The sequence below is a fragment of the Cervus elaphus genome, chromosome 1, assembly GCF_910594005.1.
Source record: "Cervus elaphus chromosome 1, mCerEla1.1, whole genome shotgun sequence".
Taxonomy (NCBI): domain Eukaryota; kingdom Metazoa; phylum Chordata; class Mammalia; order Artiodactyla; family Cervidae; genus Cervus; species Cervus elaphus.
Genome location: NC_057815.1, coordinates 90,597,038 through 90,669,126, shown reverse-complemented (window position 1 = coordinate 90,669,126; position 72,089 = coordinate 90,597,038). Strand labels below are relative to the sequence as shown.

Below are 72,089 nucleotides of genomic sequence, written 5' to 3'. Positions count from 1 at the left end.
CATGTTGCTGTAGCGGTCCTGTTCTTTGTAGCCTGTATGTTCGTGTACCTTCGGCCCATGACCACCTTCCCTATTGATAAAGCGCTGGCTGTGCTTTATACCATGGTAACACCCATGTTAAACACTTTAATCTACACCCTCAGAAACTCAGAGGTGAAAATGCCATGAAGATGCTCTGGAGCCAAAGAGTAACCTTGGGTAAAAATTTTTGTGAGTAGAGAAATAAAATCTATTCATATCTTAAGGACAAGAGTGACTAATAGAAAGGAAAATGATTCTGAAGTTAAAATATGTGACTTTAAGTATATTATTCACCCCCTTGCTTTCTGGAATCTTTAATGGTTCATCTTTCATAAAATATCAAGATTTGATTAAATGATGACGAAAGCTCTTCAATTAGAAACTTATTTGCTTCTATAAAGTACTACTAATCAAAGGATGTTGTTTTTTAAAAAATTACTTTTTAATCTTACTTTTTCAGGGTTTTTTGTTTTTTTGGTTTTTTTTTTGCTACACCGAGTCTTCGTTGCAGCATGCGGGCTTTCTCTTGTAGCAGTGAGCGAGGGCGTCTCTCTAGTTGATGTGTTCAGGCTTATCATCACAGCTGCTTCTTAATTTCAGAGCACGGGCTCTAGGTGTCAGGGCTTCAGTAGTCGTGGTGCGTGGGCTTCTGCAGTTGTGGCTCACAGGTTTAGTTGCTTCTCAGCATGTGGGATCTTCCTGGATCAGAGACTGAACCGTATCCCCTGCAATGGCAGGTGGATTCTTCACTGGACCACCAGGAAAGCCCTCAAAGGGGCATTGTTAATCAACTTAAAGAATCACAGAGGCTGGAAAAACTTTGAGTTACTGTTTTCAGTAGAACGATTCTCTGTAAAGCTTCAGATATACAGTATATAACCAATAGGCCAAATAATTAAAATAAGTCCTAACAACCACAATATTTAAATAAACAATAAGTCCTAACGACCACATATATTTTTTTAAATGAGTAGTTTTAGTACTGTAGGCAAGGTAGAGTTATTATTGTGAGAGATGATGACCAGTGAGAAATGAATGAGTTTTGAGAAATGAGAGTGACATAAAGGCAGGACTCATTCCAAAATAGTACCAAGTGCTGCACAATTCCAGGGGCACCCTTTACAGTGTAATCTGGGCTCTTATCAAAATGAATTATGATCTATGTCTAAAGCCAAGAAGGGATATAAAATTCTTCTAGGCACAACTGTAGAGCTATCTTGCACACAATTTCCCAGGCAGAGTTTTGTGGAGCGCTGTTTTTGTAAAAGATATCCAAATAGTTTTGGGGGGACTGATTTGTGCTTTAGCTAATGGATAGAAAAGTATCCTGTACAAACAAAAATTAAGTTGGTGAGAGGTAAATAATCAAGTCAGAAAGCATGCACATTCAAATTTGAATGGAAAATTTTAGACCAATTGTAAACCAATGAGATGAAAAATAATTTGAGATATAGACACAGTGCAAGTTTAAAGGAAATAATCCCAATAAAAGAAAGGGATCCAAACTGGGGCCAGGACTCAAGTTTTGCAAATCCATCAAAGTTACGTCTACCTTCAGAAGGACTTGAATTAATCCAAATGACTCCATAGGCATACCTAAGGTGTTCATTGCATATACATTAATCTTCAATGGTTTAGTAAGTAATTTATTCTAAATGGGAGACACTCAGTCATGTCTGACTCTGACTCCATGGACTGCAGTCCGCCAGACTCCTCTGTCCATGGGATTTTCCAGTCTAGAATACTGGAGTGGGTTGCCATTCCCTTCCCCAGGGGATATTCCTGACCTAGTGATTGAACCCACGTCTCTATGTCTCCTTTACCACGGCACCATCTGGGAAACCCCTGAAATGGGAGATTGTTTTTTTTTTTTTTTCAAGTGTTACCAATCCATTTGCTGATCACTAAGAATCCATATGTTACTACCATATTTTCCAGCCCCTTTGTTTTTAAACAGGAAGTAATATGTGTCACAGTTAGGCTTAAACATTGAGAAGTCAGTATGTTCCTCGCCAGGACTATTTCTGTTTCTTTTTTTCCTGCTGCAGCAAGCCTGGAAGACACACGCTGAGATGGCAGGGCCACCCAGTGAAGCAAGCTGTGTCAACCCATAGCTATCTGGAAGAGGGCTGTCCTAGAGGAGCAACTATCTCTCAGTGAATTAGGCCTGAACACAACATGAAAGTTGAAGTGTTAAGCCGCTGAGAATTCAGGATTCATTTGTTGCCACAGCAAAATGATCCTTCCTGACCAGTTGCCTTGACTCCTTTCATCTTTTAAAAGACTTATAAATATCAAGGAGAGAAAAAGTTTCCATCACTTTTGCAGTTATCTTCGCTCTCAAAACACAGAATGAATAAATGGCAATCTTTACAAAAACAAGTCCAAATAGAGCATTTTTGCTTCATTGGTCATGTGTGGATGTGAGAGTTGGACTATCAAGAAAGCTGAGCACAGAAGAATTGATGCTTTTGAACTGTGGTGTTGGAGAAGACTCTTGAGAGTCCCTTGGACTGCAAAGAGATCCAACCAGTCCATCCTAAAGGAGATCAGTCCTGGGTGTTCTTTGGAAGGACTGATGTTGAAGCTGAAGCTCCAATATTTTGGCCACCTCATGAGAAGAGCTGACTCATTTGAAAAGACCCTGATGTTGGGAAAGATTGAGGGCAGGAGAAGAAGGGGACGACTGACAGAGGATGAGATGGCTGGATGGCATCACCGACTCAATGGACATGAGTTTGGGTGGACTCTGGGAGTTGGTGATGGACAGGGAGGCCTGGTGTGCTGCAGTTCATGGGATCGCAAAGAGTCGGACACAACTGAGCGACTGAACTGAACTGAACTAAATGCACTACAGTAACTGAAGTATCTAAACCACATGTTCATACATGTCTTTCCCTCCACCTGAGATATAAGGCAATCTTGAAGAAAATTATTAACTAGGTATTGCTTCTCAGTCGGTCAGTCATGTCTGACTATATGTGACCCCATGGGCTGACTGTAGCCCTCCAGGCTCCTATGTCAGTGGGATTTTCCGGGCAAAAATACTCAAGTAGATGGCCATTTCTTCCTCCAAGGGATCTTCCCTACCCAGGGATCTAACCTGAGTCTCCTGCAGCTCCTGCATCGACAGGGAGATTCTCTACCACTGAGCCACCTGGGGAGCCCATTATTAACTAGGAAGGACAACAAAAATTTCAACTTCTTGAAATTACATCTTCAAAACTTCTTGAGCAAATGTTCTGGCTGTTCCAAACAGTTCCTTCTTCCCACACATTCTTTTTAGTATATGTTCTAAATTTTCACTGATCTCCTATAAACTTTATCCCCACAAAATTTCCATGTATCTCAGGAGGATGCTATGCTCCCTACTTCTCAGGAAAAACTGGGACCAAAACAGAATCTTTCTCTTAATCTCAAGCCTCCTCATCAATTATTGTATCCATATCACCTTTTTGCCCTCTATTGTGAGCTATTAATAGATATGCAAGGGTTCCTATTTAGTTTTAATGTAGCTATGTGTGTTCTGCATGCAACTGCCTTCTCTCTTCTTAGAAATCTTAGTTTGCTAACTATCAAAATTTTAACCTTTGGTCATTAATCTTTATGCTCTAACTAAACCCCCATTCACACGCAATCTGGCGTCAAAACAAGGAAACAGTACCTTTGGCTCCAATCTATGTGATCACTTAAGTCCCTCCTCAGTTATTCCTAACCTCATCCCTACTCTCCCTCTCCCACCAAATTCTAATTGTTAGCTTATTTCCCTTTCCAATACATCCTTCCTTCTATAAATTAGGAGACCAGCTCTTCCTATTGAATTCGCAATCTCTTTGCATGATTTCACTGTTCTATCAACTATCAGATCACACTCAAGTATCCGTGCTGTTGTTCAGTCACGAAGTCACGCCCCCCTCTTTGAGACCCCATGGACTGACTTGAAGTACCCCTGGCCTCCCTGTCCCTCACTATCTCTCAGTGTGTCTGGGTCTTGATAAATCTAAGGGATTGTGTTCCAGAAGAAAAAAAAAATAGGGATGATTACAAAAGCAGTTTCCTTCTTGTCTTCTTGAAATCAATGATCAATCAGAATTGTAGTTATTCTGTGTCATTGCTAGGAAGGTCCCACTATGGGTCAGTCATCCTGTGTCTGCTGGCATCCTCCTCCCAGGACAAAACCCCCACCAACCAGTCAGGCTGATGGAATCCATGTTCTACTTATGTGAATAACTGTTTCTCTAAATTCCCAAGGACTCTGACATTTTCCTCAAAGACAGCCTCTCAATAGGGCATGGTTCTGTGGGTAGGGAGCATAACCATTCCTACTCCTGATCCATTCCTTAGGTAGAGAAACATCCTGAACTCAAAATGCCCAGTGAATTACATCACTCCAGATGACTGGTGGCAAGGTTGCAATTAACTCCACATCAGAGTCTGAAAAAGAGGAAACAGAAGCAAAGCTCTCCTACTTACAGTGTTTTTCTTCATTTTCATACAGGGGTATTCTACAAAGAAGTTTGGCTGAATGTGATTTTCTTAGTCACTTCTGCACATAAGCATAATCCTTTATGTCCTCAAGATTCCCCATCATAGAAACAAACCTCTATTTTCCCAAACAGATTATGATATATTGACACCTAGACCCTCATGGGAGAAGGCAATGGCACCCCACTCCAGTACTCTTGCCTGGAAAATCCCATGGATGGAGGAGCCTGGTAGGCTGCAGTCCATGGGGTTGCTAAGAGTCCTGCGTGACTGAGCAACTTCACTTTCACTTTTCACTTTCATGCATTGGAGAAGGTAATGGCAACCCACTCCAGTGTTCTTGCCTGGAGAATCCCAGGAATAGGGGAACCTGGTGGGCTGCCGTCTATGGGCTCCCACAGAGTCAGACACGACTGAAGTGACTTAGCAGCAGTAGCAGACCCTCATGAAAAAAAATTATATAATGATGTCTAGGACGTGAGGGGAGGGAGGAATGATAAATAATTATTTAATGAATATGGAGTTTCAGTCTGAGAAGGTGAAACATTATGAAGATGGTTGGTGAGGTGTTTGCACAACAATGTGGAGGTATTTAATGCCACTCAAGTGTGTATTTAAAATGGTAAATTTCATTTTATATGTGTTTTATGACAATTAAAAAAATCAGGGGAGTGGGACAGACTGAGAGTGAGGGTGGCCGCTAACAGAAGCAGCATCATTAACTGTTGAGAACAGAACTGAAAGCATTGCTTCTCTCTCTGTTCTGAACTCCAGGAATGCATCAGTTGGTTTATAGTTAAAGGTAGGTGAGACATGTAAATCCATGGCTGATTCATGTCAATGTATGGCAAAAGCCACTACAATATTGTAAAGTAATTAGCCTCCAACTAATAAAAATAAATGGGAAAAAAATAAAAATTAAAAAAATTAAAAATAAAACAGAATCCTTTCTGTAGTGTTTGTATTCTTTCCCTTTGGATATCTTTATACACACGTGCTTGTCTGAGCGTGACTTTTTTCAAAGGCTACTCCGAGAAAGCATAGAGTGCAGTAAAATCACTATACATTCCTGTGGTTCTCTCTGTGCGTGGCAGAGCTACAAGCTCTATAACACACCATGAGACTCTGTCACCTAGGTACTCATCCCAGAGATAGTTTAAATGTTCATGACTTTTAAATTACTCGAAAGGAAGCTCCACTGCAGTCTTCTCTCCCTCAGCTTCAAGGTGATGAAGAGCTGGCTGGAACTCTGCACAGAATCATGTTTCTTTCTCACCTGCCTTTAACTTTAAACCAAACTGATGCATTCCTGGAGTTCAGAACAGAGAGAGAAGCAATGCTTTCAGTTCTGTTCTCAACAGTTAATGATGCTGTTTTTGTTAGCGGCCACCCTCACTCTCAGTCTTTCCCACTCCCCTGATTTTTTTTTAATTGGGAGCTGGGAACCTGCTATTTAAGTCTCCTCGGTCAGTCACTAATAAACATGTCACAATGTCCAAAGGTAATCTGGCCCAGACTGGCATTTCTACTCTGAGGTTAACCATATTGTACCAAACACTCATGTTTTCAGAAAGAAATCCATCCTCTGAACTCTGACCTATGCCTAAAATCACCCCATATGTCCTTTGGCAAGGTCACCAACGTCAAAATGAGCAAAATCCTAATACCAAGCTTTGCACTTACCTTACCTAAGTTTCATCCTAAACTACAGCCAGAAGTGTGTGTGAGTCAATCATGTCTGACTCTGTAACCTCCTAGACTGTTGCCCACACGTCTCCTCTGTCCATGGGATTCTCCAGGCAAGAACACTGAAGTAGATAGCCATTCCCTTCTCCGGGGCACCTTCCCAACCCAGGGATCAACAACGTCTCCTGCATTGCAGGCAGATTCTTCACCACCCGAGCCAGCAGGGAAGCCCATAGCCAGAAGTATATTTTTAACCGAAGCTCAACAGCATTTCTAAAGCTCGTCTCTAATGTTGTTTGTGCAAGTCAAACAGGAGCAAAAAAAAAGTCCTTGGCTGATGCTTTAGCAAAGATTCCAACAGAGCCAATTACTAATCCTCTGAGGACTTGGGAGGTCAATGTATTACCAAGCCCTGAGCTGTTTTGAAATTCTATTTAAACATTTCTCTAGAGTCAGTGAAGAAAGAATTACAAACAAGGACCTTGAAGTAAATAACAGTCACAGAGCCATGCATCAACAAGGTAAAGGTCTATTCAGGAGACCCTGCTCCCAAGGTCAGTATGAGTTAGAAGAAGGGCTTAAATCAGGAATAAAGGAGCTCGATCCATGGGGTCAGGAAGACCCCCTGGAGGAGGAAATGGCAACCCACTCCAGTATTCTTGTCTGGAGAATTCCACAGATAGAGGAGCCTGGTGGGCTACAATCCATGGGGTCACAAAGAGTTGAACACAACTAAGCGACTAATACTTTCACTTTCACATACATTCTACAATTTCATATACAAGTTTTTTCTTACTTTGAAGAATCAAATTTGAATAATTTGATGTATACATTTGAATAATATATGTTTTGAAGATGCATTTATAATCTCATATTAAACCCAGAAAATGAGTTAAAATTACATCTGAAAGCTATCAAAGTTTCCTAACTAAAGCAGCTTGTTTTCTGAGTAAATCCAGAAAACGGGAGAGTTGTCTAGAGACAGAAGAATTCCACTGTCCTCCTCCTTAGTTTACAGTCTATCTACAGCTGTGGGGCAAATGCCTGGTGGGAAGAAAGCGATGTCTGGGTTTAATCTAGAAACTGAGGAATCCACAACCAAATGATCCAAGTTAGTGATAACTAATTCTTTTCCCCAAAATTTAAGAAGGTTAACTTAGCCAATTTCATTTCACTGAAATAATATTTGTAGTTAGATTCTGTAAATTGAAACTTAGCCTTTCTCTCTAAAAATGAATTTGGACACAATGACGTGAAAATGTCAATAGGAAATACTGTCTGGAATGTTCCCAGGCAAGATGATGTTGAGAACCACTAAAGCCACTTGTACAAGATTGGGATTAACATTTATGTCTCACTAAGTAGATTGATCCTGAAGATCTCTGTAATTATTAAAAATTCTTTCCTCTTTTCATGACTTCCATGCTACCACATTGAAGTCAGGATTTGTGAGTTAAATCTTTGAAGAATGATTGGCCATAGTCACCATAATTGGAGTCATGGAGAGAGAAAAACAGCTCAGGCATAAACTTTCCTGAAAACTCTAAACTATCTTACCTCATCTTTACTGAAACCTGAGAGATCATGATGCTGACTTCTGTGCCCAGAAATTTTTGAGGAAAAAATATATGGTTATGGTTTTGGCAAGGATTGGGGAAAGAAGAGAAAAAGAAAGATAATGAATAAAATAACTTATGATCTTGGTTTCAACAATGTGTAGTCTATCTTGAAAACCTATATACAGGCTCACTCCCCAAGAAAAAGAATGCATTCTTATATATATTCAATATTTTTACATTAGTAATGAAAATTTCAAATTCATCTTAATTGATAAAACTTATTCCAAAAGGGGAAATTGTATTATTTCAGGTGGTCCTAACATTTTTGTCTGGTCAATAGGAAACTCAGGAAAACTTCTTGACTTATATCACTTCATAACAAGATGTGAGTAGGGTAATATAACTAACCCAGAGCATTATTCTATGTGCGATGAAAGAACAATTGCACAGAAAGTTCATTTCATAAATATTGAGAACTTTTCAGGGAACTTTGTATCACTTACATGTTCACATTCAAAGATGTGGAAAGAGTGAGCATAAATGTCTTACTGAGCCAGACACAACATCCGGGGCTGTTGAGTGAATTTGCATTTTGAGGGACAAAAACTCCATCTGCAGCTCTGCCTCTGCGTGTGCATGTGCATTAATGTGAAAAAAAGGAATAACGGGTCACTGAACACAGCTGGTATGAGTAAGGTTTGATTGGTACTTTTCATGTCTGATACAAAGTTAATTTTTAAAATATTGTGTCCATATACCTATGAATATTCATTCTAATAGACAAGCATTAATATAATTTTACAAAGAATTGTCAATGAAATTTGTCCCCCAGAGCAAAAGAAAGCTATCTGTGAGACATTCAGAGCTAAAAAGAAAATTTAGAAGTTAACTGCATGTCAATATTCATTAAAAAAATCTTGCTTTTATTGTGGTATTTGTAAGGTATTGTCACAATATATTTAAATTATATGAATCAGGAGAGATTCAAACTCCTCCCATTCTTCTTTCCAGCTAGTTGTAAAATATCAGAGGTAAGTGAAAGGAGTAGCTCCACCAGTCCCAGGGACATGGGCTAAAGAGACGATGAAATATTTTCTATCAAATTTAAAATACCATCACTCAGAAATACTGTGATCTTTTCAGATCAACCATGTGCTAATAACAACTCAAGATGAATTGATGGAGAGGATGAGCAACATAACAGAATTCATCCTCCTGGGCCTGACCCAGAATCCAGGACTGCAGACACTCTTATTTGCTGTGTTTTTAATCATCTACTTGATCACATTGGCAGGTAACCTGCTCATCTCAGTCACCATCTTCACCAGCCCAGCCCTCAGTTCTCCCATGTACTATTTTCTGTCCTATTTGTCCATGATAGACGGCTTCTACTCTTCCTCCATAGCACCCAAGCTGATCTTTGACTTGGTCTCTGGAGAGAACACCATATCCTTCAGTGGCTGCATGACTCAGGTCTTTGCTGAACACTTCTTTGCTGGAGCTGATTGTCTTGTTGACTGTCATGGCCTACGGCCGCTGTGCAGCCATCGGTAAGCCCCTGCACCACATGACCGTCATGAGTCGGCCTGTGTGTGCTTCCCTGGCTGGAATGGCTGGGGCTTCAGGCTTTCTCCATGGAGGGATCCAGATTTTGTTCCTGGTTCAGTTACCATTCTGTGGCCCCAATGTCACTGACCACTTCATGTGTGATTTAATACCTCTCCTGGAGCTAGCCTGCACGGACACGCACACTCTGGGGCCCCTGCTTTCTGCCAACAGTGGGTCACTGTGTTTGCTGACTTTCTCAGTGCTGGTGGCTTCCTACGCTGTCATCCTGTGCTCCCTGAGGACCCACAGCTCTGAAGGGTGTCGCGAGGCCCTGTCCCCCTGTGCCTCTCACGTCACAGTCGTCGTCTTATTCTTTGTTCCTTGTTCATTCCTCTTCCTCAGACCCACGACCGCCTTCCACTGACAAAGCTGTGACTGTGTTTTGCACCATAATAACTCCTATGCTGAACCCTTTAATCTACACCCTGAGAAATGCAGAAGTGAAAAACGTCATGAAGAAGCTCTGGGGACAAATTATGAAAACTGATGATGAATAAACCTTGTGTGGAGTATTTAGGCAAAAAAAGAAAAATCTAGTGATGTTTTACAGAAATTTTCTCCCCTTCTTAATTGATTGAACTGGGAAGATTCTCCTGTCTGGATCAGTCATCTCCAGGGGCTCATACATTGTAAGCCAGGGTTGGTATTCAGAAGCCATAGTAGAGACAGTGCCAAGAGCCCACGATAGTCTTAGGAGGCCATGAAGTGTTTTCATTTCTTTTACAACAAAAAGAAAGAAATTCATATAATCCAAATGCAGCTTAGATTATAGTCATCTATATAGCAATGCAGTCAGAAAAGATAATTTTTAACATTTTGATGGAGGAGAAGACCCAAGAGGATAAAAGTACCAAGGGTCCACAAAAGTCATAATGTTGCCCTGACTGTGGGTATGAGACAGATCAACAGCAATATTCTTGAACACTTGTTATACCCAGCACCATAGCTAGAGTGAAGTTTTATTTTAAAAGAGGGAAAACAACTACGCATGAAAAAGGGACAGAACATAGGAAATAAATTTTCAAAAAGTACATTTATATGCTTTTCCTGATCTTTCCGGGTTTGAGAGGTTTATAAATAAAATAAACACAGCGATAAAAAGAAATTCTTACTCATCACAATCCCACAAAGATAACATTTGCACACAAAAGTACTTTTTGAAAATTACATTTCATCATTCCCTGTAGTATACAAGAGTTTACAAAAAGAATTAGAAACAGAATTGGATGGCATAAAATAAACATAATTAATAAAGTCCATAGAGCTAAGGCAGAAAATATCTATACATTAAAGTCTGGTTTTAGACACAGACAAAGGAAAAGAAGATTCTGAAGACAAAACAGTGGTTATAGGAAATTTCCAGTGATTTAAGAACAAGTCATGGAGCTGTCATGGAACAGCACAAAATCACAAATCTGAGCTTGAGTAAAGAATCCATACCATGTACATGATGAAATTCTAAGAGATTCTAAAATAGTCAGAGATTAAGTGCTTTGGACCGAATAGGCTTAATTTCTCTTATTGTCTCCAGCATTAATTATTCCAGTAAATGTTAGCAAATTGTTTCACCTTTCTATTTTTTTCATCTTTAATAAGAAGAAAATAGAATTTCCCAGGTGGCTCAGTAGTAAAGAATGCCTGCCAAGCAGGAGACACAGGTTCGATCCCTGGGTTGGGAAGATCCCCTGGAGAAGGAGGACTTGGCAACTCACTCCAGTGTTCTTGCCTGAGAAATCCCATGGACCATTGGTGGGCTACAGTCCGTGGGGCTGCAAAGAGTCAGGCACAACATCTCAGCTAAGCAACAACAACAAATAGGAAAATAACATTACATGCTTCCTTAAATTGTGCAGATTAAATGACTTCAAGTGGAAAACTGAGTCAGCTAAAAATTAACAAAAATTGCTTGGATCACCAGCACAGGTTGGATGCATGAGACAAGTGCTCAGGGCTGGTGCACTGGGATGACCCAGAGGGATGATGGGGAGGCAGGTGGGCGGGGGGATCAGGATGGGGAACACATGTAAATCCATGGCTGATTCATGTCAATGGATGGCAAAAACCACTACAATATTGTAAAGTAATTAGCCTCCAGCTAATAAAAATAAATGAGAAAAAAAAATTGCTCAGACTTCGTTTCAACTTTCAGAGATTCCACAAGAGCATAAACTATGCTGGGAACAGTGGTTCCTACCAGAGGAGCCCAAGAGCACCGCTACTGTTATTCACTAACCAGGATGGTAGGGAGACCAAACGTCCATCCCAGCCTCACTTCACTCCAAAATGTGTCATCTCAGCCAATAAAAAGTTCTCTGAATGTTGAGAGCGAGTGCCTCACCAACTCCCTATTCTGGGATTAAACTGCATTTAAACATCTCTGTAGTGACAAATGGGAGAGTCGGTGGGATCAACTATGAGATGTTTGAAAGTGAAAGTCACTCAGTCATGTCTGACTCTTTGCGACCCCATGGACTATACAGTTCATGGAATTCTCCAGGCCAGAATACTGGAATGGGTAGCCAGTACCCTCCTCCAGGGGATCTTCCCAACCCAGCGATCAAACCCATGTGTCCCACATTTCAGGTGGCTTCTTTATTGGCTGAACCACCAGGGAAGCCCAAGAATACCAGAGTGGGGAGCCTATCCATTCTCCAGTGGGTCTTCCCAACCCAGGAATCAAACCAGGGTCTCCTGCGTTGCAGGCGGATTCTTTACCAGCTGAGCTACCAGGGAAGCTTGAGCAGCACTTATTTCAGAAGCTCTCACTGGTAATGAATCCTTTTATCCTGTTTCCATCCTCTGGAAGAAAGAGAAAAAGGGAGAGCTCAGTTGGAGAGACCAAGAGATCCATCTCTGCACAGAGTTTGTGATTTATGGAGAAGACTTCAGAAACTTGTTTTCAGGAGAGTTCCCAACCAGGAATTTGAACATAAGCTGATGCCAGCATTGCATTTCTAGTCTTCTTAAGCTTTTATTATCAGGTTAGCTCTCGCTGTATTTATAAAGGCTTTAAACAATAGATATTTTGTCATAATGAGTGATTATTTTGAAAACAATATATATATAAGCAACTGTGTATTTAAAAACTCAAAATTATCTTTTAAACATCTAGTTGTAGTTCCCAAGAAACATGGAATGTCACAGGATGATGTAGGAAAAAAGGTGATGAGGGTGACGATGATACTGGTAACGCTGACGACAACAGCTGTTTACTGAGCCCTTTCTGTGAATAAAGTCTTGACCTGAGCACTCATTCTATGTGTTTGGGAGGCAACAGATTTCTGACCTTAATTTATGACTTTCTTTAAGCCTCAAGCTGAGAAAACCTCTGTCTAAAATATTTCTTTATTTGAACATAATGGTGAACCTACCCTTAGGATGGGGTAAACATCAAAAAATCAATGCTAGTGTAAAAAAGATAATTATGACAGTTTTTCTTATTTGTGTGTTTACTCTGTGCAAAGAGCTTTTCTTTTGCTATTTAATTCTTATTAAAGCCCAGTAAGTACAGTAATGTTGATATTTATTTAACATTGTTTTGTGTAATATATGGCCTCCCCGGTGGCTCAGCAGTAAGGAGTCACATGCAATGCAGGAGACCTGGGTTCGATCCCTGGGTTGGGGAAATCCCCTGGAGAAGGAAATGGCAAACCACTCCAGTATTCTTGCCTGGAGAATTCCATGGACAGAGGAGCCTGTGGATTACAGTCCGTGGGGTCGCAAAGAGTCAGACACAACTTAGGGAGTAAACGACAAAGGATACTATATGTGAAAGCGCCTAGCACCTGCACTTAGAACTCGAAGATGATCAGTAAATGCTATTAATTTTTGTCCTTGCTGTCCAGTCAGCAATTTTCCTAAAGACACTAACCCTCCAATATCTGTTCCTGAAATATCCTAACTCCCTTTTCCTCCTGACATCTTGTGGACTCTCTCTAGACACTAGAAGGACACTGGGCACTTTTAGGAAGTAAGGTGAAAGTCTCTTCCTTGTGAGACCAAAACTGCATTCAAAGGGATTAATTAACGATGACACCACATTGTGTTCTAACCTGTGAATGAGGCAAAACCAAGCCCCAGAACTGTTTCAGCAAGTGATGCTGCGGGGAGAGCATTAGTCTTCAGAGAAACCTAGCAGTGATAATCACCGTGTTATCACACCCACCTTATAAGTCACCTTTTTCAGTGGCAAGAGAAAGTGTTTCTGAGACCATGTTGAGAGCATTGTTAGTAGAAAGCAGGGACGACAAGCCAGCTATTTCGTTTCAAGGCTTTTCTCCCTAACGTGAGCCACAGCATGTCTTGTCAATGATAGAGAAAGTAGATATTGGAAGCGGGTGGTGATGTTGGAAAGCACAGAGCCTGGAGTGTCGAGTGACCTGGGTTCCAGCTGCACCTCCACCACGAACCATCAGTTCAACTTCGGACAGTCTGCACCGCATCTTTCTGAGTCTTAAATCCACTACCTTTAAAACAGAGCCAACTGGAAAGGGTGGTTTTAAATGCCGTAGGGTTTTTCAGGAAATAAGAGGGAAATGGACAATGGAACAAATTCTCAGCTGCTTATGAATGAATGATGCCCTTTGGGGTTTACTCCTAATACTAGTCTAAGAAACTTTCAGCTCAGATGCATTCCTGCAATCAACAGTACTTCCCCAGTCTGAGATCTGCCTAAATGAGAAAAGCAACTTTAATCTCATGCAGGAGTTTAAGCACATGAAACAGTGATATTTGCGTTGATATGCTTGGAGCTGATCTAGGTGACCCTTTAATAACTCGCCCAGGCCCACCATTTCACGATGTTAGGATGTAAAAGAACAAAAACGAAGACAAAACACCTGATGACATACTTGTGCCCTCAGATGCAGTAAATGTAAGTTGTTGTCCATGGCATTGATGACGGTGACCTCAGCGATACCATTGCTGGAGTGGTTATCATATCCAGGCTCTGTACAAACACTTACATGCACTGTTTTCATTGACCACTCTTTGCAGACTCAGGGCGTAGCTACTCTTATTTTCATTTTATAGATAAGAACATTGAGGCTTTGAGAAACTGTCCATGATTACACGGAAAATAAATGGTACTGGAAATATTCAAACTTAAGTGAGTTTATGTGTCAGGATACTACGGTGAAGCCCACAGTTCTATAGCAGAACTGCCTGGGTGCAAGTCTTAACTCTGCAACTTATTAGCTGAGTATGCTTCTGTAAGTTTCTAAATGTGCCTCTCCCTTTCTTCCTCTGAAGAAATGAGGAGAAAAATAATAATCTATCTTATGGGGATGTTATGAGCTTATATAATATATAAATGAGCTTATATATTTAAAGCACTTAGGACAGTGCTTGCAAAGACTGTTACACAGGTGGCCATACACTCTTGGCCATAATGTCCTCCTCTGAAAAGGTCGCAGTCAGATTTGTTTCCTGCAGAAACTGTATTTGCCTTTGTAACCAGGCTTAGAAAGAAAGTGTGCGGCTTCCTGATCAACACAAGAATCTTCTCTCCAGCATTTCTTAGATTTGCACGTCTCTTCCTCTGACACTCAGTGATTCTCCTTTCATTCATATCATACTGAGCATCAAATCCTCAGCAAGTTGGGAGATTTAGTTACTTTAAGAAGATTTATGTTTCCAGGAAAATAATAGATGGTTGGTGGGTAGAATGAGTGACAGTTTTTGTTTAATCAAAACTTAGACTAGCACAGACATTTCCTTAATATAATTAGGAGAATAAAGCATGAGTAGGAATATTTTGTCAGATGAGATTATAATTTACAAGGACATTGGTTAAGACAGAGTATCTCTTCTTCCTCCTCCTGTAGCTTCCTTTATGTAGTGAATAGGTGGATAATCATAGAATCTTTCACTGCTGGTCACTTTTTTTTTAACTTTGACTCATCCCTGTAGACTGTAGGAGGACTGGAAGCCTTTAACTAGAAGGATTTCACCAGGTCCAGAGAAAGTAAAGCCCAGACATGCATATAATGTGTGAAGCAGGGGGGAAGAGTAATTTAACTAATACATGATACTGCCCGCAGCAGAGGCAGAAGTGGGAGTAAATGAACAAGCAGAGAAACAGAGAACTGGGACGTCTCCCTACTCTACTTCAGTTTACTTTGCATCAATTTCTGTTACTATTGGAAGCACAACAGAAAATGTAGCAAACCTCACTGCAAAGAAGAAAGAGTTACTTCAGAGGGTATGAACTATGCATGCAGAGATTTCAGAAGATCCTGAGTATTCATGGGTTTCTTGAGAGCCATTGTATCTATGTGGAACCCTGCTGAAAACTGTCAGAGATGTTCTCTGGTCAAGTTAGAAAATCGATGTCCACCAAATGTTCCACTTAACAAAATAAATTCTAGATAATTAAATAATTATTTTCATACAATAACTTAGGTATCTATTACCCAGTGATGCTAAAGTTAACAGACATGCTTACATTTTGTCGTTAACAGGATGAACTGGTACACAAATTTTGGAACAGAAAGGGTTAAGAGGGGTAAAAAGAAGTGGGTTTGGTTAAAGGAAATCTTGTAACATTTTGTTTCTCTCTTGACTTTATAGGCAATACTGGACTTGCATCCTCAGTGTCCTTGGACTCTATGGAAATACCATACAATGTCACAGAATTTTTCATGCTGGGACTCTCACAGAACCCAGAAGCACAAAGAGTTCTCTTTGTGGCCTTTTTGACCATATATGGGATCACAGCTTGTGGCAATATTCTCATCGTGATCACCATCACCTTTAGGCCCACCCTGGTTTCCCCTGTGTATATTTTCCTGGCCAACCTGTCCTTTACTGATACCTGTTATTCGTCTTCTACGGCCCCTAGACTCATAGCTGACTCCTTGCAGGAGGTGAGAGCCATCTCCTATAAGGGCTGCATGGCTCAGCTCTCTGGAGCTCATGTTTTTGAAGGTGCTGAGATCATCCTGCTCACGGTGATGGCCTATGACCACTATGTGGCCATCTGCAAGCCCCTGCACTACATGGCCGTCATGACCCGGCATCTCTGTGCCCTGCTGGTGGGGCTGGCTTGGCTGGGGGGCTTCCTGCACTCCCTGGCTCAGCTCCTGCTGGTCCTGCAGTTGCCCTTCTGCGGGCCTCACGTGATCAATCACTTTGTCTGTGACTTGTACCCCTTGCTGGAACTTGCCTGCACCGACACCTCTGTCATCGGCCTGCTGGTGGTGGCCAACAGCGGCGTGAGCTGCCTGCTGAACTTCCTCCTGCTGGCTGCCTCCTACCCCATCATCCTGCGCTCCTTGAGGTCCCACAGTGCAGAGGGGAGGCGCAGAGCCCTCTCCACCTGCGGGGCCCACTTCACGGCTGTTGCCGTGTTCTTCGTGCCCTGTATGTTTACCTACATGCGTCCATCATCTACTTTGTCTATAGACAAAAACATGGCAGTGTTTTAGGGTATCCTGACTCCTATGTTGAGTCCACTCATTAACTCTGAGAAATGAGGAGGTAAAGAATGCCTTGACAAAGTTATTCAGACAGTAAGATCTTAAATGTAGCTAATAGGTTGGAAGGTAGGAAATAAAATGACTTTATTTTGGAAAGAGGAACAAACCAAAATCTGTTCCTTATTGCCATATACATCTTAATCCATCTTATCCATTCTTTCATCTTCACAGACTTTATGATTTACTTAGACCTTCATATGAATGGCCTAATTTGATAATAAAACAACTATATGAAATGCATATGGCATGAATGATTATTATTCCTGTTTTAGAAATGAAGAAACCATATCTATTGATGTGGTTAATTGATTCATTAAAATTATCTAGGTTTGAACTGCCTGAAACAAAACTCAGAATCAGTTATTTTTGATCCGTCTTACCGATCTTTAAATGGCAATCTACGCTAACATCATTGGAGTTTGTGTGATAATCAATTGAGTTATAGAAATGAGAGGCAAAACCCTTAAAGCAAATAACTTCACTCACAGCCATATGTAGTAGTCTGTGTGCATACAAGTCTGGCTTCTCTTCCTTCTCATCACCATTTACAGCATCAGCAGTACAGTTACTACAGTACAGCAGAGGGTGAGATCTCAGTTCTGGAGACAGATCCACCTGAGTTTGAGTCTCATTTCCCATACCTCTTCACGGCACAAACTATAGCAAGTGACAAAACCTTTATAAGCCTCTGGTGCTTGTCTTGAAAATAGACATAAAATAAACATGTCCAAAGAATTATCATAAGAATTAAATTAGACAATCTATGTAAAGTTTTAATCCAATTTATGGCACATATGGCCCCCTAAATTTAGCTGCTATTTCTACTTCAACCTTCTGTAACCTTCCATAAAGAGGCTGCTTTCTTTCACTTTTCTGTATCTATTTAAAGTTTGAAATACATACTTCATTTAGAACAGAATGGTTTATTTTTCGACCAGTGATGGAAAGTGACATTTCCTTATATATTTACTGACTCTTTCTGTTTCAAACTCTAAGGGATCCTAGTGTTCTGAAGTTTAAAACATGCACCCATGTTCATTTCATTCCTTTCCTGGAATGAGAGGAATGAAACTCTGACCATATCCATCCCAAGCTGCACCCTTTAGAAGTGTGGACTCCTATAATTTACAATAAGCTTATACCTTGTTTGGCAAAGAACTTGTAATTCACCGTGCCACAAATATCAATTTTTTAAATTAAAAAAAATGAAAAAGCTAGAAATTAGTATGGAAAAATAATTTTCCTCCTACAAGTATTCAAAATCACTCTCCAAGAACCATTAAGTTCAAGAGATAATTAGGAAATATTTATTGCTTTACCCTGAACTTCTATGCACAACAAAAACAACAGTTGCAGAATTCTTAGGCAAAATGTTATCTTTCTTAACTTTACCACATTTTGATGATGCAGTTAATAATAGCTAAGTATAGCAGATCTTGAGCCTTTACCAATTCATTTTTGCTGTTAGATTATAAAAATATAATTGAGCTAATTTTCCAATTAACTACAAAATATGAAATCACTGGGAGGGTTACTAAAAAGTAGCCAAGCCAGCTTCCCACAGTTAAATCTCAGGAAGCTTTATAAAAAAGAATATTTTTGAAATTCAAAAAGCACTTTTATTCTTATTACAGTTAAAATAGCAAATAGCCAAAAGGACTGATCTTTTTTTGTTGTTCAAGTCATGATTAACAGTAGCTCAATTATCTTATGAATACTGCTCATTTTTGAAAAATTTCAACCTGTTGGAATAAACACATCAGTAAATACCACCAGAAGTTTTCTAGATGATTTATAAATTATTGCTGATCTTGTTTACAAAGGAAGTATTATCTCTAAGACTATGTAAGATATTTTTTCCTCCTAAACACATATCTCTTTTAGAATTTAGAAAATAAGACACATGTGTGTGTGTGTGCATGTGTGAGTGAGTGTAAATTCACTTATAAGCCCACTACCTAGAGGTAATCACCATCAACAATTTGATAAATATCCTTTTAATCATAATCATCTTCTTCTTCTCTTCCACTTATTCCTTCAGCTATTTCTACAAACTTGGTTAAGCTTCTACCATTCTAAAAGTCACTCTCTGGGACTAAATTATTTCTTTGTTTAGTTTACAAGGCATCCTAGGCAAACAAACATTTCTGATCCTCAGTTTGCACACCCAACAATGGGCAGTTTAGGGACTTCTCTTAGGGTCCAGCGGCTAAGACTCCACGTTCCTAATGCAGGGGGCCCGGATTCAATCCCTGGTCAGGGAACTGATACCACAACGAAGCCTGAAAGCACAGCTACTGAGCCCTAGGGCTCTGGTGCCCACAGGCCAGGACTAGAGAAGCCCACGAGCCTGAAGCAAGACCCAGTTCAGTTCGGTTCAGTCGCTCAGTTGTGTACAACTCTTTGCGACCCCATGGATCACAGCACGTCAGGCTTCCTTGTCCATCACCAACCCCCAGAGCTTACCCAAACTCATGCTCATAAAGTTGGTGATGCCATCCAACCATCTTATCCTCTGTTGTCCCCTTCTCCTCCTACCTTCAATCTTTCCCAGCATCACGGTCTTTTCAATGAATAAATTCTTTGCATCAGGTGGCCAAAGTATTGGAGCTTCAGCTTCAGCATCAGTCCTTCCAATGAATATTCAGGACTGATTTCCTTTAGGATTGACTGGTTGGATCTCCTTGCAGTCCAAGAAACTCTCACAAGTCTTCTCCAAAACCACAGTTTAAAAGCATCAGTACTTCTGCACTCAGCTTTCGTTATAGTTCAACTCTCACACTCATACATGACTACTGGAAGAACCATACCTTTGGCCAGATGGACCTTTGTTGGCAAAGTAATATCTTTGCTTTTAAATATGCTGTCTTGGTTGGTCATAGCTTTTCTTCCAAGGAGTAAGAGTCTTTTAATTTCATGGCTGCAATCACCATCTGCAGTGAATTTGGAGCCCAAAAAAACAAAATCTGTCACTGTTTCCATTGTTTCCCCATCTATTTGCCATGAAGTGATGGGACCGTATGCCATGATATTAGTTTTCTGAATGTTGAGTTTTAAGCCAAATTTTTCACTCTCCTCTTTTGCCAAAATAAGTATTTTTTAAATTTTATTTTTTTAATTAAATTTAATTTTTAATTTAAAAATTTAAAAAGCAGGGCAATCTCACCCTTATGACCTTATGAAAGGAGATTGACTATGAAGAGCATTGTATCTAATAGGTGATAGGAGTCTAATGAATTGTTGAAAACATACTTGTGGAATTAAAAAAAAAAACTGTATCTGTCATTATTATTCCACTGGTCATGATTACATGGCTATTGCTCAGCTACTTAATAAAAAGTTTACCATCTCTCTTGAACTCCCCTACCTCAAGCAGAGTATTATTTTATTTATTTTTATATATTTTAATGAACAACAGCAGAATGAATATTCATATCAAATATATTTGTTAATTTTAAAAAATTAACAAAGGAAAGTACTACAATATAAGCCAATCATTATGTATAAACTAGTGCAGATGGAGAAGAAAATAATTTCAAAGGAATTTCCTGTTACATGGGAATCAAAAATTTTTGGAATCACCACCCAGTCACTAGCTGGGTCTTCTCAGACTCAAACATTTCAGGTCTGTGAAAGTCAGTCCACTTTCCAATTGGTTAACACATGAAGGCCAAAAGGTTTCAAGAAGAGAATTCTAAAGATTCAAGGGGAACATGAGAAATTTAGTTTATTGGCTGTTTATATTAGAGGAGTGCAAAATGGTTTTGGTAAAGCACTAAGGCTGTGGGTCACATAGGCTTAGATTTAAATTCTTGTTCAGCCCAACTTTAGATTACTGATCTCTAGCAATATAATTAACCTGTCTGACACTTCATTTCCTAATTTATGAAATGGGAACATTAATATGACTGCAATTATTGGGCTGTAGTGAAAATTAAATAAAATGAATATAAACCACTTTGCACAGGGTGAAAATACAAGAGAAAAGCTGTCATAATTCTTTACAGTAGCATTGATTTATTTACATTCACACCATCCTTAGCATAGTTTCACCATTATGTTCAGGTTAAGAAATATTTAAGACAGAGATAAGTTCTACATTTTGAGACAAATTAAAGAAAGACATAAATTAAGGTCACAAATCTGTTTCCTCCAAAACATATAAAATGAGTGAGTGCTCAGATGAAGACTTTATTCACAGAAAGGGCTCAGTAAACAGCTATCATTATCATCACTATTATCTTTGCTTTTACATCATCCTATTTTACTCCAGCTTTCTTAGGGACTATGACTAGATGTTTAAAAGATATATGTGATTTTTTTTAAACACACAGTTGCTTACATATATTTACAAAATGATCACTCATAGGAGGTTATGGCAAAATAAAATATCTATTTTTAAAGCCTTTATATATACAGTGAGATCTAACCTGATAATAAAGTCCAAAGAACACGAGAAATGCAAAGCCAGCATCGCCTGATAGTCAAATCCTTGGTTGAGAAATCTCATGAAAACAAGTTTCTGAGCTCTCCCTCAGAAATCGCAAGCTCTGTATGGAGATCGGCCTTTTGGTCTCTGGAACTGAGCTGTCCCTTCTCCTCTTTCTTCCAGAGGATGGAATCAGGACGGGATCCACCATCAGTGAGAGCTTCTGAAATAAGTGCTGCTCAAGCATCTCACAGCTGATGCCACCAGCTCTCCCACTTGTCACTGTACAGATATTTAAGGGCATTTTAATCCCAGAATAGGGAGTCGGTGAGGACTAGCTCTCATATTCAGAGACCTGCTCACGGGCTGACATGCCACATTTTGCAGTGAAGTGAGGCTGGGATGGACGTTTGGTCTCCCTGCGGTTGTGGTGAGTGAATAACAGTGGTGGTTTCTGGGCTACTCCATCAGGAACCACTGTTCCCAGCATCCCTTGTGCTCTGGTGGCATCTCTGAAGGCTACAATGTCTGAGCTATTTTAGATTTTCAGCAGACTCATTTTCCCAATTCAGTCATTTAATCCTCACAACTTAAGCAAGTGCATAATGTTAGTTCCCTTTTACAGATGAAAAAACAACAACAAAAAAGCAGAGAGGTGAAGCAACTTGCTAACACTGACAAAGCTGATTCATGCTGCAGACAAGATGAGAAATCAAGACTTTTTAAGCCAAAGCTCTTAAGCTCTGATTTCAAAACAACTGACTGTTTCTAAATCTCTTGGAATTTCATTCCATTTATGGTACGGACTCTTTGCTGTAATGCAGATTTGTGATTGCTGCCAAGTTCTGGGGCACACATTCTTGCTCTTGGTCACTTAGTCATGTCCCACTCTTTGTGACGCCATGGACAGTAGCCCACCATGCTCCTCTGTCCATAGGATTTCCCAGACAGGAGTACTGCAGTGGGTTGCCTTTCCTTTTCCAAGGGATCTTTCTAAACCAAGAACTGAATCCACATTCCCGGCTTGGTAGACAGATTCTTTACCACTCCGCCACCAGCAAAACCCTCTATGACACACACTTGTTCTTAAATCACTGGTAATTTCCCATAAGAGCCACTTCATTTTTAGAGTCTCCTTTTCTTTTGTTGGAGTCTAAAACTACTTTAATGTACAGGTACTTTCTGCCTTAACTGTACAGACTTTATAAATGATGTTTCTTTTATGCTCGCCAATATTCTATTTCCAATTCTTTTTGTGAACTACGGTATACTGCAGGGAATGATGGAAATTTAATTTTTGAAAACTATTTCTGTGTGCAAATCCTCTCTTCTTGGGAAAGTGATAAGTAAAAAGTTGGTTTTTTTAATTACTGCAGTGGGAGAACATTTATAAACCTCGCAAACCTATGGTGATCAGAAAAAGTATACTTTGATAAATGTACTTTTAGAAGATTTCCTTTACTGTTCTACATTTTTTTCATGTGTAGTTGCTTTCCCTCTTTTAAAATAAAACTTCACTCTAGCTGTTGTGCTGGGTATAATGAGCATTCAACAATATTGCTGTTGATCTGTTTCGTACCCACAATCAGGGCAACATTATGACTTTTGTGAGCCCTTGACACTTTCATCCTCATGGACTATTTCCTCCATAAAATATTAAAAATCATATTATCTGACTGCATTGTTATATAGAGGACTATAATCCGAGCTGAATTTAAATTATATTAATTTTTTCTTGCTGCTTTAAAATTAAAACATTTCAGGGGCTCTTAAAACTATTGTGGGCTGTAGGCACTGTGTCAACTATGCCTTAATGGATACCAACCCTGGCTTACAATATATGAGCCCCTGAAAAAAAACTGATCCAGACTAAAACAGGAGATCAATTTCTATAAAATATCACTCATAATTTTTTTTAACCTGAATACTCCACACAAGGTTTATTCATCATCAGTTTTCATAATTTGTCCCCAGAGCTTCTTCATGACGTTTTTCACTTCTGCATTTCTCAGGGTGTAGATTAAAGGGTTCAGCATAGGAGTTACTATGGTGCAAAACACAGTCACAGCTTTGTCAGTGGAAGGCGGTTGTGGGTCTGAGGCAGAGGAATGAACAAGGAACAAAGAATAAGACGACGACTGTGACGTGAGAGGCACAGGGGGACAGGGCCTCGCGACGCCCTTCAGAGCTGTGGGTCCTCAGGGAGCACAGGATGACAGCGTAGGAAGCCACCAGCATTGAGAAAGTCAGCAAACACAGTGACCCACTGTTGGCAGAAAGCAGGGGCCCCAGAGTGTGCGTGTCCGTGCAGGCTAGCTCCAGGAGAGGTATTAAATCACACATGAAATGGTCAGTGACATTGGGGCCACAGAATGGTAACTGAACCAGGAACAAAATCTGGATCCCTCCATGGAGAAAGCCTGAAGCCCCAGCCATTCCAGCCAGGGAAGCACACACAGGCCGACTCATGACGGTCATGTGGTGCAGGGGCTTACCGATGGCTGCACAGTGGCCGTAGGCCATGACAATCAACGAGACAATCTCAGCTCCAACAAAGAAGTGTTCAGCAAAGACCTGAGTCATGCAGCCACTGAAGGATATGGTGTTCTTTCCAGAGACCAAGTCAAAGATCAGCTTGGGTGCTATGGAGGAAGAGTAGAAGCCGTCTATCATGGACAAATAGGACAGAAAATAGTACATGGGAGAACCAAGGGCTGGGCTGGTGAAGATGGTGACTGAGATGAGCAGGTTACCTGCCAATGTGATCAAGTAGATGATTAAAAACACAGCAAATAAGAGTGTCTGCAGTCCTGGATTCTGGGTCAGGCCCAGGAGGATGAATTCTGTTATGTTGCTCATCCTTTCCATCAATTCATCTTGGTCCATCTGGAAAGGTCACAATTGTTCTGAATGATGGTCTCAAATTCAATATAAAATAATTCACATGTACAGAATCAATCTATTTGGTGATACATAAATACTAACCACAGTTTTGTAAAGTGACTTTTGTAGTTTTCAACAGCATCTTTTTGGGAACATTGTTGTTGTTTGGTCACTAAGTCATGTCCATCTGTTTTGTGACCCCATTAACTGTAGCCATCCAGGCTCCTTTGTCCATGGGATTTCCCAGGCCAGAATACTGGAGTGTGTTGCCATTTCCTTCTACAAGGGATCTTTCCAACCCTGGGATTGAACCCATGTCTCCTGCACTGGCAGGCAGATTCATCTACCACTGAGCACCAGGGAAGACTTTTGGGAACATTATAGTGTTTCTTACTGATATTTTCTCATCATTACATCCAAATTCATTCTTAGAAAGTTTAACCTTCAATTCACATAATCTAACCACAAAAATTATTTCAGTGAAACAAAATTGGCTAAATTAAGTTAACCTTCTTAAACTGCAGAAAAAAGAATTAATTATCACTCACCTGAATTAGTTAGCTGTAGATTCGTCAGTTTTTAAATTAACCACAGTCATTGTTTTCTTCCCACCAGGCATTTGCCCACAGCTGCAAATGGACTATGTATACTATCAAGAGGAACACTGGAGTTCTTTGTAGACAACTCTCTCATTTTCTGGATTTACTCAGAAAATGAACTGTTAGTTAAGAAGGTAGTAGCTCTACGATTTAATTTTGACTCGACTCACTTTCTTGGCTTCTTGTGAGGTTATAAATGCATCTTCAAACATGTATTATGAAAAATTCTTCACATCAGGAAAAACTAGTATATGGAATTATAGAATGTATGAGGAAGTCAAATCCACTTGATTGGATATGGTTTTCTCAAATCAATTCTGCCAAAGAGTGTTATGGAGCAATGAGTCCCAAACAGATTTTCAGCTTGTTGATTTATGGCTCTGTGGCTGTTATTTATTTCAAGGTCCTTCTTTGCAATTCTTTCTTTGTGGACTCTAGAGAAGTGCTTAAATAGATTTTCACAAAGTGCAGGGTTTGGTAGCGCATTGACCTGTCAAGTCCTCAGAGGACTAGTAACTGGCCCTGTTGGAATCTTTACTGATATGTCAGCCAAGGACTTTTCTTTGCTCCTATCTGGCTCCCACAAACAACACTTGGAGGCCAGAAATGCAGTTGAGCTTCGATTAAACATATGACTCTGGCTATAGTGAAGGCTGAGACTTGGTAAGCTAAGTGCAAAGTTTGGTGACAGGGCTTTGTCCCTCATTTTGGCATTGGTGACCCTGGCAGAGGATATATGGGGTGATTTTAGGCATAGGTCAGAGTTCAGAGAATAAATTTCTGTCTGAAAATATGAATGTTCAAAAGGGTATGGTTGCTCTGAGAATGGAAACGACAGTCTTCAAGGTTATGTGCCAGCTTATCCTGGGACGTTGTGACATTTTTATGAGTGACTCCCTGAGGAGACTTAGAGGACAGGATTCCGAGTTCCCAAACACTGAGTAATTTAAAAGTCATAAACATATAAACTTCCTCTGGGATGAGTACCTCGGTGACAGATTCTCATGGTTTCTGTGGTATTCTCATGGCATTCTCTCTACTCAGAGAGAGAATCATGGGAACTTACAGTAAGTCCTAGGCTTTCACGGAGTAGCCATTGAGAAAATCACACCCAGCTAGTCACTCACGAATAAAGACGTCCAGAGGCAGAGAATAGAAACACTACAGAAAGGAGGGTCCACTACTGTCGTCTGACCCTCTGCTTCTGAGGTGATGAAGAGCCAGCTGGGACCCTGCACAGAATCGCCTTTCTTTGTTATCAGCCTTTACCTCTAAACCAAATGAATGCATTCCTGAAGTTCAGAACAGAGAGGAAGCCGTGCACTCAGCTCTCTCCACAACAGTGAACAACTTGGCTCCTGTTTGCTGCCCACCTCACTCAAAGTCCGTCCCTCCCCCTTGATTCTTTTATTGTTATACAATACATATAACAGGAAATTTACCATTTTAAGTGCACAGCTCAGTGACATTTAATACATTTATTAATACATTGTCATGTAAACATCTTCATAAGTTTTTCATCTTCTCAGATTGAAACTCCACATCTGTTAAATAATTGCTTCTCATTCCTGCCTTCTTCCAGCCCCTAGAAACCATAATTTTGCTCTCTTTGTGTCTAAGAGTTTTATTATTTTATACAATTAAATAAATTGAATTATGCAGTATTTGTCCTTCTATCACTGACTTACGTTACTTATAATAATGACCTGAGTGTGCATCCATGTTGCTACAAATGGCAGGATTTCCTTCTTTTTAAAGTCTGAATAATTTTCCACATAAGTATACACCACATTAGAAAATCCATTCATCTATTGATGGAAATTTAGGTTGTTTCCACATCCTAGGTGTTGTGAATAATGCTGATAGTGAAAAGTGAAAGTTGTTCAGTCATGTCTGACTCTTTGCCACCCCATGGACTATACAGTAAATGGAATTCTCCAGGTAAGAATACTGGAGTGGGCAGCCTTTCCCTTCTCCAGGGGATCTTCCAAATCCAGGGACTGAACCCAGGTCTCCCACATTGCAGGGGGATTCTTTACCAGCTGAGCCACCAGGGAAGCCCAAGAATACTAGAGTGGGTAGCCTATCCCTTCTCCAGCGGGTCTTCCCGACCCAGGAATTGAACTGGGGTCTCCTACATTGCAGGTGCATTCTTTACCAACGGAGCTACAAGGGAGCCCAAAAGTGAAAGTGAAAGTCGCTCAGTCTGTCCAACTCTTTACGACCCCATGGACTATACAGTCCCTGGAATTTTCCAGGCCAGATTACTGGAGTGGGCAGCCTTTCCTTTCTCCAGGGGATCTTCCCAACCCAGAGAATGAACAATGCTGAAATGAACTTAATAGTGCAAATACTTCCTTGAAATCCTAATTTAAATTGTTTTGAATAAATACCCAGAAGTGGGATTACAGGACATACGGTACTTATAACTTTGATTTTTTGAGGAAACCCCCTCTTGTTTTCCAAAGGGTCTGTACCAATTTATATTCCCATTGACAGCAAAACAAAAGTCCCCATTTTTCCAAATCCTTGCCAACCTTTTGTTTTGTATAATGGATGTTCTAACAGTGAGGGGATATCTCACTGTGGTTTGGATTTGCATTTCCCTGATGATTAATGTTGTTGAACATTTTTTCATATACTTGTTATTCATACGTATGTCTCCTTTGTAGAAATACATATTCAAGTCCTTTGCCCATTTAAAAAATTAAGCTATTTTTGAGCATGTGAACACTAGGTTAAAGTGAAAGTGAAATCACTCAGTTGTGTCCGACTCTTTGCAATCCCATGGACTGCAGCCTACCATGCTTTTCCGTCCATGGGATTTTCCAGGTAAGAATACTGGAGTAGGTTGCCATTTCCTTCTCCAGGGGATCTTCCCAACCCAGGGATTGAACCTGGGTCTCCTGCATAGCAGGCAGATGCTGTACCCTCTGAGTCACCAGGGAAGCCCTTTAGGTACTAGATTCCTAAGTTATTACATGAAAATAATAATTTAATTACCTAAAATTTAATTTAATTGTTTCTACCGAGTTGGAACATTTGGCAGACATTGATTTTTCTAGTTCAACCTGAGTACATCTCTGACAATTTTCAGCAGGCTTCCACATAGATACAATGGCCCTTGAGTAACCCATGAATAGGATTTCCTGAAATCTCTGTATGTATAGTCCATACTTTTTTAGTTAAATCTTTCTTCTGCTATGCAATGAGGTTTTCTACATTTTCTGTTATGTTTCCAATAGTAACACAAATTAATGTAAAGTGAACCATGAAATTCCAGATGTTCAAGCTGATTTTAGAAAAGACAGAAGAACCAGAGATCAAATTGCCAACATCTGCTGGATCATTGAAAAAGCAAGAGAGTTCCAGAAAAACATCTATTTCTGCTTTATTGACTATGCCAAAGCCTTTAACTGTGTGGGTCACAATACACTGTGGAAAATTCTGAAAGAGATGGGAATACCAGACCACCTGACCTGCCTCTTAAGAAACCTACATGCAGGTCAGAAAGCAACAGTTAGAACTGGACATGGAACAACAGACTGGTTCCAAATAGGAAAAGGAGTGCATCAAGGCTGTATATTGTCACCCTGCTTGTTTAACTTATATGCAGAGTACATGGTGAGAAATGCTGGGCTGGAGGAAGCACAAGCTGGAATCAAGATTGCCAGGAGAAATATCAGTAATCTCAGATATGCAGATGACACCACCCTTATGGCAGAAAGTGAAGAGGAACTGAAAAGCCTCTTGATGAAAGTGAGGGAGGAGAGTGAAAAAGTTGGCTTAAAGCTCAACATTCAGAAAACTAAGATCATGGTATGTGGTCCCATCACCTCATGAGAAATAGATGGGGAAACAATGGAAACAGCATCAGACTTTATTTTGGGGGGCCCCAAAATCACTGCAGATGGTAATTGCAGCCATGAAATTAAAAGACGCTTACTCCTTGGAAAGAAAGTTATGACCAACCTAGATAGCATATTAAAAAACAGAGACACTATTTTGCCAACAAAGGTCCATCTAGTCAAGGCTATGGTTTTTCCAGTGGTCATGTATGGATGTGAGAGTTGGACTGTGAAGAAAGCTGAGCACCGAAGAATTGATGCTTTTGAACTGTGGTGTTGGAGAAGACTCTTGAGAGTCCCTTGGACTGCAAGGAGATCCAACCAGTCCATCCTAAAGGAGATCAGTCCTGGGTGTTCATTGGAAGGACTGATGCTGAAGCTGAAACTCCAGTACTTTGGCCACCTCATGCGAAGAGCTGACTCACTGGAAAAGACCCTGATGCTGGGCGAGATTGGGGGCAGGAGGAGAAGGGGATGACAGAGGATGAGATGGCTAGATGGCATCATTGACTCAAAGGACATGAGTTTGGGTGGACTCCGGGAGTTGCTGATGGACAGGGAGGCCTGGCATGCTGTGATTCATGGGGTCACAAAGAGTCGGACACAACTGAGCGACTGAGCTGAGCTGAACTGAAGCTGAGTGGAATGGGGAGACACTGACTGGGCTGTAGCTGGAGACTTGCCCAACTTCTCTTTTACCCCCACTTGCTCGTTTACCCCCACTTCTGCCGGTGCTGTAGACAGTGTCATGCGTAACAAGTTAAATTACTCTTTCCCCTTGCTTTACACATTATATATACTTCTGGGTTTTGCTTTCCTTCAACTTGGAGAAATCCTCGTTAAAGGCTACCCATCCTTCTACAGTCTAAAGGGATGAATCAATGTTTAAAAAAAAAAGTTTTGTGATCATCAGTGAAAGATTCTATTAACTGACTATCTGCCTATTTACTTAAGGGAAGAAGGAAGAACAGATGCCCTGTCTTAAGCAATGTCCTTGTAAATTAGAATCTCATTTGGTAAAATATTCTTACCTACCCTTTATTCTCCTTATACTCAGGAAATGCCTGTGTTTATCTAAGTTTTGATAAAATAGAAACTGTCCCACCCACCAGAAGTCTATTATTTTCCTGGAAACATGAGTCTCCTTAAAGTAGCTAAATATCTCAATCTGCTGAGAATCTGATGATCAGTATGATGAGATGGTTGGATGGCATCACCGACTCGGACATGAATTTAAGCAAAGTCCGGGAGTTGGTATGGGAACTCCCAGGGAAGCCTGGCATGCTGCAGTCTGTGGGGTCGCAAAGAGTTGGACACAACTGAGCAATTGAACTAAGCTGAATGATAAGACGTGGGGCCTCTCTGGTGGCTTAGTGGTCACAAACCTGCCTGCCAATGCTGGAGATTTAAGAGACGCAGGTTCAATCCCTGGGAGGGGAAGATCCCCTGAAGGAGGAAATGGCACCCCACTCCAATACTGTCTCCTGGATAATCCCATGAAAGAGGAGCTTGGCTGGCTACAGGCCGTAGCGTTGCAACAGTCAGACATGACTGAGTGTCTGAGCGGTGGAGCAGGGTGTGCCAATACCAGATCAATGCTCGATAAACCATACATCATGTAGGGGTGTTTGTGTGTGCAGGTGCAAGTGTGTATGGTCACAGGTGCACACTGGACATTTGTTTCAGAATGTCACCCGACATTACAGTTAGCATACAATCATGCTTATGTTTTAGTGTATAAACCCACTCTATACACTTCCATGACTTTAGTTCGATCTTAATTGTAGTCCCTGTATTCTCAAAGTCTCATCAAACTATAGATTCTTTCTGATATCACTGTCAGGATAAATCAGGTGCAGGTGAATCATCAATAACTGTTGTGATCAGTACTCTGATGTGGAGAGTTGGAGGACCAGGTTAGTAACATTTCAATAAGGAGACTTTGCTCATGACTGAGGAAGGCTCCATCTCAAACACAAGTTGGGAAGAGAAATGTGGTGCTTCTGTGCTCTGAGGTTTAGGACAAACTTAAGAATTAAAAACATGAAGGGGCATATACTTGCTTGCATGGTCAACAATGTAGGATATGGATATGTCAGGCATAATTTCAAACATTCAAATCAGCTTTAATCTGAAATTTTTTGATGATTTCTCAGCTTTCATGATGACAATAAGAATTCTTCTCTGAGAGTGACTGGTCATTTCTTTCCCTAGGTTCCTGTATCCTCCATCCACAACTGCTCATTTTTTCCAGAGATTTTTCAGGGCATTTTTCACCTCTGCATTTCTCAGGGTATAAATCAGGGGGTTGAACATGGGTGTCAAAATACAGTAAAACACGGCCACTATCTTGTCGATGGACAAAGTAGATGACGGCCTCATGTAAATAAATATACAGGGCACAAAGAATAAGGCAACAACCGTGAAGTGGGCCCCGCAGGTGGAGAGGGCTCTGCGCCTCCCCTCTGCACTGTGGGACCTCAAGGAGCGCAGGATGACAAGGTAGGAGGCAGCCAGCAGGAGGAAGTTCAATAGGCAGATCACGCCACTGTTGGCCACCACCAGCAGGCCGATGACAGAGGTGTCAGTGCAGGCAAGTTCCACCAAGGGGTACAAGTCACAGACAAAGTGATTGATCACGTGAGGCCCGCAGAAGGGCAACTGCAGGACCAGCAGGAGCTGAGCCAGGGAATGCAGGAAGCCCCCCAGCCAAGCCAGCCCCACCAGCAGGGCACAGAGATGCCTGGTCATGACGGCCGTGTAGTGCAGGGGCTTGCAGATGGCCACATAGCGGTCATAGGCCATCACCGTGAGCAGGATGATCTCAGTCCCTCCCAGTAAATGGGCTACAAAGAATTGAGCCAGGCAGCCCTCAAAAGTGAAGGCTCTCCCCTCATACAAGGAGTCAGCAATGAGTTTGGGAGTCATACACGAGGAATAGCAAGTATCAATAAAGGACAAACATGAGAGGAAAAAGTACATAGGCGAGCCCAAGGTGGGGCTGAAGACAATGGTGATCATGATAAGTAGGTTGCCCCCAACAGAGACCAGATAGACAGTCAAAAAGAACACAAACAACACCCTCTGCACCTTGGGGTTTTGTGAGAGTCCCAGCATGAAAAACTCCGTGACATTTCTTGGACTATCCATGAATCGTGAGCTGCCACAGGAACTTGGGTGAAAAGAGGTTTACCAAGAAAAAATTATTACTACCTCTTATAAGACATTTCAAAAATTAAAAAATGGGGGAATTCAATGTGCAATACAATTAAACCAAATCCTGAATCCCAAAGCAAAAACATACATATTATTTTCTGCACTTCAAATCAGTAATTTTCCCAAAGTACAAAGCTAAATCCCAGACAAAACAACTCCGCAAAATATTACATCTCTTGCTTTGTAACCATTAAGAATAAATTCTCATTTTTTTAGATTGATATCTTCAAGGAGTCTTTTATTAAAAAATTTTATATATACATATATAAGTTCATTAAAAATACCCAGTTATGGGAAAATAATTTTCCTAAATATTTTTCATAGCCACAGTTCCAACTTCCAATTGTACTGTTCAATGCACCTAATTATCTTCTATATTTCCTCCACCATCCGCTATCACCATGGAAATCATCGTTGACTTTTCCCTTTACTAGTTTCATCTTATAATACCGAAATGAATCACTGCAGCTTTTCAGATCTTATTCCTTAACCTTCATCCATTCATCCATTCATTCATTCATTTATTTATTTATTCCATAAACATTCTTGAGGACCTACCACACTGTGGGTTTCCCTGGTGTCTCAGTCAGTAAAGAATCTGCCTGCAGTGAGGGAGACCCAGGTTAGATCCCTGGGTTGGGACGATTCCCTCGAGAAGGGAATGGCTGCCCACTCCAGTATTCTTGCCTGGAGAATCCATGGACATAACATCCTGGCAGGTTCTCAAAGGGTCAAACACAACTGAGTAACAAACGCTTTCACTTCACTTTCACCAGACCCAACCACAGTTCTCAGCACTAGATTTAGACTAATTAGCAAAGTAAGTTGATGGCTGCGATAATAACATCATAGCTGGTGTCTCCGTCATCTTCCTCACCCAGACACCTGCTCAGCGGTCCACACTTCAGTCACAATAATATTTATAAAACTTAATCATTCAATCATGCCATTATCCAGTTTAAAATTCTTCAAAGACTCCTCTTTATATCCAAGATAAAATCTAAGTATTTTAGTCTCATTACAAGTCCCTGGACCCTGCAAACCCATCCATGATGTTCTTCACCTCCCCTCCCTGTTCACTACTGTGGACTACCCTAAATTTCTGACCAAGTCATGCTCATTCACACCTCATTGCCTTCCACGTGTTATTCCATCACCCCACCTACTGCCCCATCCTACATACCCATTCCCAATTCTACTTACTGACTCAAACATCCTTCAAAGTTTCCACAGGGAAAATGATCTTCCCCCTCACCTTAGTCTAGATTATCAGAACTTCCACTGTGCACCAACATCATCTCCATCCTGGACTTTTGCACCCTAAGTTGTATTGGTCTTCCTCCACCCTCCCACCCTACATTAGGAGGAGCTCGGAAGCAGGAATTTTTGTTCTCAGTATCCTCATTGCCAGACATGAAGCAGCGTTCAATGAGTGTCTGTTGAATGAATAAAACTCTAAAACCAAAAAATATAAGAAACTTACAATACCTTGATCTAAGAAGGTTGATAGCTTCTTACTAGAATTTTTATTAACTTCTAACATGGCAGGGTGATAGAACCAATAGAATTCTTGACAGGTCATCTGGTCTGTATTTCTGCATCATCTGGTCTTTCTTCCACCTGCTTTGATGATATGTGTGTTAAATGCCTAAATAGGATTTTTAAAAGTTCTTGCTGAGAGGGAAAAAAAAATGCAGTGAGAAAGTATCTGTGATTTCATAATCTCTTCTTTGACTTGGAAATCTCCCACAATCCTGAGTGACCCAGGTTCAAAAACTGGATAAGAGATTTCATCTATTTATGGGCTACAGTGGACTTCTTAAATCTTCACTTGCTATTTTCTTCTGCTTAAAAACCCATTAAGAGAGTTTGTGACAATTTGACAGATGCATCTTTGGTTTTGACCTTGACATACTAAGTAAGCAGCCCAAGTCACAGAAGCTAGGTTGTGGGATACCCTCGCCCTATATCCCCTCCTACATCATAAAGGGTCCTCCAGGGCCCATAGTACAAAGCCCACGGAGCGGACAGAGAAACAGAAGAAAGACAAAGCTGCTCGCTCTGGTTTTTGCCAAGGTTGTGTATCAACAAATCTTCTAAGGAAAAGGTGGGGGGAGTAATTACAAAAATAAATCAGGATGATTAGACAAAGTCTAGAAAACATTTAAAGGAGATTAAAATATAACTTTTAGTACTGCCATCCAAAAGGAAAATTCTCAATTTTCTAGTGCATTCTCCTTCCACTTTCTTCTATATATGGATTTTTGTTCACTTCTCACTTAAACTTTTAAAATCATACCATATATTTAACATATAATTTTCATTTATAATTTAAACATTTCCCATATCATTGTAAACTCTTTCAACATTATTTTAACAATTGCATACTATTCTTTCAAGTGGATTTATCTGATAATAAGTCATTGTCCCTAATAGTACGAAAACTTCAACATGTATTCATTTATTTCTGGGTCCCAAGGATAATTTCTCAAATGAATATACAATGTGAAAGTGTGAACGTGTTAGTCACCCAGTCGTGTCCGACTCTTTGCAACCCCATGCACTGTACCCAGCCAGGCTCCTCTGTCCCTGGAATTCTCCAGGTAAGAATATTGGAGTGGGTTGCCATTCCCTTCTCCAGAGGATCTTCCTGGCCCAGGGATGGAACCTGCATTTCCTACATTGCAGGTGGATTCCTTACCATCTGAGCTATCAGGGAAGCCCCAAATATACAATAGAACATTACAGATATTATAAAGACTTTTGATATCTCTAACCGAAAGAGTACTACTCCCAATTTACACAGCTATCAACAAAATGTCTTAGATTATTTCTTTCTTTCACCCAGGCCAGTAACGGATATCACAATTTTTTTTTTTTGCTAAATTTTGTCTTTCTTTTTCTTCTTTTTGTTTGACCACTGCTGATGGTAAACAACTTCCTGTGTTTTTCTATCCAATGTATTCTCTCTTTGGAAATTGTTGAAACTGTAAAGAGCAATTTGGAGTGAACTGAGAAGTAACTTGGGAGAAGGCAATGGCACCCCACTCCAGTACTCCTGCCTGGAAAATCCCACGGATGGAGGAGCCTGGTAGGCTGCAGTCCATGCGGTCGCGAAGAGTTGGACACGACTGAGCAACTACAGTTTCAATTTCCACTTTCACGCATTGGAGAAGGACATGGCAACCCACTCCAGTGTTCTTGCCTGGAGAATCCCAGGGATGGGGGAGCCTGGTGGGCTGCCATCTATGGGGTCGCACAGAGTCGGACACGACCGAAGCAACTTAGCAGCAGCAGCAAAGAAGTAACTTAGTAGATGATTGATGTTTCCCGATCTTAGCCTCTTAGGTAAAAACTCTTAAAATTTCTTCCCAAGCCAGTTTTGGAATTGGTTGAGGAAATTTTATGTCCATATAATTGGCCTATTTGAATATATAACTCAGCATTTTGTTATGCACCATATCGTTTCATCATTACAATGAGACTGAAAAGCAAATATTATTTTCTCCTTCATAGATGATGAAATTAAATATCAGTGAAATCTCTTCTCATACTTAACTATCCCAAGGCTAGCAAGTGGTAAAACAGAATTTGACCACAGCTGTATCTAATGTCAAATTCACACACTTTTCATTGCATCATTCTATTAGGTTAGAAAACAGCCTGAGTTTCATAATTCTTTCCTTCCTAAGCAGCGCTACTTGCTGTGAATAGTGCCTGACCGAGTGACTGAGTCGGGAGGTCTGGGTTCTGGTCCTAACTCATTCAAGAGGTAACTGTGAGACTTCTGGAAGTTCACTGCACCTTTCTGAGCCATAATATTCTCACTTGTAAAGCGACGGAAACTGAAGTTAAAGAAAGTGTTATCAAGACATAGAGAACAAACACACGGACATAAAGGGGGTAAAGGGGGGATGGGATAAACTGGGAGATTGGAACTGACATGTATGCACTGCTGTGTGTAAAATATATAACTAATGACAACCTACTGTATAGCACAGGGGAAAAAAAGGTACAATTAGTTTGTAGGCCATATATTAAGTTAACCTTAAAAATGCATTCCAATATACATTGAGTGCAGACAAATACTGTTTGATTCCACATATATGAGATGCCTAGGCTTCCCTGGTGACTCAGATGGTAAAGAATCTTCCTGCAACGTGGGAGACCCAGGTTCGATCCTGGGTTGGGAAGATCCCCTGGGGAAGGGAATGGCAACCCACTCCAGTATTCTTGCCTGGGAAATCCCATGGACAGAGGAAGGAGTCTGGCAGGCTACAGTCCATGGGGTGCAAAGAGTTGAACACAACTGAGTGACTCACAGACACACATGTGAGATGCCTAAGACAGTCAGGTGTAGAGAGTCAGAAAGTACATTGGCAGATGCCAGGGGTCGGGGGCAGGAGGAGGAGGAGGAGGAAAGGGGAGCTGGTGTTTAACCGAGACAGAGTTTCAATTTAGGAAGGTGAAAAATTCAGGAAATGGATGATAGTGAGAGTTGCAAAACAATGTGAATGTTCTTAGTACCACTGAACCGTACAGTTAAATATGGTTAAAATAGTGTGTTTTATATTATGTAACTTTTACCACAAATTAAAAAAAAAATGTTTTAAGTGTCATCAGCTATAACCAGCTGTGGTGGTGTTTGGTGTTTATTCACTCAGCCCTGTCCGACTCTTTGCCACTCCATGGACTGTGGCTCTCCAGGCTCCTCTATTCATGGGATTTCTCAGGCCATAACTAACTGAGCCTGCTAGTAAACTGAAGTTTTTCCTTGTGTTTGTGAGCCATTGTTTTCATTTTTATAATCTCAGCACAATTTGAGACCTGGGTTTGGATCCCAGGGTTGGTACTCATTAATGGTATGAATTTGAGCAGATTTTTAACCTCTTTATGCTTTCATTTCTTCTTCCTTGTATCTAAAGGAATAAAAATCTGCTTTCATTTTTTTTCCCTAGTTATTATCACAGAAATGAATCTCAAGGATCTCTCTAGTGCAGTTCACTGCTTCAAGACCCTGGATACCAATCCTCTGATTTTGGACTCTGCAACTCCAAAGTTAGTTACTTCAGCAATTACAAGTCTGAAAGAAGGACTTCACACATTTTACATGCACCTTGAAAGATGAGCTATATGAAATCATAAGGGGAATGTCATATTCAAATTATTTGTAAGCCATGTAAAGCTGGAGTTCATTCACAGCTCCTGAGATTCACAGTAGGGTCAAAAGGCCCACCGGCAATTACTAAACCCAAAATACATTCTCTTGGTAGCCAGGAAGAAATGGACAATTTAGCAATGAGAGAATTTATCTTCCATGTTCCACTTTGCATGCAGACATATCAACCCAAGGCACAGGGAGAAACTAACAGATTGGAACCAGTGCTCCAAACACGTGTTGTAGTCTTCTGTTTATATGGCAGGTCATGAAGAGACACATTATAGTGAACCCATCAACTCAGGAAAACTATAATCTGTGTCTGAGGTTTCAAGAAAATTTTGCCTAAAGAGAAGGCCTCACTCACGCAGCCTAAGTTTAGTATCAAAGAACAGTCTGTTGTTGTTAAAAAAAAAAAAAAAAAAAAAAAACAGTTCAAATTTACACACAAGAGGGAGAAGTCTTAGTAAAAGGAAAGGGAAGAGAGGCATTTTCTACAAACAGGAGCTTCTGGGAAGGAGGAGTCAGAGAAAGAGCAATCAAGGAAGAGAGATTGTTTTTGGCTTTTTGTTTGTTTATTTGTTTACAAAGAGTAAGAACAACCATGTACTGATGTTTCATTGTCACCGGTTAGAAAGAAATGGCACCCACTCCAGTAATCTTGCCGGGAGAGTTCCATGAACAGAAGATCCTGGCAGGCTACAAGTCCATGGGGTTACAAAGAGTCAGGCATGACTGAGCAACTATCACTCACTCTGCAGTAAACTCTTTACATGCATCATCTCAATCTCCACAATAATCCTTAAGATACATGTGCCATCTTTATAATGAAGAGTCTGTGTCAAAGATAATTGGCATGCTCAAGTTTACTTCTCATGACCAGTAAGCAACCCAGTCTGGATTTTAATTGAAGTTATCTATTTGAATACACATCAGGGGTTTGAAACAGCATGACCCTGAAGTATTAAATGGTCAGTTGTGATCAACTGGAAATAGCAATATATTCTGCCAAAATGAGCAGATGCTCACTCTGGGTAAAAAGGAAATTTACAGGCTAAAGCATCATTAAACCAGAACATTCATAGCTGGGGCCCAGAACTTAAAAATGTGTTACACTGAGGAATTCAACCAGGTCCAAAATACCAGCCTGTCCTCTTCTGAAAACTGGGAGAGAGAAGTATCAGCCTTTTTATGCTTTGCTATAAAAAAGACTGAGACATAGAGTCAAAAACCGCAAAATTAAAAAAGCTCTGACATTCAGGGATTCCCTGGTGGTTGGCTTCGATCCCCAACCCAGGGAGATCCCACGTGCCATGGAGTGGCTACGCCCGGTGCCCCAACTGTTGGGACTGTGCTCTGGCGCCCAGGAACTGCAACTCCTGAGCCCGTACCCCGGAGCCTGTGCTCTGCAACGGGAGGGACCCCGCAATGGAAGACGTGCTCACAGCAACAAGGGGTTACCCTGTGCAGCAACAAAGGCCCAGCACAGCCAAAAATAAATAAATACATAAAACTATTTCAAAAAAATAACTTAATTCCTTAAAAAAAAAACTCTGGCATTCTAATGGACATGAATGGTCCAAAGAATGTTTTTATTCAAAAAGAAAAAAAAAATTACAATATTAAACCAGCAAAGGAGCAGTTCAGTGTATTCTAAAGTCTCTGACAGTGGTCTTAGCATCTCCAGTCCCTTTTGGATCAGCTTTTGTACTGACGGGGTTCCACATCTGAGTGGATGGGCACTAACACTTCCTAGAATTAATCAAATCAAAATAGAGCTGAGATATGGGAAGAGCCTTAGATTCTCTATTTGTTTACTCATTCATTCATTCATTCAACAGGTATTATTTTAGGTATTGGGCTAATTGATCGGGAAGCAGCAGAGGAAATCAGCTTGATTCCTCTTCTCACAGACAGCATGGTGGTCAGTGCTGTGACAGACATTTGCCCAAGGGTTGTAATGAGCACAAGGATGCGTCCCACCCCAACCTGGAGGCAAAGAGTGGGAAAACTAAATGACTCACAAGTGCTAAACGTAGTTGCCTAGGCACTGAGCACTGGCTTCTTGCTGCACAGATACACTCAATTCTCACCCGGGAACCTTGCCACTGCCACCCTACGGCCCCTGGAAGACAGCCCCGCAAGTCTCCCACCCATTTCTCTATGCTCCTCAGTTCCTCCACCCATCCAGCTCTCCTAGTCAGGGGACCCCTTTATTTCAAGTTCTGCAATGCCCTCCTCTATAACTAAGCTCCAATCTCTGACATCCAAGTCGTTGATTAGGGCCCATAAATTTCAACACACTGATTGTAATTGACCCTTCCAGCCTCACCCATAACTGTGAGAGTCATAAACAAAGAAAGTCAAAAGAACTTTTTTTACAGAATGCTGCAGAATTCCAGAAGAAGGTGCTATGTAATTGCCAGGTAAACTCACTAATCCTCGCAGATAAGGGTAGCTGAAAATATATTTTAAAGAGAAGCTGAATCGCTTTCAGAAAGAGCTTGAGAAATTTTGTATTATCTGTCATCTTACATCCTTATAATGAGGGGCTGGCAGAGGAGAGGTAGAGAAACATGCAAAAGAAATTATAACAATTCTGAATGGGTGTGGGACTCACTACCCTGGACTGGGCTGTTCTACATCTGATGACAAATTCTTAATATTATTATATCCTCAGATTCTGAAATAGTCATAAAACCATGGAGGTCCCAGTTCTTCCACTCAGCCAATTTGAGCCTGTTTCTTCATTTGTAAAATAGGGATGCCAATAATTATCCTCTACCTGCCCTGGATAAGACCAGATGAAAAAAAAATAAATGAACATGTTGTAGACATTGCAAAGCTTTAGGAAAATATGCTGTTTATTATTATTACTTATATGTTATTAATTTTTCTCAATTCACACCCTAAAATCGGGTAAAAAATGGGATTTTGAAAACTTTAATCAAAATTTAGAAAAATGAACTTAGGTTCTTTGCAAACTATCAAATGAGTTGTTTCATTGTCTGTTTCCATCGGAAATGATAGAACTTTGAATTTAGTAGAAAAAATATCAAAAATGAAGGAAAACTCACCTGTACAGCAAGGTTGAAGGACTTGAATAATGTGTAGTTTATTTTCTTGCTTGGATATTTCTCTAGAAAAAGTCTTGAAGATTAGAAATTTCTGAAATATGAGTTGAAGTTTTGGATTCTGCCTGTAGGAGTGGGTCCCAGCATCTCTCCTGTGGCAATCACCACAGCCCTGAACTTGCTTAAAGCTGGTCGAGCCCTGCTGGCCCTCTGGAGTCAGAGTGGGAAAGCCAGAGATGGCCACTCCATGCCTTAGATGGCCCCGGTCCTAAGGCCCTGATGTCTGACCTCTCGGATGCAACCACTAAATGTATAACACCCACCGGAACGGGAACATCTTAATATCCTTTTCCTGGAAACAGGAACTGAAAGGAACTGACCCCTCCTCGCAGTCAGCTAGAAGAAGCTGGCAATGGCCCAGGGATTTAAACAGTGTGCCCTGTGAGACCCGGTCTCAGAGGCCATCACGTCTACTCACTGTGGACCAGGGCCAGCACGTGGAAACACAGAAGCGGACAAGGGTGGTCACAAGAGCTGGACCTGTGGCCCCGGGTTGCCCAGCCTTCCGTGGTCGCTCGGTTATTAACGCTATTCCAGGAAAACAGCTTAACCCTCCATCTCGGATTCCTGCCAAAGAGGATTCTGAGGCATCTGGGTTTCTGCTCCAGATTTCTCCCTTCAGGCAAATTATTTAACATTTAACCTTCTGTGCTTCGGTTTCCTCACCTGAAAAATGGGACAGCACAGTGACTATCATTAATACATTTATATACTTGAAACTTGTGAAGAGAGCAGATTTTAAATGTTATCACCACACATCAAAAAAAGTGGTAAGGAAATGGAGGTGTTAACTGACCTATTGTGGTCATCATTTCACTATACATATATCAAGTCATCACATTGTACACCTTAAACTTACATACGCTAGATGTCAATAATATCTTGATGAAGCTGGAAAAAAAATACACCTACCTCATAAGGCCTTTATGAGGATAAAATGGGAGTCTATATAAAATGCTTAGAACAAATGGCACGCAGTAATTGTTATGTAATTATTTGCTATCACTGCTACCATTACTAACACCATCACCGTAACTAACACCATCACCATTACTAACACCATCACCGTAACTAACACCATCACCATTACTAACACCATCACCGTTACTAGCACCATCACCGTTACTATCCTCAATGTTGCTATTTCCTAACCATGTGCACAGGCTTCCCTGGTGGCTCTGTGGTAAAGAATCTGCCTGCCAGTGCATGAGACGCAGGTTTGATCCCTGGGTCAGGAATATCCCCTGGAGAAGGAAACAGCAACCCACTCCACTCTTCTTACCTGGGAAATCCTAGGGACGAAGGAGCCTAGTGGGCTACAGTCCATGGGGTCACAAAGAGTCGGACACGACTGAGCAAGTAAACAATAGTAACAACGAGCACGTGCATCTAACCACTTCTGTGCCACTACAGCAACTGCATTGCAGCATATGAAGATAGCATACAGAAAGTTTAGTAACATAAAGGAAATCCCGATGATGCAGCCCGGGTGAAATGGGGGCAGGGGAGGGAGGCTCAGGAGGGAGGGACCTATACTTACAGCTGATTCACGCTATTGTATGGCAGAAACCAACAGAACATTGTGAAGCAATTATCCTCCAATTAAAAATAAATAAAATCAAATCAAATAAAGGAAATCCTGAGTGCTAGTATCAGGCACCAGTGCTCTCAGCGGCCACCAACCACATCACGTTCTAGGGAGTCTCTAGCTCAGGTCGCCTCCATCTCTTGAGGCTGCTTCTTCCGGCCCCATCACATCTGCTGGATCTTCTCTTCCCTCTATCCAGAGCCCCACATGTCTACCTCCAGATCTTTGGAGAGAGAAAAAATTTCTTACAACTTCTTCACTCAAAATAATCCCCCTTTTATTTTGGTGTTTTATACTTTATTCTGTTACTGATATGTTTTATTAGGTACGAATAGACTAAACAGGGCGGCTTAGATCTTCTCTGCTTCAACTTCTCTTAGAGATTCAGGGACCTTGACTTTATAAAAGTCAAATGATAATGGAAATCTTTTTCTTAATAAAGCAGTAGTACTCACTCCAAAGATGAATTTTGTCATCATCTTTAGTATGTTGAAAGACTTAAGGCTCATTTTTTATAGCGTGAGACTGAAAATCTTCTCAAATGTTCCCTCCGCCTCCCCCAGTGGCTATAGAAGACCCGGAGGCCCTCTTCCTTCTGTGACTTTTTCAGCATCTCCACTCTCAAACAATGGCCTCTAACGCTTGGCTCTAAACCTTAACATGCTATCACATGGTGACACCTGCTTCACGCATTTCTCTCTTCCCTCCTCCCGTTGGTCATTTTTTACCCAGATGGCACATTAGAGAACTGTAAAAATGAAACTATAAGCAATCCATTAATTTTTTTCTTGAAATAGTGGGATATAAAATCCGATAGGGTCATTTGAAAGTTTATAAATCTAACTTCTCATTTTAAAGAAAAGAGAACCGAAGCTCAGGAAAGGTAATGAAAGTGTGGGGAAATGGTGGAAATTAAGAGCTAGGATCCATCTCAGAAAATCTATGGCCTTGTCAAAGTCACCGCACCACTCTGACCTTCATCCCATCTGCTCATCCTTCCATCCAAGAGGAACTGACACATTTGAGCTGGACATTGTGTACAATGGGGTTTCAGGTTAAGGAGGGTCATATAGGAAAAAAAATACACATGGCTTCCTCCCCCATAGCATGGTCCATCTAGTAGGCATAATGACTCATTTGGGGGGATGTAATTTGGGATCAGGAAGACTTTTCAGGATTGCAACAATATAACCCAGGGGCACCCTGGAGTTAAACATTGTTAAAAGCAGAGACATTACTTTGCCAACAAAGGTCCATCTAGTCAAGGCTATCGTTTTTCCAGTGGTCATGCATGAATGTGAGAGTTGGACTCTAAAGAAAGCTGAGCACCAAAGAACTGTGGTGTTGGAGAAGACTCTTGAGAGTCCCTTGGACTGCAAGGAGATCCAATCAGTCCATCCTAAAGGACATCAGTCGTGGGTATTCATTGGAAGGACTCATGTTGAAGCTGAAACTCCAATATTTTGGCCACCTGATGCAAAGAGCTGACTCATTTGAAAAGACCCTGATGCTGGGAGGGATTGGGGGCAGGAGGAGAAGGGGATAACAGAGGATGAGATGGTTGGATGGCATCACCAACTCAATGGACATGAGTTTGAGTAGACTCCGGGAGTTGGTGATGGACAGGGAGGCCTGGCGTGCTGCGGTTCATGGAGTCAAGAAGAGTCAGACTTGATTGAGCAACTGAACTTAACTGAACTGAAATGAATAGTAAGAATTGTTCTTTCTCTTATTTGTGCATTAAATTTTGCAAAGGATTTGCTCACCCATTAACACGTTTTTTTATCAGAATGTTGTGTATTAATAGCAGATGCGATTATCAGTGTTCATTTATTCTGTAATACACTGCTGCCTTAGCAATCATTAATTCAGCTCAGAGGTCTAAGTTTCCTCATTTCAGAAATTCTCCCAAGTAAGGGTGATCCTCCACCACTAATGCAGTAGTTGTGCAGCATTCACCCTCTGGGCACCAGGTGGCGGGGGTCACTGGGGGGAGGTGTCCAGAGGTTAGAGAGATGGTGATCAGTGCTGTGCTGAGGGGCAGCACAGCAAGAGCTCTATCCAGGACAGCTCCTGGTCCCGTGAATAGCGCTCCTCGGAATGGTCCATTCATCCATCCTTCCTAGGTGCCCCTATCCCTACCTCTTCCATTCTTCACTTTATCAAAGAAATTCATTAGCAACTCTATTATCTGTATTAATTGCCATGTGCTAGAAATGCTGTTGTAGTACAAAATAGCCCAAAATTCAGTGGCCTAATCCCAGTGAAAGTTTATTTCTCATTCACACTAAGTCCAGTGCAGATTTGCAGATTTTAGGGACAGCTCTCCACCAAGCTGTGACTCCCAGAAACAGGCCCATGGCAATCTGTGATGCCTCTGGTCTCCTGGGGCTTCAGGACCATCTGCTGGATCATCTGCACCCAGCTAGCCAGTCATCAAAGATGAATTGAGGAGCCCTGGGGACATTTTATGGACCAAACCTAAATGGGTACATCATTTCCACCTATTAGTAACAAGACCCCATGTGGATGTAAGAGGGCCAGGAAAGGCAGCTTGTGTGCCCAGAAGAAAAAGATGAAGTAGTTTGGTAAACATATTCCATTGTTCGGACCACAATTCCTCATTTGCTGGCCTCTATCCCTCCCTTCAGAAAACTAAGGTCATGGCATCTGGTCCAATCACTTCATGGCAAATAGATGGGGAAACAATGGAAACAGTGACAGACTTTATTTTCTTGGGCTCCAGAATCACTGTAGACAGTGACTGCAGCCATGAAATTAAAAGACACTTGCTCCTTGGAAGAAACGATATGATCAACCTAGACAGCATATTAAAAAGCTGTCCAAGCTATGGTTTTTGCAGTAGTCATGTATGGATGTGAGAGTTGGACTATAAAGAAAGCGGAGCACCGAAGAATTAATGCTTTTGAACTGTGGTGTTGGAGAAGACTCTTGAGAGTCCCTTGGACTGCAGGGAGATAAAACCAGTCAATCCTGAAGGAAATAAGTCCTGAATAATCTTTGGAAGGACTGATGCTGAAGCTGAAGTTCCAATACTTTGCCCAACTGATGCAAAGAACTGACTCATTGGAAAAGATCCTGATGCTAGGAAAGATTGAAGACAGAAAAAGGGGATGACAGAGGATGAGATGGTTGGATGGCATCACTGACTCAATGGACATGAATTTGAGCAAGTGCCAGGAGCTGATGATGGACAGGTAAGCCTGGTGTGCTTCAGTCCATGGGGTAGCAAAGAGTCGGACGTGACTGACTGATCTTAATTGAACTGATCCCTCCCCTTTTCCCATCAAAGTTTATTTGTTACTATATTCAAGGAACTTTTGATACTCAATAGACCTTGATAATCTAATTAAAACCAGAGTCCAAATCATTGTCACACACACAAAAAAAGTTTAACTTTTATATTAGCTGCATTCTATGCCATGAATGTTTGTCAAGTACAAACTGTTGTCAATATAGTAGATTCCATGCTCTGGACCCAGGATCCACTGTTTATGGTTCCATGATCTTGGGCCAATAACCTAACATCTCTGTGCCTCAGTCACTCATCTTTGAAATGAAGTTTTTTTTTTTTTTTTAATTCTTATTGGAGTATAGATGATTTACAAAGTTGCATTAGTTTCAGGTACAACAAAAGTGAATCAGTTATACATATACATATATCCATTATTTTTTAGGTTCTTTTCCCATATAGGTCATTAGAAAGTATTGTGTGGCATGCCCTTTACTATAGAGTAGGTCTGTATTAGTTTAAAATAAGATTTAAAAAAGACAAAGAGAGAGATTGACATTAGGAAGCTGACTTCAAGACTTCTCTTTGGGTAGAACAATCCATAAACCTGGAAATCTTCAGCAGTTCTCCCGTGAGCCCATCAGCAACGACAGGAAGATGCTTGACGTTATCACTGTTTCACTGTCGAGGGCAGCATGGTAGACAATGGGAACAAAGAAAGTAAAATTCCACAGTACTTTGTTTGAGCAATTCTTTTATCAATGATCTTTTTTTTTTTTTGCAATGACCAGAAAAAAGCACCAAATGATATTTGTTAACAGCAGAACAGGACTTCCTTGGTAGTCCAGTGGTTAAGAATCCAGCTGCCCCCACATGCCACAGAGCAATGAAGCCCATTCGCCACAACTATTGCAGCCCATGCCACCTAGAGCCTGTGCTCTGCGGTGAGAAGCCACAGCAATGAGAAGCCTGCTCATCCCAACTGGAGAAAGACTGCACGCAGCAACAAAGACCCAGCACATCCCCAAAAAATTTTTTTCTAAATAGCAGAACAGTAAAAAGGATCCTCCCTTATGTGTTATAAAGACTTAGATAAGCTCCAGTTTCTGCATCTCCCAGAGACTTGAGATCCTGATAAAGGGTTGACTGAAGACTGGTAGGAAGAATTGAAATGTCTTTGGCATGAACTCTCTAAGGTTGGCACAAAGAGGTTCCACTTGGCAGAGCCCAATTCAGGCAGAGCTGAAAGAACAGTAAGTAATAATAATGCCAGAGCCAGGAATGAGGAAATAATTGTCCTCTCCTGGGACATTCTGCCCAGGCTTATTAAGTACCTTCATCTTCCAGAAATTCCCAGCAGAAAATATATGTATTTATTTTGCAGAAAAATTATTCTTCTACCACTTGCTAAAATTCTGAAAATGGTTTAACCAGATGGCTACATTTAACCACAGAACAGAAAGGAAAAATAACCCTGGAAACAGTGAGCCAGGTCCTTTCATTGAAAGAGAATGCTAGAACCAAAACTAATATAATCATTGGGTATAACCTCCAAAAAGGCTGTAATAGCAGATAAATAACCTAAGCATTATTTCACACACACACACAAAAAAAGCTACCATATTTTGTTTTTACCTAGTTTTATGATGGGTGTATAGCATGCTTTTGTTTCTATCTGGTCTTTCGTAACACTCAAAAAAAAAATTAAAAAATAACCTCAACAAGGACATTCTGATGTAAGATGCTTGAAATTGCAGAGTTGGTATTTTGGCCATCAAATTAAAACTGCTCTGGGAGGCAGCATTACCAAGAAAACCTTGGCACTGGAAACATACTCTGTGCAACTGATTTTCAGTTCTTCCATTCTCTAGCTAAACGCCATTGGGCAAGTTACTTGATCCTTCAGAAACTCAGTTTTTTCATATTTCAGGTGGAGAAAATAACACATGTCACGTAGGATGGACAAGCAAAACACTGTACAGGTATTTAGCCCAGATTTGTCATTCAGTAGGTGCTTAATAAATATCAAGTATTATTAGATCTCAAAGGTTGCACGTTAGAGTCAAGTAGGAGATTAGTTTACAAGGCCACTGCCATAGGATTTATTTCCAAGGTTCTCTTTTTTTTTTTCATTTATTTTTATTAGTTGGAGGCTAATTACAATATTGTAGTGGTATACTTCTATTTATTTCGAAACATTTTTTATTAAATTTAAATTACAAAGAATCATAAAACTTAGGATACCTAATGGGCAAGTTGGTCTAGTTCTATACAGTTCACAAAATGAAAATAAATGAATAAATAAAGGATTATGAAGACGACTGAACACTATAAATCCCGTGGCACAGTCTGCAGTCATAATAGAAAGACGCAATAGTGGCATCATCCTAAGAGGTGAGGCAATTTCAGAGCAGGCTGAGTCAACACTGCATGTTCGGTACAGTCTGCCCTGATCGGGCACACTATCTTTTCTGAGGCATGCCTTCACTCTCACTAAGGAAGTTCTTGCCCTGAATCTCTGAACTGGGATTTTAGAAGGAACAAGGACTTACTGTAGAGCACAGAGATGCTCAGTGTCATGGGGCAGCCTGGATGGGAGGGGAGTCTGGGGGAGAATGGACACTTGTGTATGTATGGCTGCCTCCCTTCGGCGTCCACCTGAAACTATCACACCAGCGTTAAGTCAGCTATACTCCAGTATAAAATAAAGTGTTTCAAAAATCCTTAAAACAAATGATCTAGGTTTTTTTTCTCTTTTTTTTTTTTTACTTATATTAGTTGGAGGCTAATTACTTTACAATATTGTAGGAGTTTTTGCCATACATTGATACAAATCAGCCATGGATTTACACGTGTTCCCTATCCTGAACTCCCCTCCCACTTCCCTCCCCATCCCATCCCTCTGGGTCATCGTTGTGCACCAGCCCTCAGCACTTGTCTCATGCATCAAACCTGGACTGGCGATCTGTTTCACAATTGATAATACACATGTTTCAATGCTGTTCTCTCAGATCAAAAAAGAAGGCATGGCTCTGCTCCCCCTGCTCAGAATGGAGGTCGTTTCCTAAAGCCTGTCACTCTATAACCAAGCTACAGAACCTGACTATGAACAAATCAAGAAAGACATGTAGACAGAATATTTTACAATGTTTTTTAAAGTTTCTTAAAGGATCTGACTATCTTTTATGAATATAAATCTTACATGTAAAGCTTATTTTTCAAAAAGAAATAAGATAATCTGCTGCCTTAATTGAAGTCCTACAAGTACCTGTTTGCCTGCATCTTGTCTTCTCCTGAACTGCTTCTTCACCAATCCCTGAGGTGCTTGAAGAACTCTGGGTTCTAACTCATGCTTCACAAACAGCTGGTTCAGAAAAAACAACCGGGGCTTTGGAAGAGTCCTTGACCTGCAGTTTCCTCAACGGCAAAGTGAGCGTTGTCCGCCTGGGGCAGATCTAGTTTTAGGAAACTGATTAGGGGATACTCAATTCACATTAGTCTTTGACTTCTATTTCCTATTTTCTGAAATGTACGTCAGTCTCAAGAATGCTGCCTTTTTCAGCATTTGAAGAATTCTTCTTGGCCAACATAAGGCGTTTTGATCCTATATATTAGCTAACTCTTGCAACTCAGTGATCAGCTTTTACTTTCACAAGAACTAGAGGCTGAGCTGAGAGGAGCACCATGCTTCCCTGGTTTTTTAACTCACTGTTTCCAGATCTGGCGTCTCGAGCCCTGGTTTCTGTGGACCCAGGAACACATGTGAACATCATAAGGCAGTTCAGGCTGTATTTTGAAGAAACACTTTTCATTTACGTTGAAGTGATTCCATAGAAAAAAACACCTGACAATAACAGAGATTATGAAACCTCAGTTTTGAAATTCAGAGACTTAGATGTGTTTGTGTTTTGTGATCTTTAAAAAGCAGCAGAGGAAAACACAGAGAGAGCAAGAACTAAAAAATCAGACAGTCCTGCATTTGAGTTCAGCCTTTCAGGGACCTAATTCTATGACCTGGATCAAGGCAGTGATCTCCCAAAGCCTCAGCCTCTTTATCCATAAAGCAGGAGACTCACACCTACATCACCAGAGCATTTCAGGATGAAATGGAGATAAAATATATGAAATATCTTGGGTAATAGTAAAATATATACATAACACATGCTCTTTTCATACACATACATAATGTGTGTGTGTGCTAAATGACTTCAGTCATGTCTGACTCTGCGACCCTATGGACTGTAGCCCACCAGGATTCTCTGTCCTTTGGATTCTCCAGCCAATGTATGTTATTCTCAGAAAAAATTAAGCAGTGATTATTGATTTGTCTCAAGCAGTATAATATCAGTTTATTGATTAGATGGTTGAGGTGAAAATACAGATGTAACAACCACTGTTCACTTACAATCTGAAGCACTACTGACTTCCGGAAATTTAATAGACCATATATTTATTAAGTTTTACTATATATCATTAAGAGCAAGGTATAAAAATGAGTAAGATTCATGCCATATACCCAAGAGTTAAAGTCTAGGGGCAGAGTCGGGGCTGGAGGGGTAAGAAAAATACACGCTGAAATTTAGGTAGCAAAGGCTTGAAAAGATTCTAGCTAAGTGCTCTGGGAATTCAAAGTACTGAATATATTTTTCTCTCTTTTATCCTGCTGGGACTCCTAAAATGCGAATGTTGGGATGCTTGACGTTGTCACAGAGTTCCGAAAATTATTCTCGTTTTCCTAAATTTGTCTTTCTTTTTGCTGTTCTGGTTGAGTGTTTTCTATTATTCTATCTACCAGATCGTTTATACATTTTTCTGAATCATCTAATCTGCTGTTAATTCCCTTTAGTGTAGTTTTCATTTCATTTATTGTATTCTTCAGCTCTGACTGGTTCCTTTTTATACTTCCTTAATCTTTATTAAAATTCTGTGTTCAACTGTTCTTTTCCCAAGTTCAGTTACGATTGATTCAAACTCTTTATCAGATAAATTATCTCTCTGTTTCACTCAGGTTTTTTCATGGATTATTTTCTTGTTCTTTCATTTGAAACCTATCCCTTTGCTTCTCATTTTGTCTAACTTTCTCTGTGAAACTAAGTGAAGCTGTCACCCATGCCGGCCTTGGAGGCATGTCCTTCTGAGGAGGCAGCCCTGTGCAGTCTGCGTGTGCCCCGTGGCTTGGGGGGAGCTCCCCCTGTGTGCAGTGGCCCTCACCGCCCTGTTGGAGGTGGACTCTGGCCCAAGGAGATGAACCAGGAGCCCTGAGAGCAGCGGGCTTCTCCCAGGTTTGATGGCAGTCTCCAGCCTGGTTTGGGAGCTGGCTGGGGTGTGAGGTCTTGCAGCTGCACTTCCCAGGTGGTGCTGGTGGTAAAGATGCCGCGGCCAATGCAACAGATGAGAGACACAGTTTCGATCCCTGGGTCAGGAAGATCCCCTGGAGAGGGGCATGGCAACCCACTCTAGTATTCTTGCTTGGAGAATGCCACGGACAGAGAAGCCAGTGGGCTACATACAGTCCATGGGATCACAAAGAGATGGACACAGCTGGAGTGACTTAGCACGCACACACGTGAGGAGCTTGGTTACAGGATGGGCGGGGGTCTGGGCAGTGGGTGCCACACCACTGGGCTCGTTCCACGCCCTCAAAAGGGTGCCCAGGGGATGCACGCGGCAGGGGTGGAGGTCTCTATCCTGTCGCTTCCCTCTCTCCCTTCAGAGAGTGAGCACAATGACGGACGCTCTGCCAGGGGCTATCTCCACTCGGGACCTGGTCTCGCTCCCTCTCGAGTACGTGCACCAAAGCGTGTACTGACAACGGCTGCCTCCGCCCCCGTCAGAAGTGGGACCAGGGTCCAAGCCGACTTCGTTGCCTCAAAGTGTGCACCCTGCACTGGCAACGGCAGCCCCTGCCTTAGTGGGGAGGAGCAGCAGAGCAAGAGGGGCTGGAACAGGAGCCCAGTGAGGACCTGGGGACACGGGGTGGTCCTGGTGAGCCGGCGGGAGCAACAGGCAGCTCTTAATCCGCTGCCTTTGTGCTGTGACCGGAAGTAAGCAAGTATGTGTGTGTGGTGTTTTCAAGAGCAGAGTCTCTCACAGTCCTCCGGTAATCCTCACCGGTTTTCCATAAGAGGTTGTCTAAACCAGTATCAGAACCAAAGGGCTGGGGTACCTAAGGTGTAGGTCTAAATTCTCACTCCCCAGGGAGGATTCCTGACCCTGTAACACTCGCTTCTCTCCTGGGCCCCCTTGGAAGTATGGGTCTGCTCCTCCTCCCGTACTAGCAGACTCCATGTGGATCTTTCTTTACAGCTTTGTAGGAGAATTCTGCTAGTACCCAGACTGACTGCAGTGAGAGTCACTATATATGTAGTTGTAGTTTTCATATATTCATGAAGGGAGGTGAGTCAGCATCCTCCTACCCTACCATCTTGATCTCTTTCCTTGCAAACTATTCTTCAGTGCAGGCTTAACTGATATTTTATGATTAAAGTGACATTATATATTTTTGATAGGAATATTATAGCAATTATGCTGTGTGCCTCTCAGTCTAAATATCATAAATGTGTCTAATTACTAAAAAGAGTGCCTTCCAGGATTCTTGATAGTAAAGTCATATTTATCCTTTTTCAATTAATAAATCTCTTGTGGGGAGATGAGTTGAGACTATATAAAATCCTATTTCTCATCAAGAAAAAATTTAATGAGTGTTGAGTTACAAACATTAAGAACTTATTTAGCACCATGCATCAAAAGTTATTACACTTTTTAACAAAGCAAGGTTTCTATAGCAAATAACTTTAAAAATCAGTATCATTAAAGATTTCTGTTCAGGAAACTTAGAACATTGTTATTTATATTATAAAATTTCAGAAACAATTTAAACATCTAAAAGAAAAGTGGCCAATTAAGTAACAGGAAGAGAAAATATATGGTAAGTGATTACAGTGAAGTTGATTAAGAGTAACTCTAAAATTAGCAAGTCCTGGGAACTGTCCTTCATCTCATTCTGCCCCTTCAGTTTGGACAGAGCATCACTTAAACCCAAGGATCAAGACCAAGGCTCAGCCTCTACCTCTCTTTTGGTTTCACTGCTCTGATCCACAGCCTCTTCATGGCCTTCTTCACTTCAGCATTTCTCAGGGAGTAGATGACAGGGTTGACCAGTGGGGTGATCACCGTGTAGAACACGGCCACCATCTTGTCTGCAGACAGGGTGGTGGAAGGTCTCAGATAGATGAAGACGCAGGGCCCAAAGAACAAGGTGACCACGGTGATGTGGGACCCACAGGTGGACAGGGCCTTGCGCTGCCCCTCGGAGCTCCGAGTCCTCAGATGGAGCAAGATGACCACATAGGAGGCTAAGAGGACCACAAAGCTGATCACAGACAGGGTCCCCCCGTTGGCAACGATCAGAAGACCAACGAGGAAGGTGTCAGAGCAGGCAAGTTTGAGCAGGGGTAGCACGTCACAGAAATAGTGGTCGATCACATTGGGGCCACAGAAGGGCAAGTGGAAGACGAGAAGGATTTGAGCCAAGGAATGCACAAAGCCCCCCACCCATGCTGCTCCCACCAGGAAGGCACACGCCTGCCGGTTCATGATGGTGGTGTAGCTGAGGGGCTTGCAGATGGCCACGTAGCGGTCATAGGCCATCACAGTGAGCAGGAAAGTCTCAGTGCCACCAAACAAGTGAATAAAGAAAACCTGTGACATGCAGCCCCACAGAGATATGGCTTTCCTTTCAGCCAGCAGATCTGAGATGAGTCTGGGGGCTGTCGTCGAGGCGTAGCAGATCTCCACAAAGGAGAGGTAGCTCAGGAAGAAGTACATGGGGGAGCCAAGGCTTCTGCTGCTCATGACAGTGAGGACAATGAGGAAATTCCCCAGCACGATGGCTACATACAGGAGCAGAAATATCACAAAGCAGACTTTCTGCACCAGCTGATTGGGAGAAAGTCCCAGGAAAATAAACTCTGTCACGTTGTGTGTTTTAGCCATGACGTAGCCACCAGGAAACAGTGGTTGACTTTATTTTTCTGGGCTCCAAAATCACTGCAGATGGTGACTGCAGCAATGAAATTAAAAGACACTTACTCCTTGGAAGGAAAGTTATGACCAACCTAGACAACATATAAAAGGCAGAGACATTACTTTGCCAACAAAGGTCCGTCTAGTCAAGGCTATGGTTTTTCCATTGGTCATGTATGGATGTGAGAGTTGGACTATAAAGAAAGCTAAGCACAGAAGAATTGACATTTTTGAAATGTGGTGTTGGAGAAGACTCTTGAGGGTCCCTTGGACTGCAAAGAGATCCAACCAGTCCATCCTAAAGGAGATCAGTCCTGGGTGTTCATTGGAAGGACTGATGTTGAAGCTGAAACTCCAATACTTTGGCCACCTGATGCGAAGAGCTGACTCATTGGAAAAGACCCTGATGCTAGGAAAGATTGAGGGCAGGAGGAGAAGGGGACGACAGAGGATGAGATGGTTGGATGTCATCATCAACTCGATGGACATGGGTTTGGGTGGACTCCGGGAGCTGGTGATGGACAGGGAGGCCTGGCATGCTGCGGTTCATGGGGTTGCAAAGAGTCGGACACCACTGATCAACTGAACTGAGCCACCAGGAGGCAGTAATTTGGGTCTGTGATCTGAAATAACACAAAAGACTTCCTCCTTCAGCAGCTGAATTATATAATAGTCCCTTGCATATATGAAATGCTACCATTCAGACTCTACAACCTTAGAGTCTTCTCAGAAATAGGAAATCCATCTCTGCAATCCATATACACATTGAATTGTAATTGTGCTATGTGACCATCTGGCCCACCAAACTGTGGACTTTCTAGAGCAGAGATTATGTCTTGCTACCACTCCATCTCCAGTGCTAACTGAAGCACCTGCACAAAATTACACTCAGTGAACGTACATAGGATGGAAGAACAGGGCATATAGATCATCCTAGCCTTCTTAGCACAGTATCTGGTACACCAAAAAAGTTCAGAAAATACTGAAAGAACAAAGGTCACTAAGGACCAAGACCACATCTTTCCATCCCGAATCCCAGGTCTAGCAGAGTGCTTGTTTCAGGCAAAGGCCAGGCCAGTGTGAGAGCACTTTGTGAAATACCACGGCCTTCCTGGTCGTATTCCCTTCACATTCAAAGTGGAATTTAGTCATCACATGCTCACAAACAAAACCAACCCCACTGTTTCTGGGCCTCTGCAGTCTCACTACTGTTCCTTTTATCTGTTCTGATCCCAAAGACGTCAATAGTGCTCTGAGCACATCCAGTTTTCAATCTCTAAGCATTAAGGCCAAGTTATGCGCCAGAGCTCATACATCTCAGGAGTTGCCAGATGGAAGATCTGCTCTCCCTGCAGCCTTAGGAATGCTGAGACTAAGCCAGTGAGTCTATTCCACCTGATTAAAAACAAGAACACAGTAGACTTGCCTCTCAGATGTTCCACAGAGAAATAAGAATTCTGGCAGCTCAGCCTTGAGTTCACTCTGCTGAGAGATACTGGGGGTGGAGGGGGTGTATGATGATCAAATGAGAGAAGATTGGTCCCCAGAGAGGCCATGTCTTTCCCCTTCCTCATCAGGCACCTACCTCATGGGAAGAAGGACCTGGATACCAGCATCTCAAACTTCCCTGTAGGTAACATAACTTCAGAAATCAATAGGGAATATATTAAAGTAATTTCACCCAGTGTTCTCAGGGCACTTAGGCTATGGGGCTCTATACTGTTCTGAGGGCAATTAGATCCAGCTCTTGCTTATCATGAACTCAATCACGTGGTTTTTTGCATATGACAGTATCCCAAGGACGGGATCAAGGAATTATGGACCACAAATGTCAGAAACTGAGACAGCACTTCTCCTGGCCTTTGGTGTGGATGAGCGTGAGGCTATAGAACAGTGGTTCTCAACCATGGGTGATTTTGCCCCCAAGAGGATATGTGGCAGCATCTGGAGACATTTTTTTCATTTCCTACCTGTGTGGGAAAGAGGTGTTCCTGACATTTAGCAGGCAGAGGCTAGAGATGCTAAGAAACATCCTACAAGGCAGAATACAGCCCCCTACCACCACAGCAAAGGTAATCTGAGCCAAAATCACCACACTACTATTGAGATACCCTGCTCAGAAGGAAACAAAATTTTTCCAAATTGATATTTATCAATATTAAACTGGATGTTGGTTTGAAAACACTACATGTGAGTTTACTACTCTGATTTTACTTCATCTGTATTAAATTTCCTGTCGTGAATAGTTTTACAAATGGCGTAATAACACTTTGTAAGATCAGTGTGCTCTTTCCCGGTCTTAAATGTAATTGTCATTAATTTAGCCTGATTAAAGTTGAAAAAAAATGCCAAGTTTCAACTAGTGATTAAGAGACTACTATGATCATGTATTTTTAGTTACTTTACAGGTTTTAACATAAGATATCACGTAAAAAACCCAAACAAACTTTCTGGCCAATCCAATAATTGCTTTTGAAAGTGCAAAGTCTGAATTAACCATTATCATTTTTTTTCTTTATCCATTATATTTTTAAAAAACACTAGGTCTGGTTTCCTCAGTGTGTATGCCCAGAAGTGGGATTGCTGGGTCATATGGCAGTTCTATTTCCAGTTTTTTAAGAAATCTCCACACTGTTTTCCATAGTGGCTGTACTAGTTTGTATTCCCACCAACAGTGTAAGAGGGTTCCCTTTTCTCCACACCCTCTCCAGCATTTATTGCTTGTAGACTTTTGGATAGCAGCCATCCTGACTGGCGTGTAATGGTACCTCATTGTGGTTTTGATTTGCATTTCTCTAATAATGAGTGATGTTGAGCATCTTTTCATGTGACCCAGAGGAATCGGGTGGAGAGGGAGGTGGGAGGGGGGATCGGGATGGGGAATACGTGTAAATCTATGGCTGATTCATATCAATGTATGACAAAACCCACTGAAATGTTGTGAAATAATTAGCCTCCAACTAATAAAAAATAAATAAATAAAAATTTTAAAAAAAATTAAAAAAAAACACTAGGAAGAAGATTAGCCAATAATTGCATAAAATCTCCAAATATTTTAGAAAATCTACATTCATTATGTACATATCATCACTGAGTTTCTGTGGGAAGCTGTAAGTCAAAATCTTTTCTCTGTTGAAGGATTCAGTTTAATACATCTAAGGAAGATGAGTTTTTAAAATGAGTCTATGAATGTGCATTACAGGAAGATACATTTGTCAAAATATTTGTGGTATGAGACTATTTGCTCACCTAAAGTGATAAATTTTCAGAAAAGGTTGATGTTATTTTCTAACCTGGTGAAGATTAACCCATTGACTATGGCCACACTTGCCTAGTTCTAGTTAAACTCTGCCATTATAAGGAAAATATAGATTCTTTACAAATTAGGGAGAGTACTACACAACTTTCACCTTAAGAAAAGTTGTTTTGCAAGTTAAAACAAAGATGTGAATCGGTCAGCTAACCCTTTTTATGTTTATGCCACTACTTACTATTCCAGGCTCCTTTGCATCTAGGTATAGGCATATGACCTAGTTCTGCTCAATAAGAGCAAAATAAGAATTGTTCTGAAGTCCTTGGAACTGTTCTCTGAAATAAAATGAAAGCCCCTCTCTTCTTACATGTGAGCACGTAGTACCGAGAGCTACTGTAGAAATCTTGCAGCCGTGAGGGGACAGCCAAGAGAATTGAAGGGGCGCCCACCACATTCTTGGGCATCATAGGAATAACGAAACAACCCTGGGTCCACTGACCTCCCAACTTCTTGTTGAGTAAGCAACAAATGCTACTGGCTGAAGCCAGGGGCTGGCACACTTTTTCAGTAAAGTGCTACATAGAAAATATACAGGCTTTGCAAGCAGAGTCATGAATGTAGAGAACAAACTTATAGTTACCAAGAGACAATGAGGGGTCGGACAGATTGGGAGGTTGGGATTGACGTGTCCGCACTGCCCTATATGAAATAGATAACTTGTGAGAACCTCCTGTTCAGCATGGGGAACCCTACTCGGTGATCTTTGGTGACCTAAATGAGAAGAAAATCTAAAAAGAGGGCACATATGTGCTCATGTGACATTCGCTTTGCTCCACAGCAGAAACTGACCACATTGCAAGGCAATTTACTCCAATAAAAATTAATTAATAAACAAATATAAGACAATTTTCATACATAAAAAAAGAAAACATATAGGCTTTGCAGACCACACAGTCTGTCATAACTACTCAACCATACCTCTCCAACACAAAAGCTGCCATAGATAGAAAGAGTAAAATAATGAGGCATGACTGTAATCCGATAAAACTTATTTATGGGCAACAAAGCTTAAATTTCACTTAACTTTTATGTGTCATAAAATATTATTTCACTTTAATCTTTTCAACCATTTGAAAATGTAAAAGCCTTTCTTGGCTCACAGGTCATACAAAAACAGGCAACATCTTGGCTTAAGCCATGCATGACTGAGTGACTAACACATACACACACGCACAGAACTCGGTGCACAGATAACAACTGTCTAGAAAGGAATTCAATTCAATTCAGTCGCTCAGTCGTGTCTGACTCTTTGCGACCCCATGAACCACAGCACGCCAGGCCTCCCTGTCCATCACCAACTCCCGGAGTCCACCCAAACCCATGTCCATTGAGTCGGTGAAAGGGTCTTGTAAAGCTATTCAGATGGAGATGTGAATGATTATATATTTACATATATGGCTGAGTCTCTTTGCTGTTCCCCTGAAACTATCACACATTGTTAATCTGCTAGGCGCCTACACAAAATTAAAAGCTTGGGGGGAAAGGATATGAATGGCCGCATGCCTGCTCAGTTGCTGTCACGTCCGTCTCTGCAACCCCGTCAACTGTAGCCTGCCAGGCTCCTCTGTCCATGGGATTATCCAGGCAAGAACACTGGAGCAGGTTGCCATTTCCTCCTCCAGGGACCTTCCTGACCCAGGGATCAAACCCTCCTCTTCTGCTTCTCCTGCGTTGGGAGGCAGATTCTTTACCATTGAGCCTCCTGGGAAGCCCATGTGAATGATTAATCATAGCTTTATTATATTTCACCTTCCACAGACCTTTCCATTCTAACAATGTCCTGCTTCCGTGAAACAAAGCTTCTCCTGTGGATTGGATTCAGGAGGCATTGGATTCAGGTTAATAAAGGGGGGGAAACTAAAATTAAGTATTTTTTTTTAAATATACAACTTTAATAGGGTTGATACTTGAGAACATAAATTCCTAAAAATTGCCTTTATGTTTTTTCCACTTAAAAAAATCAGAGAGAAAAACTTTCTGCTATGATAGAATTATATATACAGTTGTCAAGAGCTGATAAGATGATTACTGCTAAGTGAACTTTGACAAATTTAATTGATCAAGACTATTCTTACTGGTTTGAAAAGCCATCTATAACAGTATACGAAAGGATGAGAGAGATGTGCTGAGTGCAGATGTCACAGAGATGGGAGATTAAATAATAGTTTCACTTACTAGAAAAGTTGAAATAGTTATATGCTTAGTAATGTTTTTTTCAGTTTTTAACATTTTTGAAAGTTTTATTTTGTATTGGGCTTTAGGTGATTAGCTAACAATGTTGTAATAGTTTTAGGTGAAAGGTGAAGGGACTCAGCCATAGTATACATGTATCCATTCTTCCCCAAATGCCCCTTCCATCCAGGCTGCCCCATAACATTGAGCAGAGCTCCATGTGCTATACAGTAACCTTTGTTGATTACCCATTTTAAATACAGCAGTGGGTACATGCCCATCCCAAACTCCCTGTGCATGCTAAGTCATTTCAGTCGAGTCCGACCCTTTGGGACCCTATGGATCACAGCCCACCAGGCTCCTCTATCCATCAGATTCTCCAGGCAAGAATACTGGACTGGGTTGCCATTTCCTTCTCCCCCACACTCCTTAACTGGACATAAAATGAAGTATTGATAGAAAAGCCTTCCAGGGATTCCCACAAGAGCACATTGACAGAGGGAAAGAATAAAACATAAACTTCTTTCTCCCAGGACCACAATCTTTCCACACACCACAGCATGCTAACACTGAGAGGTAAAGTAAACAAACCCAGGATTCGTAGGTAGAAGGTGACAGAGTGGGAATTCAATCCAGGTGATACCTCCCTAAAGCCTATGCCCTGTACACTATAGAACATGAAGAAAAATAGCAATGCAGCTCAATTTTCAACTTTCTCCAAAATACAGAGGGCTATGAAAGGCATCTGATTTATTTTATGGAATTTAAAGCCCTCACCTAAAATACAAAAAAGTCATGACTAGGCGAACTTTCGCTATGTCCCTCGTAGTTCACTAAAATCAAACTTGTTTAGTCAGCATATGCGTGCTCAGTTTTTTAAGGTTTTCATTGTTACTCCACCCCTGAGTTAACTTTCTTGCCCCACAGCCTCTTCAAGGCGATTTTCATCTCTGCATTTCTGAGTGTGTAGATGATGGGGTTCAGCATGGGGGTGACCACCGTGTAGAACACGGCCACCAGCTTGTCCTCAGTGAAGGTGGAGGCGGGCCGCATGTAGAGGAAGATGGCGGGTCCAAAGAACAAGGTGACCACCGTGATGTGAGAGACACAGGTGGAGAGGGCTTTGCGTCTGCCCTCTGCTGAATGGTTCCTCAAGCTGAACAGGATGACAATATAGGAGGACACCAAGAGGAGAAAGGAGAAGACAGAGATTAATCCACTGTTGGCCAACACAACGACCCCCTCCACAGAGGTGTCAGTGCAGGCAAGCTTGAACAAGGGATGGAGGTCACAGAAGTAGTGGTCAATCACGTTGGGACCGCAGAAGGGTAACTGGAGAGTGATCATGATCTGAACCATGGAGTGAGAAAAGCCCCCCAGCCAGGAAGCAGCCAGCAGACGGTGGCACACAGGCCGGCTCATGACGGCTGTGTAGTGCAGGGGCTTGCAGATGGCCACGTAGCGGTCATAGGCCATCACCGTGAGCAGGAAGATCTCAGCAACGCCAAACAAGTGAAAGAAGAATATCTGAGCCACACAGCCCTCCAGGGAGATAGTTTTAATCTCGGAAAGTAAGTCTGTGATGAATTTAGGGACAACAGTGGAGGAGTAACTGATCTCCACCAGCGACAGGTGACTAAGGAAGAAGTACATGGGGGCACGCAGGCTCTTACTGACTCTAACCGTCAGGACAATGAGGCCGTTGCCTACCACCGTGGCCAAGTACACGGGGAGAAAGACCACAAAGCACGCTCTCTGCACCTCTGGGTCCTGGAAAAGACCGGCGATAATTAACTCAGTCACGTTATTGGTCCTCGCCATGGAATCCATTCAGGTGCTCTGGATAAGAGCTACTGAGAGCCCTGTAATAAAAGGAACACTGATCATAATGAATTCACTGGATATATAGCATGTTGGACAGTGCAAACAAGATTATAATTCACTTACTATGATATCATTCATTTAGTCAATATAAACTTATTCAGCATTAAATGCGACCAATCTAACAACAGTTTATATAACAGAAATCTAATTATTTACCCAAGATCACACAGAAAGTAGTGAATTCTGGGACTCAGAACCAGACTTCTGACTTTAGCCACAATTCTTTTTAGTCCGTTATAAGATATTCTGAATTTAAGGAATCATTTAAGTTTGGAGCTTATAGTTTTATTATCCTTATTGCATTTTTCAGTGTTCTTTACCTCATTGTATTTTGAATGCTCTCTCCTACTGGGGAATTTTCATGAGACTTCTCTGTTCCTAACTTCATTTTCCCCTTATCTCTGCCTCAGGTAATCATCCCCCCACTGATATTTCTGCCTTTTTCCAAAAGGTCTTCTGTCCTGATTTCTTCACTCCTTTCTGCCAGTACTCAGTCTATTCAGGCCAGATTCCTTCTCCAGTCTTGCATCTTCAATAACTATGTTCCTATGACAAATGCTCAAACACACTGGAGATAATTCAATCCACTAGCTTGTCACCATCATTACACTATTACTTTCAAAACCCGTGCGCCTCTGCTCAAACTACTGACAGATCATGAACTCACAGAGCTTGTCCTTAGATAGCATTGTTATGGGTGGCCAGCCTGCTTATTCTTTTTCCAGGTTAGTAGAGAATTTCTCTATGAGTTACATCCCTGGAACATACTTACTGACACCCCTTACACATCTATACAACCCCAAACTAGAGGGAGGAAATACAGATCATGATACCACCTCAAGCTAACAATGTCATGTAATTCAAAAAAATATCTTCCAGATTAAGCTAACTAACCAGGACTTTTTTCACCACATAAAGTCCAATAGACATAAGAATGAAATAGCATTAATACTTTGAATTTCTAAGTTTTATCCCATTATTTTTCCCCTTATCTCCAGGAGTTGGTGATGGACAGGGAGGCCTGGCATGCTGCAGTCCATGGGGTTTCAAACAGTTGGACATGACTGACCAACTGAACTGAATTGAGCTATCTCTGATTTTATACTAAAATTTTCAAAAACTATAGCTTTGGACATGATACAAATGAACTTATTTACAAAACAGAAAAAGAAATTAAAATAGGGGAAAAAAGAAAAGAAAAGAATAAAAGATGGAAAGGCTTCAACCCCAGGGATGCAAGCGATCATGGAAACATTTCCATTCACCATGATTCCAAACTTTTCCCATACAGGACTTTGTTTCTTAGGCTGCCATGTTAGGTTTGAACAGCTTTTCCATTTCCTGAGGTCTGTTCATTTAGATAGCAAATCAATACTGTTGTATCTACTCTAGTGTTGGGGGTGTGGGGAATATTATTTTTGTAAAGGGTTTAGGAACATATGGTTCACTTTAAAAGAGCAGAAATTCTGTCCTGTCAATTTATTCACACTAAGGGAAAACATGTTGGTTGCTTACATGCCTTGCTCTTGTTAGGATCCTTCCTTTATATTTGTTGGCTTTTACAATTTTGACTCGAATGGTCATGAAAGAACTATTGTCTTATACCCTCCAAAGCTTAATCAGCCTTTGAAATGTACACCTCTCAGAGCTGTTGGTAAACACAGACTTTTGCTTGTTTGCAAAAACAAGAAAGAAATATATCTTTGAAGAACTGAAAAAGAAAACCACAACAGCAAGGAGCAGAACTAACAACAAAAGAACAGAACCCAAAGATTAGTGATCTGGACTGATGGAAACAAATCAGTATGTGTCAGAATTTCTCAGGTAAGGACATAAGCCGAGGTTAAGACTGTACGAAGTCACTGAACTTGAAAAATTATTAAGAAACGAGTGTTCTGCAGCAAAGAAAAGACTAGAGAAAGAGGTCATGACTTCTGAGAGAGTCAAAGAAATGACTGAGGTGACTCTGAAATGCACTAAAAATAAATGCTCATAAAGCATATATACTATTTTGGAGGCTTCCCTGGTAGCTCAGATAGTAAAGAATCTGTCTGCAATGCAGGAAACCCAGGTTTGATCCCTGGGTCAGGAAGATCCCCTAGAGAAGAGAATGGCAACCCACTCCAGTATTCTTGTCTGGAGAGTTCCATGGACAGAGGACCCTGGTAGACTATAGTCCACAATGACTCAGAGACAACTGAGCACCTTTCACAACAACAATAAAATAAATGCTCATAAAACATAAATACTATTTTTAATGAAAAAGTAAAAGATTGGTACTTGGAGAGTTGGCATGGGTGAAAAAATAAAGTTTCATATTAAGTTGTAGACGTGGAGATCAGAACAACCATTCTGAGAACAAATAGTATGCATCAAATGTACACCCCTTTGTTCCAACAATTAATATTCCATCAAGACATGAGTTAAATGTACAAGTGTTGGAAGTTGTGCTATGTTGGATCCAGTTCAGACCAGCTCAGGAGAACCTGTCACAGGCATCTCTTTGCAACTCCACACATCACACTGGTAGCTTGAAATCAGCCTTGGTGGGAGCATGTTGGAAAGCAGGAAATGACACAAATCAGTGCTGTTTACTTAGGAGAGACAGTTACTAACTATATACCAGGGCACCACTGATAGGAGGCTGGGGGAGAGCCTTTCTGCTACATTCCTGATGTTTGCTCCACACAGAGGAAGTTACAGCCACTATCCCAGCCCCACTGCTGCACAGCAGTGGAGGAGTAAATGGGGAGCAGAGATCAGGCGTGCCCTCTCCCCCTTTCCGTGGAGTGAGGAGCTGCAGAGAGAACACCTCTACACTGCCCTGGGACGAGCTCTGTCCAGCGAGGTGGAGACCGGCTGCTCTGGAGGGAAGGTCCCATCTGTGCCTGTGTCAGTCACTCAGTCGTGGCCGGCTCTTTGCAACCCTACGGACTGTAGCCCACCTGGCTCCTCTGTCCACGGAATTCCCCTAGAGTAGGAAATGGCAACCTACTCCAGCATTCTTGCCTGGAGAATTCCACAGACAGAGCAATGGTGCCCTTTTGATATAAGTCCCAGGTATATTTACTTGCCATGAATGGATGTGAAGCTTTACCTAATTCTGAGACTAGGGTTTAGTAAAGCCACTTGTAGCAGATTATACACCACAATCTTCATTATCATCTTTTCCTGATGATATCTTTGATCCTAAACAAAGATAATGTTTCTTCCCTTCAAAATGCCTATTCCTTTTATTTAGAAATTAATTCATCATTCACATAGAAAGAGATATATTAAGTTTCTTCAAACCCCCAAGTGATATCTCTCACAAAGAGTTTATTTAAAAAAAAATATGCTATACCAACATAAATAACCACCAAATCTGCAGTGGGATTCTCTGTCTGCCTTAATGAGAATCAGAACAATATAATTTCTTGGAAGTAAAATAAAAATAACAGGGATTGCCCTTTGCAAAAGTCTTTTTTGCATTTTGCCATTCACAAAGAAGAAAGAAGCTACCTACTAGAGAGCTAAAATTCCAGGAAGGTGGATGCTGCAGAGAAATTGTGTTGATGGTCCTGCCAAACGAAAGCAGTATTGCTAAACACATCACAGTGGGGTAGGATTTCCAACAGAGGCACCAGGGACCCAAAATCAGTAAAAAATACCTGAAACAATCTCCCACCTTGGAAAATCAAGCAGCTCAATGGTTGAAAGATAAGACTGTGATTCTCAAGAATCACCATTACTACATTCACACTTACAAACCCAAGAAAATGATTTGGACAGAGATTAGGGTCGAATCAGAGAAGGAAATGGCAACTCACTCCAGTATTCTTACCTGGAAAATTCCATGGACAGAGGAGCCTGGTGGGCTACAATCCATGGGGTCACAAAGAGTCGGACACAACTGAGTGACTGAGCCCACAAGGTTGAATCTAATAAGACTAAACTACAGAATAACAGGAGACCTATAGAAAGTGTGACCTGGAAGATACTTGGAGGCATCATCAGCCTCCAAGATGCCCAGGCTTGTCTCTGTGATGTCCCAAGTGATCCATGCCTCCCTTTCATTCCCATACCCACTCGGTCACCACATCCCATTCATTTTGTCTCTGATCATCTCTCCTGTGGGCCACTGTTTTTCCCATTCTTCCTGCTACCACCTTCTCAACTGCTGCCAGCTGATATGGAGATTACCGAAGCCTCTTAGGCTCCAGATGCTCCCACTCCATCCATCCTGCAGACTACAGCCAGAAAATTGTTCCTTAGACCCTTCTTTCCTCGGATCCTCCACGGGTTGGGAATGAATGGGGAAAACCTAAGCTCCCTGCTCACTTTTAAAGATTTGAACAGGTTGAGCCACCTCAACTATCACCCTCCTGCCCGCTAAATTTCGACTCACATCTATTCAACTCAGGGTCCTCTCCTCCTCACACAAGCCCACCCTGATCATCCCCACCACAGAGCCCTCCTTCACCAGAAATGACCTTTCCTTATCCCTTCCAATTTGACCCTCCTTCCCACCCAGTCTTGTTTGTTCAATGACGCTTGCCCTTAAGACTTCTCCAACCATCTGTGTCTTCTCTTCTCTCTCACTGTAAATCCTCTGGTGATTATCCTTAAACGTAAATCTTATCATGATACTTCTCTACCCAATATCTAGCAAGAGCCCCCCATTGCCCATGGCATAAAATATAATATTCTCATTAGGAATTCCAGGTCCTTCTTGAACTGACCATTGCCTGTCTTTGCATCCTTGTTTTTTCATTACCCAATTGAATATCATACAGGTATTTCTTAATACAAAGTTTCTTTCCTCTATCTCTATGTTTAGTATTCCTACTTTAGAGGTTCTCACTTGATAATCCCAAATGTTACCTCACAGAATCACAAAATTGTAAAAGACTTACAAATCACCAAATCTTACGTTATGTACATTTTACAAAAAAAAACAAATGAATAAATTGATTCCTTGCCCTGTACTCTCCCTCCAAAAAATCTTCAAAGTCAACCACCTAATTAACAAATGAGAGACTTCCCTGGTTTTCCAGGGATTAAGACTTCCCATGCAGGGGGGGCATGGGTTTGAGCCCTGGTCAGGGAAGTTCCCACATGCCTGTGACATAACCAAAAAGAAATAAATAGTATGCAATTTATAAATTAACAAATGAGCATTTGTGGCTGAACGAGAACTGACTTGCCCAATATCATATGGCTAGTCAGAAACTCTACAACCTACTTCCAGTTGCATCACCTACCCTTAAGTCAGAGAACCTGGTGTGGTCCGCTCTGCCTTAGGGCAGGGAACTGGCTCAGATGGATCCCAGCTGCATTCAAGTGCCTCCAATGCGGCATGAAGTTAGCTTCTGCTGGAATCGACAGTTACTTTAGGAAATGATCTGGTTTGGAGAAACTGGGAGGGGATGGAGAATTGAATTCCTCTCTGGGAATCCTGACAAGCATGATACTTTGGCTAATGTTAACACACTCAGATGACTTTCCCCTGAAGGCCCCCAGGGAGCCAAGTTCAGGTCACACCCAGCTATGCCACTCTGAGAGTTGTGCTGAAAAGATTTAGAGACCTTTCACTAACCTCCTTTGTTTACAGATGAGGTGACAGAGGATGAGCCACGTTAATTGGATCCCAAGGCACACGCCAGTTAGTTGCCAGATTACTAACTTAGAAATCAGTGCTCTTTCAACAACACTAGGCTGCCTTCTGATGGTACTGTGTGGTGGTTGCTACTGGACTGAAGATCAGATCTTGTACCCAAGAACAAGTCAAAAATATTCCTGGGACTTTGAGAAAACAAAAAAGATCATGGCTAAGGCAAATCAGCAAAAACAAAAAGGAAAATAAAGGGGATTTGGATCTGGATTTATAAAATATCGAAGAAATACAAATAAGCCCAGGAAGCAGCAACCCAGAGGTTTTTAAGAACCTGCCTTTCCTGTAGACAAACCTGCCCACCCACTGAAAATTCAAGGGTTGTGATTAAATGTTTAGATCCTTGAACTATTTGAAATAAATTAAGCCACACATATGATCAAGGGAGCAATTTCCCCATGGAATTTACTTTTTCTAGGGTGAACTTTACCAGGTTAACTATGACTTGGGGAGAGATTCAAAATCACTTTCAACTAGCTTAGTGAGATTTCTATAAAGTTTTTGCACTCAAGGATGAGACAGTAAGAGAGGAAACTTGAAAGTAAGATGAAGGAAAATTTTTTCCAGGGTGTACTACTGAGAATTAACAGGAAAATAAATAGAGAAAAAAAGGACTGGACAGGGAGCCAGGACCCCTGGGCAGGAGTTGGGTTCAGGGGTTGATTAACTATCTAACTTAAGCCATGTCATCTCACCTTTTACCCTGTCATTCTCCCCTGTTTCCATTTCTGTATAAAGTGACAACGTTGGCCTAGGCTAACTCCATTGTACCTCCTGATTCTAACATTCATGGATTCAAGTCTAAGCCACTTAGTCCCCCCATGCCTTAGCCTCTTTATCAATGCCTGGAACATAGTAATGTTCATTAAGTTTTGCTGAATAAATTATTGAATGTACCTAAAAACTCCAAAGTGAGTGAATGATTAGTCAGTTATGCCACAATTGGACTCTGCAATATAACCAACCCATCAAAATCATTTTTATAAAAAGAGTTTAATTACATGGGTAATAGATTCCCAGGTGGCTCAGCATAGAGAATCTGCCTGCCAAAGTAGGAGATGCAAGAGATGCAGGTTCAATCTCTGGGTCAGGAAGATCCCTTGGAGGAGGAAATGGCAACCCATTCCAGTATTCTTGCCTAGAAAAATCCCATGGACAGAGGAGCCTGGTGGGCTACAGTCCATAGAGTCACAAAGATTCTGACATGACTGAGTACCTGAGCACATAATAGACTGTAATAGACTGCCGGAGATGATATGCCAATTCTTACATCCTTTATCCTCTTCCCTTTTGAAACAGGGAAGAACCCTCATATTTAGCAGAACATAACTCTACATAGAAGAAAATATTTTAGCTTACAATCTCCCCTGCAAATAAGGGTAATCACGTGACTAACTTCCATCAAATAATGTGAAAGTAAAAGTGCTATATGGCACTTTTGAAAAATCTGAAAAGAAAGGCATTCATTTGCCCCTTCCCCTTACTCCTTTCCTGCTTCCTAGGAAGAGACAAAATGTGAGAGCTGTGTTGTCCAGCACGGTACCCACTAGCCCCGTGAAGTGTTTTACATTTAACTTGTTAAAATTAAATACAGTTTAAAATTCCATTCCTTGGTCTGGAGAGCCACATTGCAACTCCTCAGTTGTCACCATCACATAGGACAGCACAGACAGAGGACATCTCTAGCACGGCATAAAGTTCTACTGGATAACACCGGAATGTGGCACTAGCAGCCCTTGGAGGTGATGAGGCTAAAGCTGCATGACTGAGATGGCAGACTCTAGGTTTCTGGTAACACTGTTAGACCTCAATAATCACGCTGGCCTCTGTACTTCTGTCTTATCAGCTGCTCTGTTTTACTGTTATATGCAGCTCAAACTATACCCAAAAGGATGCAAATAATAAATGGGAAGAGAATACAAAATTGTATACACAGAGTAGTTTTCTGCCCTCTACAAATTTCCCTTTGTACTATTATATTTATTGCCTAAAAAAATATATTTTCTTGGGGTTTTATGTTGTAACGGAACTGACAGTTGAGAACCTAACCAGGAGGTCTCCAATGCTAAGTGTTATATCATTGCACTTCTGTGAAATGAGAAGGCATTTTAAACATTTTACAATCTCTGCCTCTTAAAATAAAATAAAATGTTTTCATTGATTCCTGTGTGTTCTCCAGTGAGACCAGGAAACACGTGATCAATTATCCCTCAATAGACCAACCGACTCTCAATCCTCAATAGATGAGATAATCCCTGAGAATTTTGACAGCTTAGTAGAAATAGATATTATCTGTGCTTGCAATATCCAATGACTCAAGTTCATTGCTAATGTCCTTTCTGTAGATCTCAGGAGAAAATTAAACATCCACATGAGTAAGCAATTCCTATCACAGCCTGCAGACTAACATCCTAGCCTGCTACATCAAGAACTGAGACAAAGGGAGGGCAGCTCCTCTGAGTTTAGGTCCGGACCAAATGCTTTAAAATGTACATAAACAAAATACTGTTGACCCTTGAACAACACAGGGGTTAGGGACACTGACTCCTTGCACAGTCAAAAATCTGAATATAAATTTTGACTTCCCAAAACTTAACTGCAAATAGGCTAATGTTAACTGGAAATTCTGTTACTATATGTTTGATCTGTTATATGTATTATATACTATATTCCTACAATAAAGTAAGCTAGAAAAAAGAATGTTTTAAGGAAATCATAAGAAAGAGAAAATATATTTATATGCATGCGTGCCTGCTCAGTCACTTCAGCTGTGTTCAACTCTTTGTGACCCCGTGAACTGTAGCCCGCAAGGCTCCTCTGTCCATGGGATTCTCCAGGCAAGAATGATGGAGTGGATTGCCATGCCCTCCTCCAGGGGATCTTTCTGGCCCAGGAATTGAACCCATATCTCTTGCATCGCAGGCAGATTCTTTACCATCTGAGCCACCAGGGAAGCCCCATATTTGCAGTACTATACTGTATTTATTGATATTGTAAGTTTGTGTCTTCTATTTACAAAATGGATCATCTGTCAGTACCTACATCAATATCATCTTATATGATACAAAGCACTGTAGATGTTGGATATGTTACCAACGCTAGACATTAACAATGTGAATATAATGAGAAAAAGAAATTTGTATTTATTGGCAGGTATAATGATTCACGGGCTTCCCTGGTGGCTCAGACGATAAAGAATCCACCTGCAATGCAAGAGACCAAGATTTGATCCCTGGGATGGGAAGACCCCCTGGAAAAGGGAATGGCAACTATCTTCAGTATTCGTGCCTGGAGAATTCCATGGGCAGAGAAGCCTGGCACACCATAGTCCATGGGGTCACAAAGAGTCGGACACGACTGAGTCACTAACATTTTTTTCATAGTGATTCATACATTGATAATGAAGCAGCAATATGATCACTTTATGGTAGCCTGTGTAATCAATACGACTGCTTCATAGTAGCCTAGTCTATATGGTAATGAATAAATTATTATAAAAATTGTATGGCATACAGCATTACAGTAATATTCTTACTGCAGTATTGGAAACACTGTTACTTTTTTTAGAAACCAAATACCTGTGGTGATAGCCTGATATGCAGATTCTCCAATTAAGAGAGAGGGGCACACTATATGGTAACAAGACTTTTTGAAACCAAAGATATAAAACAGTAAGAAAACTAACACATTGCTAATTTTATATTAATATCACTCATCTTATGCCTATGTAAGTATAGGTTTTTCCCTTCAACATGTGTCTTTTGCAGAATATTCTACACAATGAATAATCAGGCAATGATGATGGTGAGTCAAAAGGTTGCATATACTTCTTACCATGCAGTTAATAGATTCCTCACACAAAGACACCTACACACATACACAGCAGATAAGGTTTTAAGTGTATGACATGAGGATTATTTACTCATCATTAAGTGGAAGTAGATCGTCATAAAAGTCATCATCCTCCTTGCCTTCACGTTGAGTAGACTCAGGAAGAGGAGGGGTTGATCTTGCTGTCTCAGGCAGAGGTGGAAGGGAAGGCAGAAGAGGCAGATGCATTTAATGTAACTTTATGGAAATACATCATAATTTCTATCTGACTTTTTGCTTTTCGTTTTCATTTCTATGTAGTGCTAATCATCCTTCTACTGTGTGGTTTCTGTGCCTGGTTCATAGAAGAGTCTATGTTTTAAAAGAAGGCAAAATCAGCCTTGACTAATTGGAACCCTTGTCCAGGTTGTCTAATGTCAAAATGTTTTCTGGTGCTGCTTTGATGTCTTCTTCATCTCCTGGCACTGGTTTGGAAGCACTTATCTCCATCAAGGTGTCTTCTGCTAATTCCACTAGTGTGCAATCTATTAGCTCTTGAATTTCTTCAAGATCCATATCTTGAAACACTTCACTCCCTGCATTTTTTTGTTTTCCATATCCACAATCTCTTTCAGGATCTTCTTGATTGGTTCTGTCATAAATCCTGTGAAGTCATGCACAGCATCTGGAAAGTTTTCTCCAGCGGGAATTTATTGTTTCAGGCTTAATGGTTTCATGGGTTTTTCAATAATGGCATCTTCACTGGTGTAATTATTCCAGACTTTCATGGTGCTTTCTCTGCCAGGTTCTCTCCCATAGTGTTGACAATCCTTTCCATAGAGTACCACATATAATGAATCTTAAAGGTCCTTATGCTCCCTCAATCTAAAGGCTTAATTATACAACTTGGGTTTGGGGGCAAGCAGACAACTTCTATGCTTTCAGTGTTAATCTCATAGGGTTCTGAGTAATCAAGGGCACTGTCCAATACCAAAAGAGATTTAAAAGACAGTCCCTTACTGGCAAGGTACTTCCTGACTTCAGAGACAAAGTGTCAATGGAACCAATAGCTGCAATGATAGCTTTATGGATTTTCTTTTCTTTTTTTTAACAATCATCCTTATACTGGATTCATTTACCTTGAAGTGGCAGGAGACCCTTGCTGCATATCTCAATCTATGGAACATATCAAGCAACTCAACTTTTCTGTAATGTCATGACTTTGCTTCTTAAAAGTACTTCTAGAATCACTAGTGGTACTTCATAAGGGTCCCCTAGTGTTATTCAATGTTTATGATATTGCACTAAATATGATGAAAAATATACAAGAACCTCAAGAGATCACTTTTTACTGAGAAAAACAGTTTCCTGCAGAGGTGACTGCTCATGGGTAATTGATTAGCATCAGATGCATTTTAAGTGTATCTTTGCAACACTTCAGCTCACAGTCACAGCAACAGGAGGTGGCAATGGAATTACTACAGTCATACTATATGGACTATCGTTAGTTTTATGCAGTTTGACTTCATACTGCATCTTCACATTTGTTTACATCTCTCTCTACTGCAAATAGTACCATGTTTTACACTTACATGGTCTGTAAGTGTGTGTGTACCTAAGTTTTGATAAATTTTAAGGCAGCAGCATTTCAGGTGGGTTTTTGAGGGTGGATAGGATGTTAACAGGTAGAGAAATCTGAATGACTGTTCAATGAAGCAGACAAGTCCCTTCCAATTACTGTATTACTGTCAATTTTCAATTTATATTAATGTGTCTTATATAGGTAGATGCTCCTATATTAGGTATATTATATAGGTTATATCATAACCTTGTATTTATCACTCTATCATTGTGTAATGTCTTTTCTTGTCTTTTATTATAGATTTTGTTTTAAAGCATACTTTGTCTGATGTGCATATTGCTATCCCAGCTTTCTTTCCATTTCCGTTTTCATGATATGTTCCTTCCATCCCCCACACTTTCAGTCTGTTTGTGTCTTTAGCTCTGAAGTAAGTCTCTTGGAGGCAACACTTAGATAAGTCTTGCTTATTTATCCAAATAACCTCCCTAAGTCTTTGGTTAGAGCATTTAGACCAGTAAAATTTTAAGTAATTGTTGACAGGTATGGACTAGTGATTTTGCCATTTAGTTTCTGATTGTTTTTGTAGTTCTACTCTCTTCTTCTTTTAGACTCTTCCCTTACGGTCTGATGATTTTCTTTAATGTTGTTTGTGTTTCTTTCTCTCTAGTTTTTGTGTATATGTTGTAGGTTTTTGATTTGTGGTTA

At 41.1% G+C, this 72,089-nt stretch overlaps 5 protein-coding genes and 2 pseudogenes across 5 annotated transcripts; 3 read left to right on the top strand and 4 right to left on the bottom strand.

Annotated features, from left to right (window-relative positions):
• LOC122702632 overlaps positions 1 to 218 on the top strand; it is a 1,007-nt pseudogene extending 789 nt beyond the window's left edge.
• Positions 219 to 8,939: 8,721 nt separating this feature from the next.
• Positions 8,940 to 9,856, top strand: LOC122707930 (annotated as a pseudogene).
• A 6,111-nt stretch (positions 9,857 to 15,967) lies between these two features.
• On the top strand, positions 15,968 to 16,786 carry LOC122707866 (olfactory receptor 4C3-like). Its single transcript, XM_043923854.1, has one exon. It carries the CDS (start codon positions 15,968 to 15,970, stop codon positions 16,784 to 16,786), a length of 819 nt encoding a protein of 272 aa, XP_043779789.1.
• A 6,420-nt stretch (positions 16,787 to 23,206) lies between these two features.
• Positions 23,207 to 24,134, bottom strand: LOC122707809 (olfactory receptor 4C45-like). Its single transcript, XM_043923739.1, is given in 2 exon segments — positions 23,207 to 23,345; positions 23,347 to 24,134. Coding segments are annotated over 2 exon segments (927 nt in total).
• Positions 24,135 to 30,837: 6,703 nt separating this feature from the next.
• LOC122707749 (olfactory receptor 140) lies at positions 30,838 to 31,746 on the bottom strand. Its single transcript, XM_043923610.1, has one exon. It carries the CDS (start codon positions 31,744 to 31,746, stop codon positions 30,838 to 30,840), a length of 909 nt encoding a protein of 302 aa, XP_043779545.1.
• A 20,264-nt stretch (positions 31,747 to 52,010) lies between these two features.
• Positions 52,011 to 52,940, bottom strand: LOC122707690 (olfactory receptor 4X2-like). Its single transcript, XM_043923503.1, has one exon. It carries the CDS (start codon positions 52,938 to 52,940, stop codon positions 52,011 to 52,013), a length of 930 nt encoding a protein of 309 aa, XP_043779438.1.
• Positions 52,941 to 59,346: 6,406 nt separating this feature from the next.
• On the bottom strand, positions 59,347 to 60,276 carry LOC122707635 (olfactory receptor 4B1-like). Its single transcript, XM_043923375.1, has one exon. It carries the CDS (start codon positions 60,274 to 60,276, stop codon positions 59,347 to 59,349), a length of 930 nt encoding a protein of 309 aa, XP_043779310.1.
• Between the last annotated feature and the right edge of the window lie 11,813 nt (positions 60,277 to 72,089).

Bases quoted from the DNA above. Each gene is read 5' to 3' on its own strand.
- LOC122707635 (XM_043923375.1), bottom strand. From the start codon at position 60,276: ATGGCGAGGACCAATAACGTGACTGAGTTAATTATCGCCGGTCTTTTC.
- LOC122707866 (XM_043923854.1), top strand. From the start codon at position 15,968: ATGGAAATACCATACAATGTCACAGAATTTTTCATGCTGGGACTCTCA.
- LOC122707690 (XM_043923503.1), bottom strand. From the start codon at position 52,940: ATGGCTAAAACACACAACGTGACAGAGTTTATTTTCCTGGGACTTTCT.
- LOC122707749 (XM_043923610.1), bottom strand. From the start codon at position 31,746: ATGGATAGTCCAAGAAATGTCACGGAGTTTTTCATGCTGGGACTCTCA.